Here is a 58,823-nt window from a genome sequence, read left to right on the forward strand (position 1 = left end):
ATTATTACTGGTATTATGCATGATGTTTTGATTTTGATTTTTGAGGGAAAAATCTTTAAGCCAGTACTTAACAACATAAACCAAACCCTGTATGGATCTAATTTCAGCACGATGTATTTTTCCTGTATTCTTCAAGTAGTTTTAAACATCCACTTGTTGTTTTGTACTTGATATGCAGGGTGGGGCTCTAATGCCAGGGTTTATTTTTGTCGGCAAGGTCGAATTGAGAACATCAGAAAAAAACAACTATTCTGGAGGTGGTTTGACTGAGGAGATCAGTATCTCTCACCGTCGCTCAAACTGTGTGGCGTAAACAAGGAAACATAAACGTTTTCCTTTCGTGAATATTTCTAACAGTTTAATGCATTTAAGCTTAAAGTGAATGTCAGAACAGCTGCGTTTGGAGCTTCGCCATGTGTTTCATCTGACAACTCGACATGTATTATCAGAAGCCGAAGGTCTTTTAACTGCAATAAAATGTAACACAGGATGTCTTAATGAAATTCTGGGGAAAAAACATTGATCAGAGTATCTGTAATGAAATTAACAACCAGCTAATCAGAAATAGAGTTTCTCTTGAAAACAATCAGTGTTTTCTTTAAAAGAATTTAAGGTCACACTTTACAATAAGGTTTATAGTTAATGTTAATTAATGCATTATTAACATGAACAAACTATGAACAATACATTTACTACAGTATTTATTCATGTTAGTAAACGTTAGTTAATGAAAATACAGTAGTACATTGTTAGTTCAGGTTAACTCAAGGTGCATTGACTAATGTTAAGAAGCACGGACTTGGATGTTAATAGTGCATTAGTAAATGTTCAATTATGATTAAAAAATGCTCTACAAGTGTTTTTCATGATTAGTTCATGTTAGTAAATGCATTAACAAATGAACCTTATTGTAAAGTGCTACCGAATTTAGTTGTAAAGGTTTTTTTTTCTCTTTGCAACACCAGACAGTTGTAAAACACAGAATACATCTTACAGGAGTCACAAAAGATCCCAAAGTACTAAAAGCAAAGCTGGTGTGACATTATTTTACTAACTAAATCAAAGCTAAATGAATTGGGCCTCGTTTTGGGCCATTAAAGAGATTCAGTTCACTGAAAAATGAAAATTCTGCAATCATCTACACACACTCAAACGGTTCTAAACTCAAGTGTGAGTAAACACAAAACAAGCTATCCCGATGTATTACTTAAAATGGCTTTTGCTGCTTGTTCAAACTAAATTTGACAAAGACAATTCCTAATTTTTTTGGGACAACTTTTTATGTTCAAGCCACTTAAATTGGTAAAAACGGTTAAGTTCTATCTATCTATCTATCTATCTATCTATCTATCTATCTATCTATCTATCTATCTATCTATCTATCTATCTATCTATCTATCTATCTATCTATCTATCTATCTATCTATCTATCTATCTATCTATCTATCTATCTATCTATCTATCTATCTATCTATCTATCTATCTATCTATCTATCTATCTATCTATCTATCTATCTATCTATCTATCTATCTATCTATCTATCTATCTATCTATCTATCTATCTATCTATCTATCTATCTATCTATCTATCTATCTATCTATCTATCTATCTATCTATCTATCTATCTATCTATCTATCTATCTATCTATCTATCTATCTATCTATCTATCTATCTATCTATCTATCTATCTATCTATCTATCTATCTATCTATCTATCTATCTATCTATCTATCTATCTATCTATCTATCTATCTATCTATCTATCTATCTATCTATCTATCTATCTATCTATCTATCTATCTATCTATCTATCTATCTATCTATCTATCTATCTATCTATCTATCTATCTATCTATCTATCTATCTATCTATCTATCTATCTATCTATCTATCTATCTATCTATCTATCTATCTATCTATCTATCTATCTATCTATCTATCTATCTATCTATCTATCTATCTATCTATCTATCTATCTATCTATCTATCTATCTATCTATCTATCTATCTATCTATCTATCTATCTATCTATCTATCTATCTCTCTATGTGTGTGTGTATATATATATATATATATATATATATATATATATATATATATATATATATATATATATATATATATATATATATATATATATATATCCAAAAATATTTTTTTTGCTACTTGATCAAACTACTGTACTTGTTTAAAATAAGTTGAAGCATCACAATTCAAGAGTTCAGTCAAGGCAGGGTGAATTCACTTTCGGCTACTACACCCCCGCTGAAGGAGTCAGCATCCAAAAATGATCAGATGTGTTCCAACATTAGGCACATTCGCATCAAGACTAAAAACACATCTGTTAAGCTGTGCCTTTACTCAATGAGCACTGTGCTACACCCCCACAGATCACACTGTTATGTCTTTTTCTTTTTCATTACTTTAAAACTAGTTTTAAAACATTTTAATCTGTTTTTATCATATTTTCATAATTATTATTCTTTGTTGTTTTTATTTCTTTTACTTGTTCCTATTCTTGTTTATGTAAAGCAATTTAAATTACCATGGTGTGTAAAATGTGCTATATAAACAAACCTATATTACCTTATTGTATGCAGAATGTTTTTTTTATTTATTTTTTTATCAAAAACCCCATTACAGGACAAGATGGTGGCAATTGGTAACTAAAATAAAGTCTTAAGCAAAACGTTTATCAGATTTTCATATACAGTTTTTTTTTTCCTGGAATTTTCCTAATAAACATGACATCACATACAGTTGAAGTTAGAATTTTAAGCCCCCCTGCATAAATTATTAACCACAGTTTAATCTCCCCCCAGTTTCTGTTTAACGGGGAGAAGATTTTAAACTGTACCTGACAGAAGACTTAAACTGTACCTGACAGACACGTCTGATGATCATTATCCAATCGCAGCTGTTCAGAGACGTCACAGTCGAGGAACTTAAAGCTGTGAAGTAAATGACTAATCTACCTGCATTGACTTGCCTTGGAAGATAACAGAAACCATTAGGTTATGTTTTACCTCATGCTTCATGTACAAAACTGCCTTCTTGCCTCTAAAAACAAGAACACAGAAAATTACACACACATAAATGCCACACTGCAACTTTTCCATCTCTTTTTAGTCTTTAATTCGCACAGAAAGAGATCAGCAATAAGGTATCGCTAAACTCATTCATTCATTTTCCTTTGGCTTAGTCCCCTTTTTTATCAATGGAATGCACCACCAACTCTTTGAGCATATGTTTTACGCAGTGGATGCCCAGCTGCAACCCAATACTGGGAAACACTCATACACACTCATCATTCACACACACTCATACACTATGATCAATTTAGTTTATCCAATTCACCTATAGCGCATGTCTTTGGATTGTAGGGGAAACCGGTGCACCAGGAGCAAACCCACGCGAACATGGTAGAAGATGCAAACTCCACACAGAAATGCCAACTGGCCCAGCCGGGGCTCGAACCAGCGACCTTCCTGCTGTGAGGCGACGATGCTTAACAGTGCAAGAAAATCCATGTGGAATGAATAAGTTAGAACAATTAAAATGCTTGAAAGGTACAAACCTGTAATCAAAAGACAAACATTGTCCTTTTCATGCACCGTTGAAATAGTCGAAACTTTGAATACAAGCTGAAGCGCCTGCATGGGTGTAAAAAAATGTCTCTCGGTTTAGTTTTGTTGACTTTTCAAGGGTGTAAAAGGAACAAAACATTGGTCTCCAGAGATGTTTATCACGGTTGTGTATTCATTATGACAGTAACAGCGTAGGAATGAATTGCTCCAATTTCAGTGTCAAGGACTGTATCAAAATGTACAGCTGAAGTCATTAAGTCATTATGTACAGCTTAATTATTAACCCTCCTTTGATTCTTTTTTTAAATGTTTCCCAATTGATGTTTAACAGAGCAAGGATTTTTTTCACAGTATTCCCTATGATATTTTTTCTTCTGGAGAAAGTCTTATTTGTTTTATTTCAGCTAGATGGAAAGCAGTTTTAATTTTAAAACCATTTAAAGGTCAATATTATTACCCCCCTTAAGCAATATATTTTCGATTATACAATGAATTGCCTAATTACCTTAACTTGTCCAATTAACCAAATTAAGCTTTTGAATGTCACTTAAGCAGAATACTAGTATCTTGAAAATATCTAGTAAAACATGTGTTGTCTTAGAATGAAAAAATTCGGTATACAATAAAACCAAAGCCAAAACAGTTCCAGATAGTCTGAAGGTTTTTTAAGAAGACACCTATATCTTAATTGCTTTTTTCTTTCTATAATTGTTTTATTTATTTATTTTTTCCTTCAGTTTGTTTATTCTTCTTTTTATTTTTATGTTATCTTATGTGTGTATATTTTTGTGTTTATATGTGGACTTTTACTTTCATTATTTCTATACCCATTTAGTAATAAACATACTAATAATCATGTTTTAATTATGGTGAATTGTATAAGTACGTATATATATATATATATATATATATATATATATATATATATATATATATATATATATATATATATATGTATATATATATATATGTTGAAATGTTTGTAATTTTTTTACAATATTTAGCATAAATTTAATTGTATTATCTTTCCATTTCTAAAGATGTTCTGTGACTTAAATATTATTTTAATAAATATATCTGTTGAATAAATCTGTTTTGTTTAAATGCACCAATATATATATATATATATATATATATATATATATATATATATATATATATATATATATATATATATATATATATATATATTACCCATATTCACTGAGAAATGGATAAATTTTCATTTTCAAAATGGGGTTTACTCAATTATGCTGTATTATGTATTATGTACTGTCATCAAGGTATAGATAAAGTTCAGTTATAAGAAATTAATAAATTATTAATATAATAATAAAAATATTATGTTTATAAATGTGTTGAAAAGATCTTTTCTGTTAAACAAAAATACAAGAGGGCTAATAATTCAGACTCTAACTGTATATAACTCTTAGAAAAATAAAAGACAATACAAGTGTAAAAAGCTGGGTTTCTTTATATTGTGTGTATTCATCAAACCAGTCTTCCCATGTAGATGGCATTTGGGTATTTGTCTTTGAGCTGTGCCCACTGCACAAAGAAGTAGTCAGAAATGTAGTAGAGCATCTTCCCGGACAGAGAAAGTGTTTTTACACGACAGATGCTCTCCACGTAGACAATCAACACTCTTTTAAGACCCAGAATTCCTAGGAGCAGCCCTGCGGCACACAGGGGAACACACGTCCCGGGACCATTGCACAACACCTGAAACACACACACAAAAATGACAATTTAATATCAGAAACTTCACAAATGTTATGTTATCATCAAATAATGATGAACAGAATTTGTTTAATGCAGGTTTAGTGCAGGTTAGAGTTTGTGTGTGCGGAATTTTGTTGCACGGTGCAGTGAAAAGGGGCGGGATTAAACCAGATGATTAGACACAAAAAAAAAAAAAAAACACCATCACTTTCTCCTGTGTGTGTGTGTGTGTGTGTGTGTGTGTGTGTGTGTGTGTGTGTGTGTGTGTGTATTTGACTCTGAAACTCGCGCATGCCCAAATAGACACTCCCACACCATCTTACTTTAGTTCCTCCGACACTCCCCCCTAAACAGAGATGGACACGCCCACTTTTCTGACTTTTTCCAAAGTAGAGGTGTGAAAACACCCTGCTGAAACGAGGGGGTTTCATGGCCCTTTAAGGTCTTGGTCTCTTGTTTATCCTCATAGAATCCATGTGGGATAAAAGAACAGCATATTTACTCTGTCTTTCATTAAATGCAGTTACCATTTAATGTTTAGAAAATCAGACTCATTTAAAATAGCATCACTGCGCAAAAAAAACGCTATGAACGCATGCTGCACATTCCGACTTTTTCTTATAATGCACAGAGTTTTGACTCTGGGACGTTTTCATTTGCCATTCACTGACAGGCGGACAGGTTAATCCAGTTCATCAAACTCCATCTTTTAAAATCATAATAAAAGCCAGCATCTCCTCATAAAAGCCAGTGTTTCAGCGCGCTGCTACATTGAAAACATATGATTCGATTCGCATGTTCTAATTGGTTCTGGGGACAAAGCGGCTTTTGCTGTCAAAGGCAAGCGGTGTTTAGCGGCTTTTACCAACAAACTGTTATTTCTGAATGCGCTGACGCTAGGTTTTAGATGATTAGAAGCAAATCTATTTGTTGATGGGGTACTACGTGCCTAAAGCATTCACTCAATGTCATTAGCTCATTTTTGGCGAAAGTGGTGTTTAGCGGCTTTTGCATCTAAATCTAAACTCTTTAAATAAACAATCACAAATAAATAAACAGATTAAACATGTTAACTGGCTAAATTCAGCTTGTTCACGAATCAGGCCCAAAATATTCTGCCACATTTATGAAATATTAAAGGGTACAATATGTGCTTTGGAATGTATTGAAGTTATACTTTCCCAAAATAAAATATTCAAGTACAGTAGTGGAGTAAAAACTCTTAGTTACTGTCCACGGCTGCATAAAGTAGAGCATCCTCAGAGTTTGAGAAATCTGATCTGTGTGCTTCAGAACTGGAGAAACTGCACAGGAAGGCGGTCAGACTTTTGTGGAGACGTGCCACGGGGTCTGGAGAAATCATCTTACACCGACTGCTCAGACACATTAACGCTGGAAAAATCCAGCCTGTGTCTGCGAGCAGCCGAATCTGATACAGGACACAGCAGAGGCGAGGGACACTTCCACTCAATTCACTTCTGTCTGCTTCAATGGCCACTGGAGGCTGATTTCATTTATTTCCAGTTTCCAAACAGCTGAAAACACTCTTGCTGCGTCCCAATTTCCAAAAAATAATTAGTGTACCATTATATATTATACCAGTATATTAGTACATTTAAAGGGTTCAACCAAAAATGAAAATTCTGTCATCATTTACTCACCCTTCACTTGTTGAAAACCTATTTGAGTTTCATTCTTCTGTCGAACCCAAAAGTAGACATTTTGAAAAATGTTGATTTATGGGACCTCCATATTAATATTTTAACCTACTTTGAAAGCCAGCAACCAACATACTTCAAAATATCTTCATTTGTGTTCAACAGAAGGTTTAAAACCACATGAGAGTAGCCTAAACAATGAAGAAAATAAATATTTTTGTGTGAACTATCCCTTTAAATGAGTACGCCAAAGTTACGCAATGGTCTACTATTTACTGTAAAAGTTAGAAGCGCACTGTAAGTTAATATTACAAATAACACACTGATTATTGGATTGTGAATTTGATTATACTATAAACACAGAGAAAATAAAGTGTTAAAAGAAAATACAAACATGGCGCGGTTAAGGGGAGGGTCTTACAGTGGGTTTACATGCGTTAAATGTTAAATCATATTAAATTTTTAAATATGTTAAATAGATAAACAGGCAAATGAACGTCATTATAAGTTATTATTACAAGTTTCAGAGTTGTTTTCGAGTTGGGAGCATGTTAGTCAAAAAACATGGCAGAACTGATGAATGGAACTTCAGCTCTAGTGGATTTTCAATGAACTACATCAGACAAGATGGAGAGATTGGAAAAGTAAAACATACTGTCATTTTTTTAAAGATTTATTTTTGGCCTTTTTGCCTTTACTAGATGGGACAGTACTAAGACAGGAAGCAAAGTAGGAGAGAGAGGGGGTAGGGAAATGTCCTTGAGCCAGGATTCGAAATCAGGAAGCTGTGACCAGCTACTGCAACATTTGTTGGCGCACTAACCACTAGGCTAATGCGCCAACAACGTAAATCATATTAAACAGCCCGCATAGATGGCCGGCGAGCTCTAGGAAGAGTCCTGGTGGTTCCAAACATAATCCACTTACGGATGATGGAGGCCACTGTGCTCATTGAAACTTTCAGAGAAATTTTTCTGTAACCTTTCCCAGCCTTGTGCCTCGAGACAATCCTGTCTCAGAGGTCTACAGACAATTCCTTTGTCTTTATGCTTGGTTTGTACTTTGACATGCACGGTCAACCCTGGGACCTTATATAGACAGGTGTATGCCTTTTCAAATGATGTCCAATCAACTGAATTTACTACAGGTAAACTCCAATTAAGCTGCTAAAACATCTCAAGAATGATCAGTGGAAACAGAATGTACCTGAGCTCAATTTAGAGCTTCACGACAAAGGCTGTGAATACTTAAAAAATAATTTTTCACATTGTCCTTATGGGGTATTGTGTGTAGAATTTTGAGTAAACAAATCAATTGAATCCATTTTGGAATAAGGCTGTAACATAAAAAAAGTGGAAAAAGTGAAGTTATGAATACTTTCCGGATGCACGGTGTATGAATGATTAACACCTAACCTGATGAAAAATATTAATTATGTGCATGTTTTGTCATTAACTTTTGAATTACCAAACATGTATTTCTCGACATGAAAGACCCACAACTGATTAACAAAAACTCCATTGGCAATATGATTCAAGAAATAGGAAATTAAACATAAAAGAAATTTGAAGGATGTGACAATATGATTGACAGGGCATGTAACTAAGCAACAGAAAAATCTAAAAAAAAAAAGTACTTCCATTTAATTATCGTCACATGGTTCAAAATATTTATAAAAAAACACTTTGAAAAAAGATTTTGGTAACCAACAGTCATTGCCATCCATAATAGCAAAGATATACTATGGAAGTCAATGGTTACTGGTTTCAAAATATCTTCTTTTGTGTTAAACTCAAAACTGGTTTGAGACAAGTGAAGAGTGAGTAAATGATGGAAGAATTTTTGTGTGAACTATTCCTTTAATGATGAAGAGGTTTGTTCCAAAGCTTGTCTACTCTTCTCTTACACACTCAAAAGTATGTACTTTTCCTTCACATAAAGAGTCCATACTATTAGAATGTAATGCAAGTAAAATGGGATGCAGCAACAATTGCCCATCCTGCACCTGGAGATGGATGAGCACTGGCGCAGCAGCAGGTGGGCGATGTTTACATTTCACACAGACCTGCGAGTTCACTTCGGGGAATGAGATCAGTGTCAGCCAACAGAGAGACGCTGACTTCAGCTGGGAACACAGAATGGTGAGCATTTGCTGTGGGCACAGGCCAAGCTATTTGAGTCTGTCATCAGAGCCGTGCAAATTTAAAATGGCCATTATGTGAAACTTCAACAAGACATAAATCAAACGTCAGAAAAAAGAAACTGCATGTCTGGGTTGGCGAATCACTGAGACTGAATCAAAAGAATTAAAAGAGAAAAGGTTGGTTTTCTCAACAACGCAAGAATAGGACGAAAGCTGATCGTGAAATTTGTCTTTTTTTAAAGACACTTTATTAAAATAAATCATTTCTGGGTCACACCTGAAAAATGGTTCAGTAGATTTGATCATTTCTTTTAAGGTAAGTGGTTGCAAACAATTTATAAGGGCGGAATTTAAACAAACAAATTAAGTTGAACATAATTACATACTAAACATACTAAACATACTGAACATACTAAATTTACCTTGTTTAAATTCAGCATATACAAATTATTTGCAACCAATTACCTTGCAGTAAAAAATGTAGTAAACCCAATGAATCTACTTTTTCAGCACATAGCAATTAAATTAATCATTGGTACAATGTACTTATTGTGTAAAAATAAGCTTTTACATTGAACTTAGGATTGATTAAACACCTGCATATAATTACATGTGTAATTAACTTATGTAATTACATCTTTAATTACACTGTTGACCATCCCTAATTCTGTATCCCACCTTAAGAGCACCAGAAGTGTTCTGCATTACATTATGAAGACAGTAAGTACTTAAGTAGTACATAGTAGTTAAGGTCACCTAATACACAGTAGTCAACATTTGAAGTGGATCAAAAACGTGGCAAAGTAGTTTTTGTTAAATTGTTGAATAGTTTTAGGACGACTATGATAAAACGTTTTGATCTAGTTTAAATGTTGACTAGTGTAAAGTGGGACCACAAAGCAATAGGTGCATCAATATTGCACTCTAACTAAAAACTGTGTATGTATTTAGCTGAATACATTTTAATTTAATTTTGTTTGGATTTGTAAATATTTTATTTAAATTAAAAATGTGGTTTGAAACAACCAAGATTTATCAGAGTGTATAGCTAATATAAAAAATACTTCTTGCATAACCCCTAATTTTTTATGAGTGAATAAAAATTGAAAACGTGTAAAAAACAAAAAAAAACACACACTGTTGGGCTGTGAAATGACTCCAGCAGTGGACTCCCGAAGCAGAACCACCATTCGGAATCTGCACTCAAACACAGCCCTCAGCTCAAACTCATGTGATTAAACTGAAAATCCATCAGTATCAGCTGATGACCAGCGTGTGTTTAACTGCTGAAGCTGGTGTGAGGATTATAAACTGATCCTAAAACACTGCAATAAATCTTAGGCTGGTATATGAAGTCATCGTTCCTGTGACGACATCACTGTGAGTCATGTTCAAGTCACAGGTGAGGAAAACAGACAAGTCACGACTGATGATCTCATCCAGGTGATCATTTCAATTATCACGCTACAACATTCAGACAGAGCAGCTCCAGGTGAGATTAATCTGTTCTCAGGCTTTGTTACTTCCCTCCTCAGGCTTCAGATGAGTCAGACCAAACTAGACTCCAGGTGTAATGGTTATAAATGACAGACGGGTTCATTTCACTCTTTATAGAGCACTCATTGAAATACTCATAATAAAAACCCTGGAGGGTTGCTGGGGGTTTATTACAAGATTTTTGAACTAGAACTGCCGCTCTCTGGATATTTTCTCTTTTCCGGACCATTCGGACCATTTGGTTTTAGTTGAAAAATGACATCAAATGTTATGATTACTTACAATTATTTGCTTCCTCTGTCTTTTTTATTTATTTATTTTTTTTTACTGAAAGTATTGAAAATAGTGTTCTACTTTAAAATACACCAGGACATTAATCTGCTTGTTAAGTGCGAAGCAGCTTCCGGGTCTAAGTATACACACATATATACACACACACACACACACACACACACACACACACACACACACACACACACACACACACACACACACACACACACAAATATATACATGTATAAATATATAAACACACACACAAACAAACAAACAAATATATATTTATTTTGTTTGACAGAGCAAGGAAATTTTCATAGTACGTCAGAAAATATTTTTTCTTCTAGAAAAAGTCCTATTTGTTTTATTTCGACTAGAATAAAAGCAGTTTTTAATTTTTTAAAAACTATTTTGAGACAAAATTATTAGCCCCTTTAAGCTAATTTTTTCTCAATAGTCTACAGAACCAACCATCGTTATAGAATAACTTGCCCAATTACCCTAACCTGCCTAGTTCACCTTATTAACCTAGTTAAGCCTTTAAATGTCACTTTAAGCTGTATAGAAGTGTCTTGAAAAATATCAAGTAAAATATTATTTACTGTCATCATGGCAAAGATAAAATAAATCAGTTATTAGAAATGAGATATTAAAACTGTTTAGAAATGTGCTGAAACAATCTTACCTCCATTAAACAGAAATTGGGGAAAAAAATAAATAGGGCCCTAATAATTCAGGGGGGCTAATAATTCTGACTTCAACTGTATGCATGTATGTATGTATGTATGTATGTATGTTAGTTGTAGTTTGATAGATGTAGGTTGAGATGACTAGAAAAGTTAATTTGATTGAGTTAATTAAAAAATTGAAGGCAGCAAGAAACAAAAATCCAATCAGTTTAGAATTGTAAAAACCATTAAGTTAACTTAATGAATTTGCATTGGGATGGCATGAAGGGATTGTGTTAAACCCAGCATTTATTACAGTGTGTACTTTTCAGTACAGACTATTTGATACTTTAATACTTCATATGCTTAATGTTAGCTTGATAAAACAAACCACTGTGCACAAAAACACTGCACAAATGGATTTAACTCTCAGAAGGGAGACAAACTGTGACGCAAACCCAAAACAAGAGAGAAATAGAGAAAACAATGTCAAGAATCTGCTTTCTTCAGACTGTGTGTGTGGAGGAGAGGGCTTGTTTGGTTTGCAATAACAAATAACGGGGGTCTGGACGTCGTGCAATAGACGTCCCCTCACATTCCAGAGCGACTCCTCACTGCTCCTCATATTCGCACCCCAGCTCTCTATACGTTTCTTATAGCCTTTTTAGGAAATTGTTAGAAAGCTCATGTTTTATCTTTTATTTAATGTTATAATATGTGTTGTGGATGGGCATTAGCAATGGATAGAGCTAAAAAGATGATCTGTATGTCAGGATACATATTGCATTATCATTTCTGTAAAACACGCTGTGTCTCCATAATTCGAAACTGTTAAAAATACATACTTAAGGTCTTTTCAATTTGTTATAGGTTACCTGTGAGGTTTGATGTAGTGTGCAATGATACAATAAGCACTTTTTACAGTATAAAAAACATTACTTCACTGGAGAGTCCTCAAAAACCATCAAAACATATATGTGTGTGTGCACTGTTAAAAAAAGCATTGCTGCCTTAAATGTGTAGTTGAATCAACTTAAGTTTTCTAGTCATCTCAACTTGCATTAACCAAACTGAACAAAAACATTAAGTTAAACTTTATATAACTAAAAATAATTAGTGGGAACTTAATAAACTTTAAAAAAATTAAGGATTGATATATAGAAGCAAAGTATAGATATATAGAATTATAGTATAGATATATAGAAGTACAGATACATAAAAGTACAATTATATAGTGGCAAAGTATAGACATATAGAAGCAAAATATAGACCTATTGAAGCAAAGTATAGATGTATAGAAGTGAAGTATAGATATATAAAAGCAAAGTACAGACATATAAAAGTAGAGTACAGATATATAGTAGTATAGATATATAGGAGTGAAGATAAAAATAGATAAATAGAAGCAAAGTATAAATATATAGAAGCAAAGTATACATATATAGAAGAGAAGTTTAGATATTTAGTAGCAAAGTATAGATATATAAAAGTACAGATATATAGAAGCAATATATATATATATATATATATATATATATATATATATATATATATATATATATATATATAGATATAGATATAGAAGTACAGATATACAATAGCAAAGTATAGATATATAAAAGCAAAGTATAGACCTATTGAAGCAAAGTACAGAAGCAAAGAATAGATATATAGAAGCGAAGTAAAGATATATAGAAGCAAAGTACAGATATATAGTAGCAAAGTACAAATATATAGTAGTAAAGTACAGATATATATAGTAGCAAAGTACAGATATATAGTAGCAAAGTACAGATATATACTGTATAAGCAAAGTACAGATATATAGTAGTAAAGTACAGATATATAGTAGCAAACTACAGATTTATAGAAGCAAAGTACAGATATATAGTAGTGAAGTATAGATGTATAAAAGTAAAGTACAGATATATAAGTGAAGTATAAATATATAGAAGCAATGGATCGATGTATAGAAGTAAAATAGATATATAGAAGTAAAGTATGATTTATAGAAGTGTGTGTGTAGTTCTGGATATATCAGTCTTAAACACTATTCAAATAAAAACCAACTTCTCATTACCTACAACTCATAAAATCAAATTTAATGACTTTTACCACATGCTAAACTGACCATATAGCAAACAGAAGCTGAACAGTAAAGCGACACGAATGCGCTCTTCAGTCTAGACTGACGTATTGACAGCAGCAGCGTTCACTATTAACTGCTCCTCTCAGCATGTGGATTCAGGCCGAGACGTTTGGCTTGTGCTGACACATCTGGAGCTCATGAGGACCCATGACGCACTTCTTTCCTTTTATGGCTAAAAAAGGACTGAATCCACCCCCTCTTCACCTCCGGATTTCAGACCTGACCCCCCATTTCCCCCGATTGGGCTGTGGTATGCGAACTGGCCCAGGCCCCTAGCTGACATGCTCAAGTTTGGCTAAAACAAACACTGTGGTCATAAAGGGATGGACATAGTTAGGCTCAGTCTCCTGTTCTTAGCTGAGAGGATTGGCAGTCGGTGCGTTTTCTGCTGCTGTAGCTCATCCGCCTCAAGGTTCGACATATTGTGTTTAGAGATGCTCTTCTGCATACCTCAGTTGTAATGAGTGGCTATTTGAGATACTGTTGCCTTTTTATCAGCTCGAACCAGTCTGGCCATTCTCCTCTGACATCAACAAGGCATTTGCGCCCACAGAACTGCCACTCTCTGGATATTTTCTCTTTTTCTGTCAATTCTCTGTAAACCCTAGAGAGGGTTGTGCAAGAAAACCCTATTAGATCAACCATTTCTGAAATACTCAGACTAGCCCGTCTAGCACCAACAACCATGCCGCATTCAAAGTCACTTAAATCACCTTACTTCCCCATTCTGATTCTCGGTTTGAACTGCAGCAGATCGTCTTGACCATGTCTACATGCCTAAATGCATTGAGTTGCTGCCACGTGATTGGCTGATTAGAAATTTGCGTTAACTAGCAGTTGAACCTAATAAAGTGGCCGGTGAGTGTAAATACTGGCTTGACAAGCATTAAAAGACAAAAAATAATTCAAAAGCTAACAAAATATTAATAATTGATATAGCCAATAAAAAATATCACTGCAATGAATGTCAGAATGCAAGAACAACTTGAAGACTTATTTGTAATATATTACAAAGAAAAATATGTTTAAATATATCAACATAAAATATATAATCAAACAAAGAATATACGATCTTATTGTTTAAAATTGTCAACATTAATCATTTCACTTAAATAACGAATTTCCTATTTTGGGGGCGTCACGGTGGCACAGTGGGTAACATGATTGTTTCACAGCAAGAAGGTCGCTAGTTTGATCCTTGGCTGGGCACACATTTCTGTGTGGAGTTTGCATGTTCTCCCAGAGTTCATGTGGGTTTCCCCCGGATGCTCCGGTTTCCCTCACAGTCCAAAGACAGTGTGTATGTGTGTGAATGAGAAAATAAATGAATGTCCTATTTTCTCCTTTTTATTTTACAGCAAAACCAAAACTCTTACTAAAATATGTGTGTAAACCCCAAACATTTGAACACGGCAACACATCTAAGAAGGCCACATCTGTTAATTACGGTACAAGAAATCTGCAAACATTTTTCACTATTCAAAAAAAAAAAAAAAAAAAAAAAAAAAAAAAAATCTGTGAAACTGGGAAATGACGTGAGCAGTGAAAACACAGGGCTCTAATTAGAGATTAACAGCATGCAAATGCGGTCACCAATGAGAAATCAGACCGCTTTATTCTGACCTTTAAACTCTGCTGCCAAGTCACACCCCACCTCCTCACAGCCAGTCACCAAGGCAACACAGAAACCCGATGCTGTTTGACTCCGCCCCCAACAGGGAGGTATAAAAGGGTCGTGGAGGAGCCAGTCAGACTTCGCCACATCCCGACAACAACAAGACCCCTCACAACCCTTCATTACATAACCACAGGAGGAGGAGAGAGAAAGGGGCCCCTGGATTATGAATTATTCCTGAAAGAGGGCTTAAATGAAGCCCGTCCCTCTCTCTCTTTCTCTAAATCACCCCCTCCCTCTCTTTTTTGTGTTCTTTATCTGTCTTAGAGTGTTTTCCCAGCACTGACGACAAGCAGAGAAACAGCAGGATTAGTGTTTGCTTATGCAGCAGATAGTCTTCCAGCAGGAATGTGATAGTCTTATCACCTGCTGAAGGATAAAATGTCTTTATCACCTGCTTAAACTTTCCCAGTGCTGCTGTGTGACATGCACAACAACTACTGCTTTTGTGTTAATGAGGTCAGGATGAGTATTTAAAGGGATAGTTCACCCAAAAAAAATGGACAAGTCCAACATTTATATCACACCGAAGGGGTTCCAACGGTTTATGAATGTGTTTTCTGTTGAACACAAAACAACACTAGTAAAACACTGCAGACTGTCAGCTTTAATTTGAGAGTAATTACATCCAAATCAGGTGAACAGTGTGGGAATTACATACACAGGTTTGCATATGTGCCTCCCACTTATTAAGGGTCCAAAAGTAACTGGACAGAATTAATAATCATAAATCAAACTTTCACTTTTTAATACTTTATTGTAAATCCTTTGCAGTCAATTACAGCCTGAAGTCTGAAACGCAGAGACATCACCAGACGCTGAGTTTCATCCCTGGTGGTGCTCTGCCAGGACTCTACAGCAAGTGTCTTTAGTTCCTGCTTTTTTTCTTGGGGCATTTTCCCTTCAGTTTTGTCTTAACCAAGTGAAATGCAAGCTCAATCAGATTCAGATCAGGTGATTGACTTGGCCATTGCATAACATTCCACTTCTTTCCCATCAAAACCTCTTTGGTTGCTTTTGCAGTATGCTTTGGGTTATTCTCCATCTGCACTGTGAATCACCGTCCAATGAGTCAGAAGTATTTGGCTTAATATGAGCAGAAAATATTGCAGGAAATACTTCAGAATTCATCCTCCTGCTTTTATTGAGGTTCACCAATGGTTTACATCTTGTGGTGAACCCTATGTTTTCAGTCTTCTCTTGATTGTTGACTCTGACACACATACACCTATCTCCTGGAAAGTGTTCTTGATCTGGCCAACTGTTGTGAAGGGTGTTTTCTTCACCAGGGAAAGAATTTTTGGGCTGTTCATCACAGTTGTTTTCCAAGGTCTTCCATGCCTTTTGGTGTTGCTGAGCTCACTGGTGCGTTCTTTCTTTTTAAGGCCCCGTTTACACTAGTGCGTTTTAGTTTTAAAACGGCGTTGTAGAATGAAAACGATCCGCATCCACACTCGCGTTTTACCCAGCGTTTCTGAACAGCTCTCCGTCCACACCAAAACGCTGAAAACGCACATCACGTGACCACACAGACACTCTCGGGCAAGCGCTCCAGCATTTCTACCCAGATGAGAGCTCTGCTTGTTAATCAAGCATCTCCCGCTGGATCTAATCTCACTATATTTGCTAAACGTGATATTTCATTCATGTTGTTGTCTTTATCTAACGACATAGGCCAATTCCCTGACTTTGGTCATTGGAATCTATTAAGTTACTTGTTCACGGGTAACATGTTTTGGTTAAGCGCAAAGATAAGTTAATGATTAATCCAGGTACATTGACCGATCGCTTGCCTTTATTTCCTACAATGTATAAACTTATTGTATGTTATACTTTTATAATTATCGATTATTAAAACTGATATTCAGCAAAAGAGAGGGTGCGTTTCGTATTTTCACTGAAATTGAAAGGAAACAGTTGTTATAGGCTCCGTTTTGTTATAAATATCCACACAGTGAAGATGACGCTCATATATGCAGCACGGCGCCTCAACATTTCTGCTGTCTGTTAAGTTGCTAATATTAAAAAGAAAATAGGCAGTTCCTTAAATCATGTTTACATTTTATTGTTGAGAAAGTGAAACAACGTAGCCAAGGTGATGTGAATGAAGTTATAAAGTACACTGCAGCAGCGTTTTAGAATGAGCAGCAGCGTTTTAGAATGAAAACGGCCTCTCCAGCGTTTTCAAAAAGCTCCGTTTTCGGCGCTCGAGAACTCCGGCGTAGTGTGGACGGATGGCATAACCGTAGCAAAACTTATGCGTTTTCAAACTAAAACGCACTAGTGTAAACGGGGCCTAAGAATGTTCCAATCCGTTGTTTGGCCCCACCTAATGTTTTTGTCATCTCTCTAATTAGTTTGTTTTGTTTTTTCAGCCTAATGATGGCTTGCTTTACTGATAGTGACAGCTTGGATCTCATCTAGAGAGTTGACAGTAACAGATTCCAAATGCAAGTAGCACACTTGAAATGAACTCTGGACCTTTTATCTGCTCATTGTAATTGGGATAATGAGTGAATAACACACACCTGGCCATGGAACAGCTTAGAAGCAAATTGTCCAATTAGTTTGATTTATGATTGTTGTTCTGTCAATTACTTTTGGACCCTTAACAAGTGGGAGGCACATATGTAAACTGTTGTAAATCCTACACCATTCATTTGATTTGGATGTAAATACCCTCAAACTAAAGCTGACAGTCTGCAGTTAAGGACCATATTGCTTGTTCGTTTAATTTCAAATCAATCGTGTTGGTGACTAGAACCAAAAACTTCAAAATTGTGTTGATGTCCAAATATTTATGGACCTAACTAGATATGCACCATTTTTGCATCACTCTTTTTAAGTGAACTGAAATTGAAGCTTTAAGTCAAATGAACAAGAAAAACATAGTTATATATACTAAACAATACAAGTTAACGTGATTAATTAAAAGTAATTTCAAGTTTTTCAACTTAAAATCTTTAAGTGCAGTGGTTGAAGGTTTGTGGCTGTTTTTTCTCCATTGACTTCCATTATAATGACATTTTTTGATTGCAAAGTCTTGACACCATACCGGGGTTGGACAGTACTTCCAACCTGTGCAGGCCATGAGAGATGTTTAACTTCACTTTCATGTTCATCAGACCACTCTGTTACCAGTCTTGCTGTGTGTATAGGTGCATTATCATCCTGATACATGGCACCGCCTTTAGTGACTAAACGCTTGGCTATAGCAGCCTGGCCATGCAAATTGACCCCGTGGAGCTCCCAACGAACAGTTTTGGTGAAAAAGAAGAGTTTCGGTGCACATTTAATTCTGCAGTGAGTTGGGCAGCTGTGGTTCTATGTTTTTTGGATACAATGCGAGTTAGCGCACTGACATCACTTTCAGACGGCTTCCACTTGCATCCAAAGTATTTCTGTTGGATGTGGTTTGTCCTTCTTGGTGATATGCTGACACTGATCTGGATACAGTGGCTCTTGATACATCACAAAGACTTGATGCCTTGGTCACAGATGTGCCAGTGTCCTCTTTTAAACTCTGATATGCCACCATAATGTTATGTGCATTGCAATATTTTAAACAAAACTGTGCTATTACTCTTCTAACTGAACCTTAACACTCTGCTCTTACTGGTGGAATATCAAATTTAGCCATGAAACCTCCAACATTAAATTAGCCAGTGTTTCAATTTCATTGTCCAACCCCTGTATAAAATGCAATCTTTACTGTTGGTGCTTTTCCCTACTGGGAAGAGGTACAATTTGTCGTTTTAACTGTTGATAATCAGTTTCAGTTAAAAAAAAAAAAAAGCTTACTGTCTGGTTTTTATATGGACTTTTATTATTATTATTACTTTAATTATTATTATTATAATTATTATTATTATTAAGTGTCATGTGCCAAACAAAAAATGCCATTATAATTGACGTAAACATAAAAGACACATATCACAGATATATAATAGCCTAATTCTGGAATCAACAGATAACACCCTTCAAATTAAAGAAAAATGGGAATCTGAACTTAATGAAAAAATTGAGGATGATATTTGGGAAAACATATGTTCAGAAGCTCATAAGGGGATCAACAGCCATAACTGGAAAGAGTTTGACTGGAAAACAAAAATTAGGTTTTTTAGAACACCATTGATGGTCTCCAAATATACTAACCGTCCACAGTCAGAGGAATGCTGGAGGGGTTGCGGAAATGTGGGTAATCAGGCACATATATTTTGGGAATGTCCAAAGATACTTGCATTTTGGCAAGGGGTAAAGATTGAGATAATGAAAATTATGCAGGTAGATCTACCTTTTACTCCCCTGTTTTTCTTGCTTGAAGGGATACCCCAGGATATATATAATAAAAACCAGAGATATATACTACATATACTTTTACTAAGTGCAAGAAAGACCATAACAATAAATTGGATGAAGCCACACCCTCCAACAATAGTACAGTGGATAGAAAAACTTGATTGTATATATAGAATGGAGTATATGACTGCTCAACTTCAACTAAAACTGGATATTTTTAAACAAAGATGGGCACCTGTTACGTTGTACCTGAATAGGACATAGTATTTCTAGCTCCTTTGAAACCCTTAAATATTGTATGTTTTTTTTTTTGTAATTTTTTATTTTTTTTATTTACATCTGCGGCTACTGTCGTTTTTTCTTTTCTTTTCTTTTTTTTTAATAATCGCTGCTGTCACTGAATGTTCTGTTCTGTAAAATGTTTTAATGTATAAAAATAAAGTTCAAAAAAATAAAAATAAAAATAATTGACGTAAATGGGGTAAAAATAACCACAAACATAACCAAGTGTAGTAAATGTGAACAATACAAAAGGCTTAGGTGTGATTTAAGTCTTATTTACAATGATCACAGGTGTCTCTCATTAAATCTCACAAAAAATAAATGTCACACTGTCACTTTTTCCAGCTTTTTAAGAAAGAAAATCAATCAGAACAGAACATTTTATTTTGGGGTGAACTATCCCTTTAATTCAGAATCATGAAAGATATAGAAAAAGCTGGCTTCCTTAGATAACATAACATCTATTAATGAATCATTCATATGACCACCATAACAAGTCAGTGCTGTTTTCAGCTAACAATAATAAGATTGTAGTAAACATTTTGACCATATTACAATCCATTCGAAAGATTTTCACATCCACAATCAACTCAGAACGTGGAACTAATGGCTTATAAACATTTAGTTTCAGTATTTCTCTGCCTAAAGCTCATATAGGAATCTGAACAATATTTTGCTGATAACCTCATCTGACCTTATAAACAATAAAGTGTGGAGATATTTATAAAAAGTGATGTTTTCCAAAACAAAGGACAGGATGTTTGAATTCTCAAGGATGTGGACTGGGTAAAGACACAACGGAGTTAATCTGAAGGACACACTGTTTCAGAGATTTACTTAAGAAAACACTTTAAAGAATAAGAATATGGTCTATTAATAATACTCATGCTAAACAAGCTGCCAGATCATGCTGAGCTTGTTCTATCATTAACAATCTTTAAAACATTACCACTTTATAAGGCGCTCATTGAAAATACCTGAAGTGTTAATTTTTTATTATTGTTTTTTATTCCTGAATCATTAGCAGCCCTGTATATTTTTCCCCAATTTCTGTCATTTCTAAACATAGTTTTAATAACTCATTTATTATAACTGGTTTATCTTTGCCATGATGTCAGTACATTACATAACATTTTACTAGATATTTTCCATGATACTAGTATTCAGATTTAAGAGACATTTAAAGGCTTAATTAGGCAAGTTAGGGTAATGATGGTTTGTTCTGTAAACAATCAAATAAATACTGCTTAAGGGGGCTAATAATATTGACCTTAAAAGGTTTTTTTTTTTAACTGCTTTTATTCTAGCCGAAATAAAACAAAAAAAGACTTTCTTCCGAAGAAAAAAATATTATAAGAAACACTGTGAAAAATTCCTTGCTCTGTTAAACATCAATTGGAAAATATATCCAATATTTATCAATGGAGTTAACATACGTGGTTATTCACTAGAGAACAAAGACGATGAAATAAGTTGAAACAATACCAAACCAAAATCAGCTGATTTTACAATAATACTGTCACCTGCAGTCGCCTTCACAGCTGGCAACGCATTTAATATTGATTAATTTTGCAACAATAACATTGTTTTTCATATTTATTAATGTACAACTGCCTTGATATGATCTGTATAAAACTCTATATAAATAAACGTGACTTTTTAAAATTCAGAAATGCACAAAAATAAACTGCACTCAAACAAAGTCCCCTTCACTCTGCACTTTAAAACGCCCCTCAGGCAATATGCACGGGCATTCTGTCTGAATGGGGAAACATCAAAGTCTCCAAAACTGTTTGGCAAGCTTCTAATTACATTACATAATTGGAATCACCAACATAATTAAACAACATAAGTTTAGTTCTCATAAGTTTAGTTTCTAAACATTAGAATCAAACAAAACCTGCATTTTTTTCAGGTAGGCCAAGCTAATGCACATGCTTACTCGAAAAGAATGGCCGGGTTACACATCATATCCTCTAGATAATGCTTCGTCAGATCGTGCTGTACTTCTAAAGTAATTCACAACCTGGTCTTGATGCCGAATCTCCTCCAGAAATGACAACGACTCTTTGTTTGTGGCGTTTGATTAGTTGCTTTCATGTGATGTGCATTTGACAGGACTGCACCTCACGTTCCTTTCATACAGATCACAAAACCAGAAAACTTTTGTTTTCAGGTGCACTTAGTTCATTTAATAGTAGAGATTTCAAGCTTTATGTGGATATTTTTCTTTTATCAGTAAAGCAAGTATTCACTGAGATTCCGGTGTGTTTGTTGACCACATAAACTGTCTGGTTGGATCTTCTTTCCAAAAGAATCGTCAGTCTATAGCGATCGATGATTGGCTCCTGTACTAGTAAGCAGAGCTTCATTCGCCATATTGACCGTTACACTTGAAATGTCTTGTCTAGTCTTTGACTCCAAATAATATTTTTCCTGCTTGTTCAAATGAGTTATTTAAAATGAGTTGAAATAACACAATTACTGAGCTTGTTTTCGAGACACAACTTAATTGTTTTAAGTTTAATCCACTTAAACTTGTTAAATTGACTTGATCGATTTATGAATGAATTACGTGGAGCATTGTTACAGACTTTATACTTTAATTAGGATAAAAATGCAATCATCCTACTCAAAATAGAGCAGGGCAGCCCATAGGCATGATCTTATGAAAATGTTATGAATGTGCTATTTCTGGAGGGCATTGCACAGACAGGAGGAAAAGAGGAAATGAATATTTGATGAAGACGTGATGGAGGATAAATGAGAGAAGAGAAAACCCACCACATCCGGCCGAAGCCTGAAGACCAGCGGTACGGAGGAGAACAGAGCGTTCAGTGAACTCAGAACAGAGGAACTCCAGGACTGACGCACTTCACGACTGCGAGGAATCCGCTGGAGAGTAAACTGAGATCAGAGAAAAAAAAGGCAATTATTAAGTGACAGAATAAACACAACAGCACATGACTGAATGATAGAATGATTAAATGAATATCTATCCATCTATCTATCTATCTATCTATCTATCTATCTATCTATCTATCTATCTATCTATCTGATGAGGTATCTATCTATCCATTCATCTATTCATCTATCTATTGTTTCCATCAATTATGTCCATCTATTTTATCCATCTATCTATCCATGTATCCATCTATCGTATCTATCCATCGATTGTATCGATCTATTGTATCGATCATCCATCACATCTATCTGTACATCAAATCTTTCTATTATATACACCTATCTATCTATCTATCTATCTATCTATCTATCTATCTATCTATCTATCTATCTATCTATCTATCTATCTATCTATCTATCTATCTATCGTATCCACCTTGCATCTATCTACTGTATCTATCATCCATCGCATCTAATCCATCCGTCCATTAATCTATCTATATATCCACCTATCCATCCATCATCAATCAATCAATCAATCAATCAATCAATCAATCTATCTATCTATCTATCTATCTATCTATCTATCTATCTATCTATCTATCTATCTATCTATCTATCTATCTATCTATCTATCTATCTATCTATCTATCTATCGTATCCACCTATCTATCTATTCATCCATCCATCCATCCATCCATCCATCCATCCATCCATCCATTGTATCTATCTACTGTATCTATCATCCATCGCATCTAACCCATCAATCCATTAATCTACCTATAAATCCATCCATCCATCCATCCATCCATCCATCCATCCATCCATCCATCCATCTATCTATCTATCTATCTATCTATCTATCTATCTGTCTATCTATCCTATTGTATCCATTCATCTATTGCATCCATCAATTGAATCCATCTATTGTATCCACTTATCTGTCCATCCATCCATCTATCTATTGTATCCATCAATCAAATCCATCTATCATATCCACATATCTATCTATCCATCCTTCCATATATATTCTCATAATTTCAAAAACTATTTGTATGAAAATGCCTGTAAAATGACAGGATCTGCTGCCACCTGCGGGCCAATGTGAGACATAACAATAAGAAAGTGCCTTTTGAAATATCACAGACCGGCACATGGGTTTGGAATGATGATATTTCTGGGATCAACTAGTAGATTTTATAGTTGTTGTTTTGTTTTGTTTTTTCACCTGAGAGGTTGAATCACTTTTTTCTCTCTCTGCTTCAAATGTTCGGATCTTCTCTTCGCTCATTTTATCGGTGTCTGCGATCACATAATGTCGAGGGTTATAAGAGTGAGATAAACTCCCCAGCAGACGGATGATTTCTGTGGTGTGTCCTCCTGAGAGAAACAGAAAATAAATATTGTCCATAACAATATTAATGATGATGACACTTTGCTATGAAGCTAATTTGTTCTTATTAGATAATGCACTAGCTCAGGGATGGGCAAACTTGATCCTCGAGGGCCGATGTCCCTGCAGAGTTTTGTTCCAACACTAGTCAAACACCCCTGAACAAACTAATCAGTGTCTTCAAGATCACTTGAACTCTATAGGGAGGTCTGTTTGAATAGGGTTGGAGCTAAACTGTGCAGGACACCGGCCCTCCAGGACCGAGATTGCCCACCCGTGCACTAGCTAATAGTGAGTAATAATCTATTTTTCCAGGATTTAGCCTTTTAATCTTTGTGAAAATGAGTGAACATTTAATTATGTGAGTTCAGAATGCACCAGGTTAACAAATTAAACTGTATTTTAAACAATCAACTAGTAAATGCTGAAACTATACTTTTAAATATTGCAGAAGTATTTTTCATTGTTATTCACAGTTAACTAATATTAAGAAATTAGACTTTTTTTGCCACAATAATAAGAATAAAACATCCCAAAATAATAAATCACAAATGAAATAATAAAATAAACGTGACATTTTTATTGCAATATGTTCTTAAGTGTATTATTTAATTGCAAATAAAATATTTATGCCATTTGTATTAGCATTATTATATTACATTAAATGCAAATATGGGTCCCACTTTATATCAAGTGGCCTTAACTAATATGTACTTACATAGGAATTAATAGTTTGTTACAATGTACTTATTGTGTAAATACATGTATTTACTGTGTACTTATGCTTGATTAAATACCTGTATGTAATTACATCTGTAATTAACTTTTGTAATTACATTTGTAAATACACTGTTGACCATCCCTTACACCTTAACCCACCCTTAAACCTACCCATACCACCAAACCTGTCCATAACCCAACCTCTATCCCAACTCAAAAGCACCACAAGTGATCTCAAATACATTATAAACACAGTAAGTACATTGTATTTATTTTTTTGATGTAAGTACATAGTAGTTAGGGACACTTAATATAAAGTGGGACCCAAATATGTAAAAACTAAAGAATATACAATATATGCAGACAGACGGACGAACAGATAAAGTAAGGTATAGATATATAGAAATTATATATATATATATATATATATATATATATATATATATATATATAGGGTATAGATACTGTATATAGAAGTAATAGACAGACAGACAGACAGATAGATATAGACAGACAGATAGACAGACGGACGGACATATAAAGTAAGGTATAGATATATTATATAGAAATCATATATATAAATATATATAAATATATATATAAATATATATATATATATATATACATACATATATATATATATATATATATATATATATATATATATATATATATATATATATATATATATATATATATATATATATACCTATCTATCTATCACTTCTATATACAGTATCTATACCTTATATATATATATATATATATATATATATAGGGTATAGATACTGTATATAGAAGTAATAGACAGACAGACAGACAGATAGATATAGACAGACAGATAGACAGACGGACGGACATATAAAGTAAGGTATAGATATATTATATAGAAATCATATTATATAGAAATCATATATATATTTATATATATATATATATATATATATATATATATATATATATATATATATATATATATATATATATACCTATCTATCTATCACTTCTATATACAGTATCTATGCCTTCTATATATATATATATATATATATATATATATATATATATATATATATATATATATATATATATATATATGAGCAATTCCGTGCAAATGTCAACCTTGCCATGAAAAAGATTTTTGTTTTTACCAAAATATGGAAACCATTTCTGGGTTTTTTGTGTAAGCAAGTATTTTACAGTACTTTAAAAATACTCAAAAATGCATCTGTCAATGTTTTCAAACTTTTCTATTTGATTTACCAAAGTCACACAAATGGTAATTTCACATGCGTCACATCCATAACAGAGAGATGTCACATCCATAACGACACTTTTTCCTCAGAAATGTGAAAATATTAAATAAAATAAAACCAAGCAATTTTGTTTTATAGAGAGCCGACTCTAATCCTTTTGATTAGCATTATTTCTTTTGGGTTGTGCAGTTTAATTCACATAATTTCTACAAAGTATGTTGTGTACTGTAAACTCGCAGACTTTTTTTGTCACATCCATAACGCATGCTTATTTTCCTCATTTAAAGTACAAAACACGTTTACAGATTGATATTTTTCTGCTCCCATAACTCTGTGGCTAGTTGCTCTTGAAAATATAATAAAAAATTTTAATATAATGTTAACATATACTTTCTCTGTCAATTTATGTGTTGAGTTTTTATTGCAAATGTCACATCCATAACGCTGGAATTGCTCATATATATATATATATATATATATATATATATATATATATATATATATATATATATATATATATATATATACTGTATATAGAAGTAATAGATAGATAGATAGATAGATAGATAGATAGATAGATAGATAGATAGATAGATAGATAGATAGATAGATAGATAGATATACTCTATAGAAGGTATAGATATATAGAAGGTATATGGTGTACATAGAAGTAATAGACAGACAGACAGACAGACAGAGACATTTTTATTCAGCTTTAAAACACAAAAGCAATATATAAAACACAGATACATGCAAATACTTATTCCTGACCTGATCCAGCCACCACCAGCACTGATACAGATCCCTTCTGTCCAGGTTTATATTCAGGTCCATTTCGCAAGACCACAAATAATCGTAAAATAAACCCTGTCACTAATAATAAAGCGGTGAGAATGACACCACTCAGCACTACAAACAATGCCATCAGGTACCAAGATACCCGCTCATTAGGGGTTTAATAATTGAGTCTCAAAACATTAGTAGACTCATGTTTGTCAGGAAAGAGCAAGCATTTACACTGCAAACAACTTTATAAAGTAAAACTGGAATGCGTGTTGTAGTTTTGAGAAAGCAGTCATCAGAGCACACGTACAGCTGCTACGGAAAGCCAAGAGGGACAGGTTTGTGTTGTGTTTATACGGAATTTCTGAAAAGAGCGACATCTAGTGTTTAATAGTGAAATAAGTCAGGTTGAATCATTCATTCATCCATTCATTCCTTTTACCGTCAGGGGTCGCCACGGCGGAATGAACCGCCCACTTATCCAGCATATGTTTTACACAGCGGATGCCCTTCCAGCTGCAACCCAGTACTGGGAAATAACTCAGGCAGTAAAGAGTGTAATTTTGCAATAGTATGTCGTTTTTATTATTATTTTGTGACCAAACAGATCATACAATGATATTCTGACTGAAGGTCTTTGGCCTTATGTTTAGTAAGATACAGCTTTTGCAGTAATTTAAACGTTTAATAACACATACGCTAGCGCATTTAGGCTACAGTTGAGGGGAAAATGATTAGCTCACCAGTGAATGAATTCTTCACTGATTTTAAGATTTTCAAGGTATTTCTAATATTTTTTTTTTCGTTTAGAGAAAGTCTCTTACTTTATTACTTCTTTGTTTTGGCTGAAATGAAATCATTTAGAATATAATATTAATAATAATAATAAGAAGAAGAAGAAGAAGAAGATTTTTTTCAGTTTTATTGGCTATAAACAAACCTCTGCTGTCAAATGGCTTGGCTAATAACCCTAACTTGCCTAACTTGTTAAGCCTTTTAATTACAATGAACACTAGTATCTTGAAAAATATTAAAATATTTTGTACTGTCCTGTCATGTACTAACAAATTAGTTCTTTTAAATTAGTTAATAAAATATGTATGCTTAAAATGTGTTGGAAAAAACGTCTCTCCATTAAACAGCATTTGGGAAATATCTGAAATAGAATACAAATTACTGAGGGACTAATAATTTCACCTTCTACAGTATTTAATAAAATTAAGCATTTAGGAAAAAAGATACAAAGGCTAAATAAAAAACATGTACTGTGCTTATTATATCATCAACAAACAAATAAATAAATAAGTTAAATAAATAAATAATTACTATTATTGTTACCCTAGAATAGTATAATAGATATGCAAGGGAGCACCAAAATAAGCATGTTGATAATTTATTAATTATATTTTTTGTAAAAAAAAATTGTCAAAAAATATTATTAATAATAATAATAGGCTACTAATGTTATATCATTAATAGCCTGACAATAATAAATTGTCATGACATTTACTTACCCCGCGTTCGTGTGGGTTTCCTCCGGGTGCTTCGGTTTCCCCCACAGTCCAAAGACATGCGGTACAGGTGAATTGGGTAGGCTAAATTGTCCGTAGTGTATGAGTGTGAATGAGTGTGTGTGGGTGAGATGGGTTGCAGCTGCAAAGGCATCTGCTGCGTAAAACATTTGCTGGATAAGTTGGCAGCTCATTCCACTGTGGCGATTCCGGATTAATAAAGGCACTAAGCCGAAAAGAAAATGAATGACATTTACTTAAAAGTAGCAGTGGTAGAAGTGGGCTGGTATAACAATTCCATTTTATATGTGAAATATTATTTTAACAGCATATTCCATTAAATTATAGACTAATAATTTGTTTAATGATTAAGACACCTAGAATATGACCTACCTAGCATTAGGCTATATAATAAATCTGAATCTGGCAACTTGGATGGAATTTCCTGAACTCCAATCTAAACATAAACAATATTTCGACAAGATGTTTTTTTCAGACGAATGTATTTATTTATTTAAGTCCTCAGTTTCTTTATGGGAAGTTCTCATGTTTGTTGTCTCATGGATGTTTCGTCTACTACAGCTTCCTGAACCCTTATAGACTGTTAGGGATGTTTTCATCCTCTGGGGTGATTTTAAGTCTTAATATGGCTGTAATCTTTTCTGTGTTTCAGCCAGCAGAATGATCTTTGGTGCCAAATCCTTTTTTGACGCATATTTTTGGAAAATGCTTTGAATTTTGTTTAAAAACTCGACATTACACTCTGGGCAAATTTACTACTCTTTTGTTATATTGGGGAAGAAAACATACACTGAATTACACTGCTGTAAAAATACATTAGATAAATATTTTTACTTTTTTTTTGCATAAATCTGTTAATCAACCTCCTGATCAAAACTACCAAATTGCTTAGAAAATTGCAGGATTTTAAATCTTTAATTGCCAAATTCAAAAATGATGTCACTGATTTGGTGAAAAAAAACACACAAAGTAAAGTAATTTTCATAAATAAAGTAATTGTGGAGAGGATTTTTTAACCCATTATTACAGTCTTGGACGTGTGAAACAACATTTCCTTTTATGCATTGTTTTTGACAGATTTTCATTTTTGTCCCTAATTTACCGTTGGTGGCTGTTTTTACCCCCTTGACTTCGATTGTATCCATTTTTTTATCATTGCAAAACCATGACACCATATAATCATAATCAAGAGGTAAAATTTGTAATTGTTATTGTTGACCATCAGTTGGAACCATTAATCCTTTAGATGGGCTTGTGCCTAAGCTTTGGGTGCTTTCACACCTACACTTTTGTTTCGGAACGTATCTCGTTTGCCCAGTTAGCGCGGTTCATTTGCCATATGTAAAACCCCCCATCGCGCTATAGGATCAGCGCCAAATCAATCGCTCTGAGATCACTTGAATGAGGTGGTCTCGGCACGATTAAAACAAACTCTGGAGCGGATTGATTGTAGTGAGAAAGCGATACAATCCGAGCTCGGTTATATCACAGTGTTTTATGGATGTGTAATAGGCATACGGCTAAATAAAAAGAGAATTATGAGTAGGGCGGGAGGTCATTCAACGGACATCCCACATCTCACGGAAGTTTCGTATGCACAGAAACTCTAGGATGCCCGCAAACGAGTGATAATCTTCCAGAAATGGTGCATCTCCCTCCTGGTCCTCAAGTACATCATGAATCTTCTCCCTCCTCGCTCTTCAGACACGACGCGCGTACCTTGTCAAACACCACCAAACCACCACCTCCCCTGATAGCTGGAATAAACCTGTGAAACTGACCAAATGTGAGGAGAGTTTACTCACATGTGACTTGTTTTCAAAATAAATATGCAAAATCAAAATATGCAAATATGCAAAATATGCATTTCAGCTCTTAGAACTACATGTAGTAAACATAAACAAAGACTGTGTATTCATGCACCATCAAATGTGGTTATAACAGAAGTCAATGGGGCAAAAACAGCCAACAACAGTAGTTTATAGAGAAAAAATAAAAATCTAACAATGCATTAAAGCCAATGTTGTTACTAATCTTTCACATGTCCAAGACTGTGATAAAAGAAAAAAAATAGTGCACAATTACTTTTTATATTGAAAATACGTCATTTTGTGTGTGTTTTTTTCACCAAATCACTGACATTATTAGTAAATTTGGCAATTAAAGAGTTAAAACCCTGTCATTTTCTAAATAATTTAGTAGTTTTGATCAGAACTGAGGTTGATTAACAGATTAATGCAAAAAAAAAAGAAAAAATATTAATCTGATGCAGTTTCACAGCAGCTTAATTCAGTGGATATTTTCATCCCGAACAAAACAGAAGGGTAGACAATTTGAACAGAGCACAAGGGTTAACTTCTGCCAGTGTGAAATGATTTCTGAATGATTTAGACTTAGCACTCATTCTCACTTGCTTGTGGGTTTTAAATGTTCCCAGCTTAGCTTGTTTGAACATCTGTGACTCAGCGTGTGTTTGTCGTTTATCAGTTTATATTATGTAACAGTAATGGCTCTTTTGTGTAGTGTGACTGTAATCAGATGAGACACGGTGTCACTGAAACTGCACACATCTGCTATCAGCCAGACCACCCGTGACAGTGAATATCATTTATAAAGAGATTCGTCTGACAATGTGTTTAACAACTGCTCTCAAGATGTCTTTGTACATGTTCAGGTACTTTTTGTTATAGTTGTGGCTTTCTGGTTTGTAGCTCAGTCAACGAGTAGGCTGTATTTTCCAGACCTAGCATAGCAATTATTTAGTTGTATTATTGCTCAATTAATATATAAATAACATTATTAATAATACGCTTTTAATAATTATTTTATTAGTGATTATTTTTATCTATAATAATATTAATAATAATAACACAATCATTTTGTTGTTGTTTTTAAAAATAATAAGAATTTTTTTTTGTATGCCTATAAAAATATATAATAAATAACAAATTATTGTGCCGCGATTTCACCAAAACATAAAATTGAATTTAAGAATTATGTGTGTAAAAATGTGTCATTATGCAAACAATTAAAACAAACAAGCAAACAAACAAATGAATATATAAATAAAATTATTATTATAAAGCAAATTATTTTCCCAATAAATATTATTTAATTACTAAATGCCCAAATTGATAGATTATTGTTATACAATGTTCACTAAATATTAATATTATACAAAAAACATCTTCTTCTATACCACAACAGCTATTACTACTTTTAATAATAATAATAATAATAATAACAATAATAATAATAATAATAATAAAAATAATAATAATAATTAGTTTGTTCCCTTGGCTAGCCAATGTAATTATTTATATTGCAATTTAAGCTTAAAAAAATAGGATTTTATTATTTTTATTTAATAAATTTTTTAATCCTAAATAATATATTAAATGAACAAATTATTGTGCTGCTTTTTCACTCAAAACATATAATAGAGTATAAGAATTATTACAAAAGTGTGTCATTATACAAACAAATAAACAAACAAACGAACAAATAAATAAATAAATAAATAAATAAATAAATAAATAAATAAATAAATAAACAATTACAATTATTATTATAAAGCAAATGATTTTCTGGAAGGGCATCCGCTGCGTAAAACATATGCTGGATAAGTTGGCGGTTCATTCCGCTGTGGTGACCCCAGATTAATAAAGAGACTAAGCCAAAAAGAAAATGAATGAGTTTTTATTATTATTATCATTATTATCATTATTATTATTATTATTATTATTATTATTATTATTATTATTATTATTATTATTCAATGCCTATAAATAAAATATAACAAATCCCAAAACATATTATTTTTAGATTGATGAATGCAAAACATGTCATTATACAAAATTTTTGTTGTTATTAATAATAATTATAATAATAATAATTTTTATTATTGTTAATAATAATTATTATACTTATTGTTATATTGGCATTATTGTTATAATACTAATATAACAACAACAACAACAACAACAACACAATAATAATAATAATAATAATAAGTTTTTAATGATTATTATTATTATTTTATTTTTTTAAATATGATAAATGAACAAAACATTGTGCCCCTATTTCTCCCAAAATATATAATATAATTTAAACTGATTAATGCAAAAATGTGTAAATATACAAAAAAAATTATAATAACAATTATTATTATCGATATTTATTTATTAATTGTTTTAATAAACACAAAAATAAAGTAATGATTTACAAAAAAATAATAATAATATATTACCATCATACGAATTAGATAGAGCATTCATTTCCTATGAGTGGAAATATTTCTGCTGATGTTCACTGATTTCCTTTGGCTGGATAGGCAAATGTTTGCAGTGAACTGTGTAATTTACAGTCTGTTTAGAGAATCGGTCGTGCTCTGCTGAATAACACTGTCCTGATCCTGCTTCTGCACTTCACTCCAGTCTTCATCTCTTGGCCTTTATTTATCTAACGTCTTACCAAAAGTAATGCAATGTTCCCATCAATAGCCTGCAGACTGTCTTTTTTTAAAACAGGGGTCATATACAGTCCATGCTGCTGTGAGTGTTTTTAGCTTATAATAATTCATCAATGCACCACAAGGGGACACAACACTGCATCACATTGTGCTTTACATTCACAACACAAGATAGTTCTTGCTCTTTTTCTAAAATTGAAGACAAATCTCTGGTTCACATATAACTTATACCTTCATGTTGGTACATTGTTTCTTCCAGTCCCTTTTGATTACAAGCCGATTATTTGATATTATAAAGGTAAAAACTTATATAGGCTTCCAGAGGACTACATTATTCATCTCTTTATTTTTTTATAGAGGAAATAAAATAAAGAGAACACTTAGATGTATTTTGTGTTGTTTAAGTGTTTCCTTTATTTTTTGAGCAGTATATTTCATTAACAAACAAAAATTCTGGAATTTGCAGCTTCATTTTTCACATTTTTAAAATTTAAATCGATGATATTAAATCTCTTAGACTTAAGCAGGTCGCACACCAGAAGCGCCGCTCGGCGCCGCGACACGGCGTGCACATGACAGTTTAAAGTATCACACACCAGACGCGCACATTCGAAGGATATTGAACATGAAACAATCAGATGGCACTCTGTGGCGCTGCTGAAAAATGAACTGCGTCCTGAGCCGTCGCCGGGCGCCGCCGACAGCCGCCGACTTGCGGCGCCGGTGTGTGTATCCTGATAGAAACCTATGTTTAGAATTCTAAAATACATGGCGCTTCTGGTGTGCGACCTGCTTTAGACTCTTAGAAGTCCTCCTTTCTTCTTGCTATATTTGTGCTGTATTTATTTTTTGTATTTATTTTTCTTCTTTTTTTAATGTTTTATATGTATTTATTTATTGTTAATCTTATTTATTATTTGTTATTGTTATCATTTAACTTCTTCTGTTACCATCGTTTCCGCTGTCACTGTCATTTTCCTGTGTAGGTTACTCACTGAAGCTAAGCAGGGCTGCGTCTGGTCAGTACCTGGAAGGAAGACCACATGGGAAAGCTAGGTTGCTGTTTGAAGTGGTGTTAGTGAGGTCAGCAGTCTGGTGAGTCCCAATGCCCCAGTATAGTGAAGGGAACGCTATACTGGCAGTGAGTGCCGTCTTTCGGATGGGTTCTGACTCTCTGTGGTCAATAAAAATCCAATGGCACTTTTTGTGAAGAGTAGTGGTGTAACCCTGGTTTTAAATTCCCTCCAGCGGCCCTTATCCATCATGGCTTCCCAATCATCACCATCTACAAAATTGGCTCTATTATTAGCCCCTTTCACACAGTGATACCGGTAAATGTCCGGAAAATGTCCGGAACAACTTTACTGGTAAATTAAAAAAAGCGCTGTTTGATGTTACGGAATTTTTCCGAAAATGACAATTCACACATCCATTCCAAAGTACCGGTAAATTCTAACATCAGTAACCAGAAATGAGCTCTAAACGGCTGCGCTTGTATTTGTAAACATTTGACTTCATTACAAACTCTGTGAATGGATCAGTATTGTGAATAACTTCGATGAAAACATACAGAGAAACACTTTCGCATGTCGAGATGCACATGATATGTGTGTGTGCTGGCGCTCACCAGCTGCTTCACAGGCACACGCGAGGCGTCAGGTAACTGGAAGCAAAGCTTGAAGGTAAACACACAACGGCTTATCATAAGCATCTTATTGATAGTTATATACAAAGTTGGCATTAAGAAGAAACATAGAAACGTTATCTGACTAACATCTAGCAGCTAAATGTGTCTGGAAAAATATTGAAAGTCTTTTACTTTCATAAACCGCGCGGACGTGAATGCGTCTGACTGTTCTGATTGGCTAAAGTAGACGTTTCACGTCAGCGCGTTCTAGACGTGCACGCGCTCTTCCTTCTGCGTTCACAAAGCGCAGCATTCTGGCAAACTTCCGGTAATCTTACAACTTCTTTTTCCGGAAAATAGCCAGAACGAATTTATCGATATTTTCAAAAAGGGCCTGTTCACATATACACTGAAATAATTAATCAAAGATGATTCTTTGGATTTACACAATTTTTGTATGTTAAGTGGTTGTAAGCAATTCAATTGTGTTGAATTTAAACAAACAAATTAAGCTGAACATTATTTAATTTAATTTGATTGTTTAAAATCAACACAAATAAATTGTTTGCAACAGTTCTGCATGCAACACTTTTTTCAGTGATACAGACCTTTCCGGAAAATTGCCAATAGCTTTCCAGAAAGGTCTGTATGTGTGAAAGGGGCTAATGTCTTTTCACTCCACCAATAGCTGGTGTGTGGTGAGCGCAATGGCACTGTTGTCCAAGTGGATTTTGCACACTGCTGGTGGTGTGGAGAGACCCCCCTCATGATTGTGAAGTGCTTTGGGTGTATAGCCATACATGATAAATGCGTTGTATAAACACACATTAGATTACATTACATTACATCCAAGGGTGTAGAATTAGTGCTGACAAAGGGGACATGTCCTCACCAATATCCAGAATTATTTAAATGTATCCACCAATAATTTAATCACCTCCAATATAAAATAATTCTCTATCAACTGTCAAACAACAATCCGGATAAAATGGTTATTGCGCACATGCCTCCCCCTTTCCATGTAAATTTACTTTTGCAGAATGAGACATGCTCGATTTAATGTTATCTTTTATATTATCAATTGTTCATTCATTCATTCATTTTCTTGTCGGCTTAATCCCTTTATTAGGTCGCCACAGCAGAATGAACCGCCAACTTATCCAGCACATTTTTATGCAGCGGATGCCCTTCCAGCCACAACCCATCTCTGGGAAACATCTACACACTCATTCACACACATTCACACACTACGGACAATTTAGCCTACCCAAAAACCCACACAATCGCAGGGAGAACATGCAAACTCCACACAGAAACGACAACTGAACCAGCCGAGGTTCAAACCAGCGACCCAGCGAGCTTCTTGCTGTGAGGCGACAGCAGTACCTACTGCACCACTGCGTTGCCTATTATTTATTTATTTATGTTTTAAAATAGTAAAATAGATGAGTGCTGTTCAGTTTTTGCCCTCTGCCAATATGAAAAGCGACTCCATAACCTTGGAAGTATCAATAAAAAAAAAAAAAAAGCTGTGGGGCTGAAATAGAGTCTGGTGACGCCATGCTTTGATGTTACAGATCACACATATCTGCTTTCTGTTTTGCATTATTTCCAATGTGCATGTTTATCATAAAAACGAAAACGCCTCGCATCAGTGACACAGGAATTTACAAGCGACTTTGACCTTTGCTCTGCATTCCAGACAATTACTGTGGACATCATACGGCTTCCTTCATGTGTCCGAGCGGATGTGAAGCTGAGCGTTTCAGACCGACGGCAGCTTTCATCACTCACTGCTTCAGAAGATTCAACTGATGAGGAACAAGCATGCTATATCTGGGACGTGTTGTTGTTTTTACATATGCTGTGTAACTGTAAATGTTACGTTTTGAGGTAAAAGTTCACTTGTTTTCTGAATCATAAGAATAAAAAAAGTATATTAAAATAATATAAATATAATAAATAATATAATTATTATTTATTAATAAACATAAAAAACTATTAAATCCTAATATATATATATATATATATATATATATATATATATATATATATATATATATATATATATATAATAGATAAACATAACTGTGTTGCCTTTTTACTCAATACATGTAATAGAATTAAAGATGATAATAATTAATGATAATAATAATAATAATAATAATAATAATAATAATAATAATAATAATAATAATAATAATAATAATAATAGTTTATTAGTTGATAACGCATTTTCATTGTAAAAACGCACCCTGGACTGCAAACGTTTTTCATACAGTTTAAAAGCCTTTAAAAAAAATATATTATAAATATGTAAATTTCAAAAGAAATATATAATTTTAGACCAGGAAATATTCACGATTGAGTGTTTCCCCTCAAAGAAAATTTTACTTGTTCCAATACTTGTTTTAAAAGTCATATGTGATCAGAGGTAAGCATGTCGGTGCAGCACAAAGACGTTAACCGCAGTAATGCGAAAGTCAAATATGAATATGCTGACAAAAACAAGCAGATCAAACATTACAACAGACCAGTTTCCCCGGATTAAGACACACGCCAAGAGTCCTGTTGCAGGTTCACATTCACTTCACACAAAGCTCCTTTTGTCAGTGGATCAGGCAAAAGCACCACAGGGTGATATCAGCCCTGAAATACCACCATTTCAGCAGTGAAGGGTGATGATTAGGAGCCTGCCAATTTTTAAGATCCGGACTCAAACTCAGATTATGTTGAGAAATGTCAATAAATCTTAGTTTGCTTACAAGTACATTATTATTATTATTATTGACAATACAAACCACAACATAATAGCAAGAATCCTGGAAAACTCTTCTTTTAAAATGACGTTAGTTCATTCTAGGCATGTTAGTACATAGCCGGAAGTACGTATGGCTGCATTTAATTTTTATAAGCGAATGCTACGGGGCGGTATGACGCCGTTTCTTTTGGCGCTTACCGGCTGACCGCTTACCTCTGTGTGGAGGGCTTTCCCGCCGCAACCAGTTTGTTCAGTTAGCTCATCTGCAGACTTGAGATACAGAGAGAAGTTGACCACGACGACAATGACCGGGTTCGAGTCTGGGGAAGAGCGGTTCCAGAAACCAGGTAAGACAAAAACAGAATCCAGAATGAACAACAGAGTGAGAATGTGGTGAAATCCGAAAACGTGGTAAAAATCAGACGAGGGCTTTTATTTTTCTGGACGGCTTTTGTAAATCGTCGATTGGGTTTAGGAAGTAAGTGGGTGGGCGGGTCAATCTGTAAAACTGGTTGGGTTTAGAGAAAGAGGAGAGTGGGTCGGTCGATTGGCCGGTAGCCCACTCAATCATCGGTCGACAGCGACCTCTGGTGGGTTTACACGAGAACAGCACAGGCGTGAACGGCATTCGCGAGAGACATTTGAGATGCAAAAAAACGTACACAGTGGCTTCTCGCGGATTCGCGAAAACAAAAACTGCAAAATTACGTACCTCCCGGGAATGTCCACGGGACTACGTTTTCAGAATGAGCCTGGGTTGTTTTTTATACTATAACAATATTTATACTAAATTTTGTGCTGGTACTGTCATGTTAAAGGGCACCTATAATGCAAATTCAGCATTTGGAAGCAGTTTGGACAAAACTGTGTGTAGTTATAGTGTGTACACAGTTTTATTAGACTGATAAACACAACACATCTTTTTTATTTTCTGACATTAAAATAGGATCCATCCCAGTGATTTTGAGGCCCACCACAACACGACGAAGCAAGATTTTTTTCTCTCACAGATACGGATTAACAGGTGTGTATTATGCCTCAGTACTAATGAATATAAACATGTCCACGAGAGGATTTGCAAAGAAACTGAGATTACAGATCTCTACTTAGATCTTACTGAACTTCAAGAAGCAGTAAGGGGTACAATTTATATTTTTGATATCATTTTAAACTATACTTTTTGAGCTATACCTAATCCATAACCACTGTGAAAGATACTTGTCAAATTTAATTAGAGAGAGCAGGCGTGTGGTTCAGCTGTGTCCTCCGTGTCATTTTCTGTTTGATTCAGGCACAGTCTAACAGCTACTCTGACTGACTGTGTTTACACAGCGCAAAAGATCCTGGTGACGTGGAGCCAATTCGCCAATACAGCATATTATGTTAGCTGACCAATCAGAGCCTCTTTAGGGTGGGCTTTTGGAGTCATTCTCATGTTAGCTGAGTAGCAGTATATAATTAAAGTAAAATATATGAAAAAGTAACATGATTTTCTACATAAAAAGCATGAGCACACATTGCTTTGCATCCTATATACACAACCAGGCCTTAAAAATACACTTTGGACCACCCCTTTAAAGGGCCAGAAAGAAGCCCTTCAAGGCTAGTCACAGATACAAATAAATTACACTAAATGGCCAGCAGGAGGCGCAAAGTCCTCATCTTAATGAGTGATTTATTGAATCATTCATTCAAACCATTCATCTGCACTGTGAAAAAATTACTTAGAATTTTCAACCTTAATCAAATTAAACTTATGAGTCATTTTAAACTTAGTTACTTAAATCAGCTTCAGGAACTTAGAAAAAATAAGTTAAAAACACGATTAACTAGGTTTATTAATGTTAAATTAACAAAAAAAATCACATTTGTTAACACTTATTAATCATATAATTTTTTACAGTGTGAAATATAGTATATAGCAAATATTACTGTAGATAATACACCACACACTTTCCACTTTCTCCATCCTTCTCTCATCCAGATGCATCTTAAATAAGATACCATAGCAAATACACTTCACTTTCGAAATCACGTTTTAAAAATGTTTTGATTTTTAATATTTTTAGTAATGGTTATTTTACTTTATTTGTTCGAATCATCCTGTATCAGACACATTTTTGGGGTTATATGTTTGACATTGGAGCTCCAGAGCAAACTGTTGCTCAGATATTTTTGCATGTGCAGAGCAAGATTGAATGATCATGATTTGGTGGGTACATAATGAGTCACCATTACCTGGAAACGATTTCGCCAACTTCCTGACATTTGTTTGAGGTGATTTTTGCTTTGACTAGCGGGGCATGTTTGGGGCAGTTATTGGCGGGGCAGGACTGACACACATACACACACACACACCACACCTGTCTGAGGGTGACTGATTGCTCCCTGTGATAAACCAGCAATATCATGTCTAGCCTGGTCCCACGCTTCTGTCAGAAATCTTTTCAAGGCATTTTGTTTGATTTAGTGCTGTATTGAATGAGGGTTTAAGGGTAGCTCACAATTAAATGATGTGGAATTAGTGATTGGAATCTGGATTTTTTTTTAATACTCCACATTCTGTTTAATGTGTTACCAAGCAAACTAAAAACATTGGAATTTTTTTTAACTTGACTCAGTGCTCATTGGGCTTTAATAACTGTTATAATTTATTTTCATTCCTTCAAAAATCGTTCATAAGTAAGGAAAAATTTGGACATACTATCTAAATTACTTATTTTTCTCTATAACACACACATACACACAATGAATTTTGTTCAAATTCATAAGAGTCATTTGTTTGAGAATCAGATTATAGCGTTCATTCTGTATGTTTTTGATTCACTAAAGGGAACTGCTTCAAGAAAGTAATATGCTCAAGAATCAGATTATAGTGGTCACAAGTAAGTTTTTGAGTAAGTAAAAACAACTGATTCATCAGAATCATTTGTTTCAGAATCAGATAATAGTGGCCACACTGTATGTTTTTGATTCACTAAAAATAATTTCTTCATGAGAGTCATTTGTTCGAAAATCAGATTATGGTGCTCACACTGTGGGCTCTATTTAATGATCTAGGTGCAAGGGCTAAAGCACATGGCGCAAAAGGGCATGTCCAAATCCACTTTTGCTATTTTAAGGACTGAAGAATACGTTTTTAATTCAATAAAAAGAACTGCTTCAAGAGAATCATTTGTTCGAGAATCAGATTAAAGTGTTCATTCTGTATGTTCTTGATTCACTAAAAAGAACTGCTTCATGAGAGTCATTTGTTTCAGAGTCAAATTACAGTGATCACACTTCATGTTTTTGATTCACTAAAAAGAACTGATTCATGAGATTCATTTGTTCAAGAATCAGATAACTGTGGTTGCTTTGCATGTTTTAGATTTACTAAAAGTAACTGCTTCATGAGAGTCATTTGTTGGAGAATCAGATTATAGTGTTCACACTATGTTTTTGATTCACTAAAGAGAACTGCTTCATGAAAGTCATTTGCTTAAGAATCAGATTATAGTGGTCACAAATAAGTTTTGAGTAACTAAAAATAACTGATTCATTAGAATCATTTGTTTCAGAATCAATAATAGTGGCCACAGTGGATGTTTTTGATTAACTAAAAACAACTGCTTCATGAGAGTCGTTTTTTTTTTTCAGAATCAGATTACAGTGATCACACTGCATGTTTTAGATTTACTAAAAAGAAGTGCTTCATAAAAGTCATTTGTGGGAGAATCAGATTACAGTGTTCACACTATATGTTTTTGATTCATTAAAGGGAGTTGCTTTATGAGAGTCATTTGTTGGAGAATCAGATAATAGTGTTCACACTATGTTTTTGATTCACTAAAGGGAACTGCTTCATGAAAGTCATTTGCTCAAGAATCACATTATAGAGGTCACAAATATTTTTTTAAATAACTAAAAAGAACTGATTCTTTTAAATCATTTGTTTCAGAATCAAATAATAGTGGCCACAATGTGTGTTTTTGATTCACTAAAAATAATTTCTTCATGAGAGTCATTTGTTTTAGAATCAGATAATAGTGTTCTGGGCTCTAATTTAATGATCCAGGTGCAAAGGTTAAAGCACATGGCACAAAAGCATTAAGGGTATATTCAAATCCACTTTTGCTATTTTAAAGACTGAAGAATACGTTTTTAATTCAATAAAAAGAACTGCTTCAAGAGAATAATCTGTTCGAGAATCAGATTATAGTGGTCACACTATAATCTGAGAATTATTCACACTTCATGGGAGTCATTTGTTCGAGTATCAGATTATAGTAGTCATTCTAGTTTTTGATTTACTAAAAAGAATTGCTTTATGAAAGTCATTTGCTTGAGAATCAGATTAGTGTTTATTCTGTAGGCTTTTGATTCGCTAAAAAGAACTGATTCATGAGATTCATTTGTTGGAGAATCAGGTAACAGTGGTTGCTCTGCATGTTTTAGATTTACTAAAAAGAACTGCTTCATGAGAGTCATTTGTTGGAGAATCAGATTATAGTGTTCACACTATGTTTTTGATTCACTGAAGGGAACTGCTTAATAAATCATTTGTTCGAGAATCAGATTATAGTGGTCACTCTGTATGTTTTTTAATTCTATCAGCTAGAGATTCGAGGACAGTCAGCATAAATGGCTCCCATTACACTATTGCATTTAATACAGTTACTGATTTATTTGCCATAACATTAAATATTCGCCGACTGACTGAACTAAGAAAGTATCAAAACACATAAATATGACGAACTGTACCTCGACTTCCATATCCTTTATTTCTTAAAGGGATAGTTCACCCAAAACATGAAAATGACCCCTTCATTTATTCTCCCTCATGTGGTTTTAATAATTTCTGAGTCAGTTTTTCTGTTAAACGCAAAAGAAGATATTTTGAAGAATGCTGGTTGTCATTAACTTCCATAGCGGGAAAAAAAAACACTATGTCAGCCAATGGGTCCCATGCATTTGTTTAAACATCTTCTTAAACTACTGAAGGGTGAGTAAATGATGACCGATTTTCAGATCTATAAAAGACTGTGAGAAACAACACCTCTGAATATGACCTCAGCGGCACTAATGAAGCCGCTATAAGGAGTGATGTGAAGCCGTCTATAAATAGCTCTTCAATACTCTTCGGTCTCACTCCTACACATTCGCATACCACCACCATCATCATCCCACATGAGAAATGAGTGACTCAGTGGTCTCTCGGAGTAGAAAACGCTCCGTCAGCAGCTCTGAATGACCTGATACATCACAAAGAAGCTTCAGGAATGCAGTGACCCTGTCAGGCTTCATCTCTGTCAACACCCGATAAAGATCACCCTTCAAATCAATCTACCTGCCCAGGATGCCGTCTAAAACACTCAAAGCTCTTATCTAAGCTATTGGGAAACTCGAACCAAGGCCAGTTCATTTCCCTCGAGGCGTTTCCGTCAAGACTTTGGCTGAAATGAGGGACTCGGAGCCTCCTTAGCAGGAAACCGGACAGATTGTTCGAGGACCAGCGTCTGACGTACTGTGAGAAAAAGCTGAACGCTGCACAGAAGTGATTTAAGCATGAGCTCTGGAGACCGAATGACCACAGGAACGATGTGAACTATGAAATGTGGTTTGCTGCTGCGTTATGCTTTCTGTGATGTTTCAGATGTGAGGGGGATTATCAGCGTTGACCACCCAAAGTTTTCACACCGCATCCATATTTGTTTTAAGCCTAGTCCATTACTAAATTTAACCATAGTGGCAAAGTGGCACATTGGTTACCATTATCGCTTCACAGCAAGTGAGTCACTGGTTCGAGACCAGGCTGGACCAGTTGGCATCTCATGTGGAGTTTGCATGTTCTCCCCATGTTGGCGTAGGTTTTCTCCGGGTGCTCCGGTCTCCCTCACAGTCCAAAGAGATGCGCTATAAATGGAAAAGCTAAATTGGTCGTATACTGAGTGTGTGTGTTAGTGAGTGTGTATGGGTGTTTCCCAGTTCTAGGTTGCAGCTGGAAGGGCATCCACTGCCTAAAATATATGCTGGGATTGTTGCCAGTTCATTCCACTGTGGAGACCTCTGATAAACAAAGGGACAATGGAATTACTTAATTTGACCATGAACTACGCTGTGGATTTATTTATTTATTTATTTTGAATCTAATAAACTTTCTTAGTCATCTCAACTTAATCAATCAAACTGACTAGGTTAAACCTACAAACAGTCGAAATCTGATTAATTTATAGAAATAAGTTAAAGTAATACAAAAACATTTGTTATCACGACTGTTTGTCATATCATTATTTCAACAAAGAACCATTCTGAAAATGTAGCCCTAAATACATTTCTGGAGATGGTGAATTATGTAGCCAGAAGTATGTAAGGCTGCATTTTGGGTTTTAAACCAACGCTACTGTATGACGCCTTCCTTTTCGTGCTTACCAGCTGACTGCTTACCTCCATGTTGACAGCTTTCCTGCTGTTACCAGTTTATCCTGTTAGCTTGCCGTGTACGTCGGGCGACTTAAGACGCAGAGCAGAGAACAACGGGTTCCGACAAAGAACAGTTCCATAAAGCAGGTTAAACAAAAAGCAAAAAATAAAATAAACAAGTAATTAACAGGGTGAGAATGTGGTCAAATCTGAAAACATGGCAAAAAATCATACAATGGCTTTTATTTTTCTGGATTGCTTTTGAAAACACTGTCGATTGGGTTCAAATGGGTGGGCGGGTCAATCGGTGCTTTTGAAAACACTTATGGTTGGGTTTAGGGAAGGAGAGTGGGTCAGTCAATCGGTCTGTCATTCAGTCAGTCGACGGCGGCCTCTGGTCAATTTACGTAAGAACGGCACTCGCAGGAGAAATTAGAGATCTGAAAAAGCGCACACGACAGCCTCTGGTGGATTTGTGAAAAATAAAAATGGCAAAAAATGTAGCTCCTGGGACGTATTTGTCGCTCTCCAGAAATGTACATAGGGCTACGTTTTAGGCACAAAGTCCTTATCTTAATGGCTGAATCATTGAATCATTCATTCAAACGATTCATTTGCACTGTGAATAAATACTTATACGTTTAATTTGATTTAACTTAAAGACTTTGAGTCATTTTTACCTAAATTACGTCAAACTAACTTAAAACGTCTAACATTTAAATTAACAATGTACACAGCGGTCTCAAGTGGATTCGCGCAAAAAACAAAAAAAAATTACCTGCTGGGACGTATTTGGCGCTCTCTATTGTTATTAAATACCAATAACAAACAAGCAATAAAATATTGGACTCTTTGTGATAAGTTTCAACCGACACTGTAAAAAATGCTAAGTTAACTGGTTTTGATTAATTTAATTTGATCAAGTAAATTGAACATAAAACATTTAGATTGTCCCCCCAAAACACATATAAGTTGTGTTGATTCAGCTTATTTTAAATAAATAGTTTGAACAAGCAGCTTTTTTTGTCTATTTACTCTCTTACCCTGGTGATCCTGGGTTAGTTTTTTCCCAGATTAACTCATGGGGTTAAATTAAGTTCTTTAAATTAAAATAAAAAATTATTCAAACCATTAACCAAATTGAACAAACCCGTCGCCGAGATAAAGATGCAAGTTGATCCTCCTCAAAACACTGTAGGCTGAAATTAATGAATACAATATTTTTATAACTTTATATTCTTTTGTTTTCTGCTAAAACATTTGTAAGTATCAGATGATGAGCCAAAGCATTCATCTCCTAACAAGGCCACACATTAAGGTAGATCAGATGGTAAGCAAAAGATTCATTTTCATAATTAAAATGTTGGGTGCAGCAAAAAAGGGCAGGAATAAAGATCTAAGTGACTTGGATTGGGGCCATATTTTTGTGGTGAGGTGACTGGGTCCAAGGATGCCTGAAACATCAAGGCTTGTTGGCTATTTCTGGTCAACAAAGGTGAGAATTTACCAATAGTTCTCTGACGGGACATGAATTAAAAAAAAAAAAAGTGTCATATAGATGGTAAGGATGGATATCCCATCTGGAGCAAACAGAAAGTAACACAAGTCACATAAAATCTGAATAATGGTTTTAGGAGTAATTTGGATGGATAGCCTCAGTGGTTGGTTTTGTCCATATTTGACTTAGAATTGGGTTGAAATAACCCAGCAGTTTATTGCACATTTATATAAAAGGTAAAACAAGATCGCTTGTGAAAATATTATTGCAAAATATGGGTGAAACAATGTTCCACTGTGAGTCATCATAACAGAGATATGTTTAGGTAAAATGAAACAAACCTATTCTGACCTTGTTATTTAAATATTTATATTTGATGATCACACTAATCGTATTAATTAAATAATTTTAGATTACAAAAAAATGTCTTGATGACCAAAAGGGTAAAGTGGTTTGAATGTATATCGAGAGATTAAAATAACAATCCATTTGTATTTTTGGCGCTGCTCGGTGATACATAAATAATATTTTAATGTCATCATCGATCCAAATAAACCGTTTTAGTGTATAAACTATTGCAACAGTGAATGACATTCTGTAAATCATAGGAAAATATTTGACAGAAGTGAGGTTATGTGATTAATTTAAAAACATATAAACAAATAACGATCAATACTTTTATTACTGTAGTTCATTTTAGTTAACAAAAATAAAGTTATTCATTGTTAGTTCATGAAAACACAATGTTAGCACATTAAAGAATGTTAAAAAGCTTTATATTTTAATAATGCATTATTAAATGTTGAACCATGATTAATAAATCCTGTACAAGTTGAACATGTTAGTAAATACAGTGTGACCAAAAAGGACACATGAAAACAGAACACCTTGTAATGAATAAGGAGAAAATGTTTAATCAAACCAACGCCCATGTTTGAAACATATCTACAGCAGAGATCAGAATGCTATTGCTGCCACCCAGCAACCATCAAGAACATCTTAACCAATGTAAAGAAACTGGCAGCAAGTGGCGGCAAGTTCTGTAGAGACACATTACGACTCACATCTCACTCTCAGGAAAAAAGGTAAAAAAGCAGTCACTGGGATGGCAAGAATAAAAAATCACCACTATAGTACCACTATAATTACCAAAAAAATGAGGATCGAGTAAAAGAAACACACACTGGAAAGCAGATGATAAGTCAAGTTCCATGAGGAATTTGCAACTGAAGTGGGGGATTTGGCCCTGTGAGGCCCCATTGAGCCTCTTCATAGCTCACTAACTCGGAGGATTTTCCACTACAGTTCCTCTAATCTCACCATTTAATAAGCCAGCCAGACACACACTGCTCTGATGACAAACACTAATAAAATGCTGGTTTAATAATACCAGATTGATGTGTTTTGGTTATAATAGCACCAAAAGGATTTTGTAGCCTTTGAATTCTGATTAAAATATAAAATGTCTAAGATCTATAATTATCAGGACACTATTTTTAAAGAACTGCGGGAGGGACCACCACAGCTGTTTGTGACTCACTAGAACTGAACCCCTGGTCTGAAGGTCAATGGCAAACGTTTTTTGTTGTTGCATGTTCCCATATGAGAAAACACAAGAGCATTTGTGTTCGTCTAAAAATACATTTGTGAACTGATAATTACCTCATCATTTACTCAGACATAAAGGTTCTACACATTTTGAGTTTCTTTTTTTCTGTTGAATATTAAAAATAGATATTTTGAAGAATGTTAGAAAAAACAGCCATGAACTGCCATAATATTTTTTTCCAGTCACCAGATCTCAATCCAATAGAGCACTTTTGGGATGTGGTGAAATGGGAAATTCGCATCATGGATGTGCAGCCGACAAATCTGCAGCAACTGTAAGATGCTATCAAGTCAATATGGACCAAAATCTCTGAGGAACATTTCCAGTACCTTGTTGAAGGATTCTGAAGGCAAAAGGAGGTTCAACCCGGTACTACTAACATGCCCCTAGATAGAGGGGGTTCAGGTTTCATTTAATTATTTTATGTAATTTAATATTATATAATAGATTTATTATATAATTATTATCATATATTTATATTTAATATATGTTGTAAATGTCATTTTTAAATGGCCAGTAATTCGAATCCTATGGAGCCTCAAAGCCACAATAATGTGACGCGAGTCACGTGACATAACCCACTGAGTGGTAACATTTGAATCTTTGATGCGGCATCCACACTGAGAAACGCAGTGGGTCGAAAAGAGCAAAAGAGGCGGAAAAGGCAGGCAAATGTTCAAAAAGACTGCCAGGGTAAGGCTGAAGTTTCTTTTTTTCTAACAGATGAAAATCTGCCCCTATCTATGAGGTTCTAACTGGCCGCATTAGCCTATACATCCTGTATATTTAATTCAATTCAACTGTTTATTGTCATGTGCACAGTAAGGAAACACGTTTCCCTGTACAATGAGATTCTTACTTTGCCGTCCACAGTGAAGTCATACATACAACATACACATCATACACAACATACACATAAATACACATATATACCCAGAAGTGTCTGAAGTATGATTATAAAATGTAAGTATATAAATATCTATGAAAGTAAACAATATATAAAACTGATTTAAGTAATGAAACAGATGTAAACAATGTACAGTGGTTCTTAAATTGTGCTTATTATGCAAAAAGTGCCTAGTGCAATTGGCTTAGGTGCAAAAAATAAAGCAAACTGGGATGGAGAATGTAGTGTTGTACTGAGCAGAAAAAGAGACTGTTATGTGCATTGGTTATCTGTTTAGAAGTCTGATAGCTGATGGGAAGAAAGAGCTCTTGAGTCTGGCAGTCCTGCATCTCACACTCATATACCTCCGCCCTGAGGGTAGGAGTGTGAATAATCTGTGTTGTGGGTGAGTGGGGTCTTTCAGGATGGAGGCAGTTCTCTTGTGGACTCTGTGATGGTAGATAGTCTGCAGAGAAGGCAGTGGGGACCTGATGATCTTCTCTGCAGTCCTCAACAGTCCTCACACCATTTATTGACTGGTGCAGTAAGTTACATGACCTCCCTTTCCCTATTTTTGACATATAATTTTTTAAATAACTGTCTGATGAAGGCTGTAACGGCAAGTGGAGTCCTCAACCCTCAGATGTCACTTCACAGCAATAGGCGATAATTCTGTCACGTCTGTTTTTGAGGCTGTTTGGTCACTTTATTTGTTTTATTCTGATCGGATATAAATCTGATCGTTCAAACTTCAGAAGGTGATCTGGGATGCATTCCAGATGAAACTGGACAGGTCTAATATTTTTTTAAACAAATTAATTTAAATAAATAAATTATGACCTGGAGAAAATCTGACCTGCGCCTGAAACACCTGTAGGTGCGCTTTTACAGCCAAAATTCTATTAAAAACATGTTTACCATACAAGCATAAAACGTGTTCTAACTTTTCAGGCCTGTAGCCAGAGGGGTTCGGGTGGTTCAGAAGACCCACCTCTCACTGAAGGTACAGAATTTGTCCCATACATGAGCTTATTTGTCCTATTTTGACTGCTATGCCTTCATAAATAATGAAAATAATCCATTGAAAAAGACTTTTAGACCAAACGGAATCCTCTGTCGGCTATTGCTTTGGTGGGACTATAATTTGATGTAAGAGAAGTCTTCTTTCACTACTGTATTGTTTTTAAACAGAGAAAACATTTTACAGGTAACTTTTATTCTAAAACCTTATTCCTAAAATAAAAATGAGCAATAAAAAGGTGTGAAGCACCAAAAGCGGACCATGGGTCCGTTCTTCGTACCTCGCTTAAATGATCTAAGATGATTTGGCAGATCCTGGATCTTTACATCTTGATAACTGATCTCTCACTAATTTGGTTCTTCAAACAAGTTCGTGAATCAGATTAGAATGTCTGGATAAACTGATCTGAGATCGCTGCGTGTGTTGTGAAGGACAGATCTATCGATCCTCGAAATCAAGATCAGCAATGCAACGATTGGCTGACGGCACAGCAGAGTAATGACATCATCTGATTAATATTCAATTATCCATGTAAGCAAAATTACATCAAATTAGCAGTAAACGGTTTGTTAAATATGACACGCAATAACCTTCCACATATTTTGTGAGCTGCAGGCTGTATTTCAATGCAAATCAATGTATTTAGTTCTACATTTAGAAAAGATTTTCTTTATTATAGTAACCGTTTTTTAATCGGTGTAAAGAATAACTGGTTGTTTACAAAAGCATTTTGATATTGGTAAAGGCGTCTGCAACTTTTGTGAAGCATCAAATCACCGGCATATTAACTATCAAAACATGTTTATGACTGCATAAATGTATTATTGCTTTAAAAAAAAGTCACATATTGTGCATTTCTATTATACACAATTTGTACTAAAGCGATCTAAAAAGTTCATATCAATAAGTTTTCTCTGTGCATCACCAGGTGGCAATCTTTGTACTTTCATTTCGAGGGTGCAGATTTGCATAAGTTTTATTAATATGTATAACTTTATTTTATTAATGACTATAACTTTATATATATAGTTAAAAATTTTTTACCATTTTCCCAAGTGTATATAACTACTACTGTAAGAAAATATCAGAATTGGGAACATACTTTCTGTATTATCTTTGCTTGAACTGAGTCGATCTAATCCTATGAATTGAACCTGCTCCCGATCAGGTTTGACCTAGCAGAACTGTTGCTGACAACAACTCTCGGATCAGCTTTGAAGAACGAAACAATCCTGGATCGTGTCAAATCGTCAATATCCAAATCCAGCTAACTGAGTAATCCACGTACGAAGAACGGACCCCATATTACATTAATTTGAATGTTTTGGCTATTGTTGATAACCAGGAATTTTCAAATGTAGTTTTTAAAGAGGGTAGACAAATTCTGAATTCATTATTATTGTTTTATTATTATCCTTATTATTGTGTTTTAATTATTTTTATTTTTATTGAAATGGCCAAATTGTGACTGAGGACAGTTGCATGTGCTGTCCAGTTTGTTTTTGGTCTAATAAATGATAGTAGGCTAGTTTTTTTTTACTTTAAAACTTTAACAGATTCCTATATTTTCCTAATGATATATGATGTAATAAATTTGTATTTTAAAAATAGTCTTGTTTTAATTCTTCTTTATTGCAAATTTTAAGTAAATATTTTAGCACATCAAAAAGGGTGGTTATGATGACATCTGACTAACTAATCCAGCAAAAAAATAAATAAATAAAAGTACTGCCTAAAATGTCACTAAAATGCAGTATTTAAATCTCATAGTTAAATAGAAACTGAGGTGTATAACTGTGAGAAAAAAAGAACCACCCCTTTCACCAGGCTGGCTACAGGCCTGAGTAAGGTGTACCTAAATAGTAGTCAGTGAGTGTAAATATAAATAATCTAAAAAATTTTGATTACGAATATAGATATTATATCTCTTCAGAAATTGAGAGGGGCAAAAATATTGTATTAATAAAGCTGTATTGCTGTTCATTCAGCTCAATCTCTTACAGCCACAGATCTAATAATATAAAGTTCTGCACAATAAATCCTTGTTGTCCTTACATGGACTTGTTATTTAGTCTGGACCATTTGTAAAAAAGATGCTGTTATGGGAAATTGATTCACCAATGAAACCCATGCACAGCAAAATAATAGTGTGCATGAATAAATTAAGGAGAAATTGATGGCTCTTCCAAAAACAACATCTCCTAAAGCTTTCGGGAATTACGTGCTAATGTTGTTGCCTCAATAAACGTCTGACTTCCTCTAATTGTTATTATGGAAATGATATTCCCTGTTGACCAGCTGTGAAATGACATGTGTTATGATTAAACAAGCACCTTATCTTCTTATGGAAAATCATATTCAATAGAGAGACATGTGTATGTAAATACTGTAAATGGACATGAAATCTTGAACACCTAACTATAACCCTAGCTTTAAATAGTGACCCTGGACTTGTCACACTTTTGGAAAATATTGATTTAGACATCATCTGAAAGTTTAATAAACCCAGCCAAAATTGATATGTGGGTCTCATTTGGGTTAAACATAGGTTCCATGGGCTAAACATTAGCAATATACAGTATGTGGGTCCCATGTTGAAGACAGAATTATTAGCCCCCCTTTGAATATATATATTTTTTTTTTTGCAAGGAAATTTTCACAGTATGTCTGATAATGTTTTTTTCTTCTGGAGAAAGTCTTTTTTGTTTTATTTTGGCTAGAATAAAAGAAGTTTTTAATTTTTAAAACACCGTTTTAAGGTTTCTAAAACTATTATGTTTAAAAATGTGTTGAAGAAATTTTCTCTCCGTTAAATTGGAGAAAAAATTGGAGAAAAAATAAACGGGGGCTTATAATTCTGACTCCAACTGTTTGAATAGGTTGGACCTTTATAGGTGCAATATGGGCATGGGCTGGTCCTGTGTGTTTTAGAATGTGGAACCCAAGATACTTAAACCAAGTATCTTAATTATCTTGATACCAAGATATTTAAATTATTATTATTTTTTTTTTTTACATTTATAAAGATGTATTTTAGCCTTCGAAAATCATTTTGCCCAGTAATCTTTATAAATGTAAAAAAAAAAAAAAAATGAATTAATTAATTTAGGTTGATATATCACTTACTTAAAGTCAATTTTAAGTAAAGAGTATGACAGATTCACAGAATATCACAACTTTAAATGAAAATGCATGATTATCCATTGTGATTGTTATCACTGGATTTTCAGAATCACATTGTTAACTTGCCTATTCAACTTATGAGGCTATTTATATACAGTAGGGCTCGTTTGAGCCTTCCTTACAGATGTTGTTTCTCTCAAAATTAAAAATTGGCACCAAAATGTTTACTATTAAATTTAGAAATAAGAACTGAACATAAAGAATAAATATAAATAATAATACTGTGAGATGCTTCAAAACACACATACACATATACAATTTGCGGCCAGTCCAGTACCCACCACTGATAGCCCATGGGCTTCATAAAGTGAGACCAATATGGGCCTTGCATGTTTCCCAACGTGGCCCCACATTGGACCCAGACAGATTTTATGTGTAATATTGGCTAATTTAGTTTGGGACATACCCATTTGGGGCCCACGTTTCAAGTCCATGAGGCCCACATTGGCCCCACTCTTCTATGTAGGCTGGCTGGGAATAAGCTTTCCATTGATTTATGGTTTGTTATCATTGGACAATATTTGGCGGAGATACAACTATCTGTATATCTGGCATCTGAGGGTTTAAAAAAAAATACTGAAAAATAAATCGCTTTTAACGTTAAAACTCAAGTATAATTTTACACATAAAAAAAAGAGTTTTAATATATTTACAGCAGGAATTTTACAAAAATAAAGCTAATTTAAAACTGATTTTTGGCATAAAAAATAAATGAATAATTTCGACCCATATGTATTTTTTTACATATTTATTTTACAACATTTTTATGTTGCTTTAATCGGGTTTCATTTTTTTTTTGTTATAGAAAGTTTAACTCGTTTTAAGTCATTGAAATTGATGTAAGCTGAAATAACTTGTAAAATGTATTTGATTAATCTTTAAAACAAATTAAGGCAATTCGTCAACAGCTAAATTTGCTAAATACTTCAGCTTTCTATTATTGATGATATGATTGATGAGGAACAATATGATTTCCAAAAAAAAAATTATAACATTTATTTATAAAAATACGTATAGTTTAGTTATATCAAGCACCCAATGATCCAATAAATATCAAATTTAGCTTCAGCATTAACGCTAACCATATTTTAGGCACTCATTTATGCTTTTATTTCAATACAAGTACAATGAGTACAATTTGCAGTAGAAAAAATACCCAAAAAACATATAAAGTGGGGAAAAATTATATTAATATATATTATTGTTCATCTCTGCTTTGCTAAGCATAACTTTTAATACATTTTTTTTCCACTTTTTAGGTTACGATACACTGAATTTAAGTTTAAACTACTTCATTAACCTGTCGGCACCAGTAGCCTAATGGTTAAGTGCACCGTCCTGTAGCACCATGGGGCTCATGGTGACCTGAGTTCTATCCCCAGCCTTTGCCAACCCTTCCCCTCTCTCTCTGCTGCCAATACTTTCACTGTCCTATCCCAATTAAATGTGAAAACCCCCAAAACATAAATATTTAAAAAATAATAATTCTTTAATTACCTACACTGTAAAAGAGATTAGTTCAACTTGAGCAAAAAAAAAAAAGTGAGAAAATACAGTTAATTGAAAATTAAGTGAAAGAATTATGAGCAGTTAAAATATGAAGTTTAATCAACTCAACAGTTCCAAGTTGCAACAGGTTTACTCAATTTTTAAATTAAGGTCAGCTTTCAATCTTATGTCAATGGGTTTATTCATTTGGTGATTATCTTCAGAAATGTTTTGTGTCGTGCTGGTTGAAAGTCTCTTCACAGTCCTATAGTAAAAATTCAAGTAAATGATCTAAATGTGTTCATATGTGTTATTATACTCTGGGTAAGGCATAAGACTAATACATGTTCATCCAATTAAATATTTGTCAGGCCACAATTCCCATAATTCTAATAAGTAGCTCAAACTGTCTGTCAACTAATGTATATTTGTACATCTGCGCACTCCTGTTCATGCAGGTCTGCTGCTGTCACGTTTACCATTAAATAAAGTAACAAATAGATTTTTACAGTGATAGTATAAATGTAATGTTTACCCACATCTACTTAAATAATTAAAGGTAACAAGGTTGTATAAGTTAATGTTAGTTAATGAAATTACTAACAGGAATAAACAATGAACAATACAAATATTACAGTATTTGTTGATACTATTGGTTAATAATAATACAGTTGTCGATTCTTAGTTCATGTAAACTCACGGTGCATTAAATAATGTTAACAAGCAAGAGTTTGGATGGTAATAATGCATTAGTAAATGTTGAACTATTAATAAAAACTCTAAAAGTATAGTTCATAATTAATTCATGTTAGTAAATTAACTAACATTAAGTATTCATTCATTCATTTCCCTTCGGCTTAGTCCTTTATTTATCAGGGATCGCCACAGCAGAATGAACCACCAACTATACCAGCATATATTTTACACAACGGATGCCTATCTAGTTAACATTAAGTGATAAAACCTTATTGTAAAGTGTGACGTAATTCAAATAAACAGCATTAAAACACTAAGTGAAAATAAAAATATTACATTTGCAGATCAGATTGTCCATTCACATAATTAAGTCACTCCAAATCCAGCGAGACAAATATCTTCTCAGTAATTCAAACATTCAGGCAGTAAGCCCTGAAACACATGTGTGAAGGCGTCTGCATCCACTTAGACAGTCCGAGGACCAATCAAAACACACGGTTGTCAAGCAGATTCTACTCTGGGGGTTTGGAGTTATGTTTACTCACTACTTAATGGTGACCATGATACATCCTGAAACAAAGATGTGTTGTGATCTGTTATTCGCCGTTGTGAGTCAGACGGTTGACTTTGCAAACTTGTAAATTCTCATTAAATGTTTTTAGTTCCGAAACTGCCCGAGAACATAAAGGTAGAGCAACTTTGAACTTTGTAGTGATTAATCACTATTGTGGCATGTAGACGCTTAACCCGTGTTGCTCGGGTTTCAAACTTGTAAAAAGCATTTTATGATGTTTACTTTAATTTATAAAAGCTGGACTTTAATTTAACCGAGTTCAGGGTTTGGTAACTAGGTCACACGAAGCAAATGTGTAAAATAAAGGGGTAGTTTATTAAATAATAGAAATTTGCAGTACATTTACACTCAGGCAACATAGGTTTTTTTCTACACTGTAATAATGATATGACTGCAAATGTTTTTGTTTCTTTAACTGATTTTCAGAAGTTAATCAACTACAGTTTTTAAGTAATGAAAAGTGTAACTTAATATTTTTAGTCAGTTTGATTTAGGGTGCTTTCACACCTGTGGAATGACTCTTTTTCCGAAACAGGGATTAAAATTGTTACAATGTTTTTTTTTTCTAGATGTGGTTCGCTTTTATACGGCAAAGTTTCAAAATGGACCAAAAAAGCTAAAACAAGTCACGTACAAGTAAACTCTCCTCACATTGGAGTTTCAGGGTATATGGGTTTAGGGTCCCACTCAGCTATCATGTGTCCTTATTTTCAACCCAGGCTCATACAGAAAACGTAGTCCCATGGACATTTCTGGAGACTGCGAAATACGTCCCGCGAGGTGCGTAGTTTTGCAGTTTTTGTTTTTGTGAATCCGCGAGAGGCCGCTGTGCATGCATTTTTGCATCTCGAACGACTCTCGCGAGCGCCGTTCACGCCATCACTGTTCTTGTGTAAATCGGCCAGAGGTCGCTGTCGAACGACCTTCCACCTGTCTGGCTGAATGACCGAATGATTGACCATGCGACCGGCCAATCGGCTGACCCACCCTCCTCCTTACCTAAACCCAACCAATGACGATTTACAGAAGCCGTATAGAAAAAGAAAAGCCCACGTCTGGTTTTTCTCACTTTTTCGTATTTTGACCACATTTTCACCCTGTAATGTTTTTGTTTTCTCACCTGATTTCTAGAAGAGCTCTTCCCCGAAGAGCTCCTCGATCCCGGTCGTCGTCGTGACATCATCACCAAATACAAATCAGAGGTAAGACTTTCGCATAGCAGTTGGCTTATGCAATATAGTCTTTACATTAGAGAGAATAAACAGATAAACCAAAACTGCAGCTCAGTCAATTTTCCCATTGGACAAACAGCTCTCGTTAATGGTTCAGCATGCTTTCACTTTCAAATTTTAAATGAAACACACATTTACTGGTAAGAATGGCATCCTGCCTATCATTCTCTCTTATTACCTATCCATAATACTCTGTGATATAGCCTGGTTCGGATCGTATTGCTTTCTCACTACAATCGATCCGCTCCAGAGTTCGTTTCAATCCAGCAGAGAACACCTCAATTTATGCATTTCAGATTGATTGTTTTGGCGCGAATCTGAGCGTGATTGCTGGATTCACATATGCCAAACAAACCGCATTAACTGGGGAAACACAACAGGTTCCAAAACAAAAGTCTAGATGTGAAAGCACCATAAATAAAGTTGAGAGGACTTGAAAAGTTAATTTAGTTCAACTGAAAATTAAATGGCACCTATGTCACCCCTTTTTCATTTAATAAGTCTTTTGTGTCTCCAGAATGTGTCTGTAAAGTTTCAGCTCAAAACACCCATCAGATTATTTATTATTACTTTCAGAAGGTTTTCAGAAGGATTTTCTGCTTTGATCACACTGTAGCTGTTTTTGTTGCCTGTGCCTTTAATGCTAGTTTTCCATACCTACCACCATGCCTGCCAGAGTGTGTCTTAAGCCTGGTTTATACTTCTGCGTCAAGTGATCGGCGTGACCCACGGCGCATGCAATGCACGTAGCTGTGCATTTATACTTCTGTGTGCTGCTTCTGTTGTTCTACAATAACACTTCCGAAATGCTAGTTGGCAGTAAGGTGTTAATGTTCCTCTGTGTCGAGTTTCTTTGTGGTGGTTCCTTAATGAACAAGTGGCTCAAACTCGCTCATTTTAAAGCAGGAACCAGCAGATGTGCAACAACTTTAACCATGAGATAAACACAAAACAAAACTTTCCATCCGGAGCTCCTTCACGGGACTCCACACTTGTAAACAATCGCTCCATGGGGCTCGCGCGGCTCTCGGTCCTGCCCAGACTCGTCAGCAATACCAAGCTGACCAATCACAGAGCTTGCGCTACCTGTCGTTGCCACTTGTAGTTACATATTTTGAGAGGTGCGTGTCCGCGACGCAGACAGCCACGGCATAGGGCTATGCATCCACGCATAGGCTGCACCATAGCATACTCGTGTTGGACGCAGAAGTATAAATCAGCCTTTAATCTCCACCTCTGCTGCATCAGATAAACAGCACAGTGACAGACATAAAGGAAGCAGATCTCACGTAACATTTGAAAAAAAAATACTACAGTAAGAACTTTCCCATTGATTATTATTTGATGTATTTGTTGTGCAGTTGCAATGATTGTGTGAGTCACACACAATGTCGTTCCAACGTTCACGAATACACACAGACACACACACACACAGCCCACAAACTTTGCACCGTTTTTGCACAGCAATTGTGACAGGATACACATTATTATCCACTGCTGTATGGATATCGTTTATGTTAATGTACAAAATAAACCTGATTTAACAACCAAAACCAGAATTAAAGTGTCATGCGCAGGCATCCCAAGTTTCCTTGAAGTTCCAGGAGTCTCCCGCATATGCATTGGGACTCCTGGATGCCCGCCTGCTGGCAGCAAATGAATGATCGCATGACCTCAATTACGTCACGCACTACTCTCCAATGCATTTCTCTCTGCACTTCAAATATGTTGTGCCCAAACCCATCCCCCCCTCCCTTCAAAGGAGAGGTTTGGGAACAAACGTATCACTAAATAAATCAAATGGCAGTCGTTGGGGTAATTAGATAAAAATAGATGTATATTATAAAACAATGAAAGTGTTTTTGACCTTGCATGCAGATCAGCCTGTTGTTAGAGACCCCTAAAACCAAAATATGACCTCTTATAATGCATAATAGGGGCTCTTTATTGTCACACCCTTTTCCTCTTATAGATCTATTTTACAATGGGTATTTAAAAATCTTTAATGTTGAGACCTTGAGGCCAAAACAAGTCACCACTGAAACTGCAGTATTTGACTCCATTGCTATTTAAAACAACAAGTCATAGATTCTTACATAACAGACATCAGTTGTGTTAGCAAAGCTTTAAAGTGTTTTGTTTTTTATGTAAATTAATTTTTCATGTAGAGCAAATAACTGCATTGTTCCAGTTCTGCTTTTGAGGACTGCAGGCAAATGAATTACATTCATGTAATTACAAGAGTGTGTGCATTGGTATATAAAGTTTGTTTTGTATGTAAATACTGAGATTTGTATGAGTGTGAATGATAGTTGTAGTTCTGTTTTTAATACAACACTGCACAAAACATAATCAATGAAAAAAATATATATGGTGTAGTCTCACAGCAAGAAGGTTGCTGGTTCGAGCCTCGACTGGGTCAGTTGGCATTTCTGTGTGGAGTTTGCATGTTCTCCCAGTGTTCATGTGGGTTTTCTACGGGTGCTCCAGTTTCCCCCACAGTCCAAAGACATGTGGTACAGGTGAATTGGGTAAGCTAAATTGTCCCTCGTGTGTGTGTGTGTATGTCCTGGTCCAGCAGGTTGAGGGTTGAACTTGAGCTAACAATCCACCTCATAAAAACTATGTCTTATGAAACACCAATATGGACTAAATATTAACTTCAATATAAATGGTCCTGGAAGTATGTAAGGTGCAGTAGGGGTAATAGTAGTGGTACACTATAAAAATGCTGGGTTCCACACAACTCCTTCATGTTGTCCAAACACAAATCACTGAAGTTACCTTAAATTATTAGCCCCTTTAAGCTATATATTTTTTCGATAGTC

General features: G+C 34.5%; 1 protein-coding gene across 1 annotated transcript; it reads right to left on the reverse strand.

The window, feature by feature from the left end:
• Window positions 1-5,054: 5,054 nt before the first annotated feature.
• Window positions 5,055-27,329, reverse strand: alg14 (ALG14 UDP-N-acetylglucosaminyltransferase subunit). Its single transcript, NM_001006092.1, is given in 4 exon segments — window positions 5,055-5,312; window positions 22,744-22,866; window positions 24,092-24,243; window positions 27,004-27,329. Coding segments are annotated over 4 exon segments (660 nt in total). The 5' UTR covers window positions 27,158-27,329; the 3' UTR covers window positions 5,055-5,081.
• Window positions 27,330-58,823: the final 31,494 nt, after the last annotated feature.

The sequence above is a fragment of the Danio rerio genome, chromosome 24, assembly GCF_049306965.1.
Source record: "Danio rerio strain Tuebingen ecotype United States chromosome 24, GRCz12tu, whole genome shotgun sequence".
Lineage (NCBI taxonomy): Eukaryota > Metazoa > Chordata > Actinopteri > Cypriniformes > Danionidae > Danio > Danio rerio.